Here is a 72,089-nt window from a genome sequence, read left to right as displayed (position 1 = left end):
ATGGACAATTGTGAAATTAGATTAATTTAATAACTAAATTCCTAAATTAATTTTGATTAAAAAGGTTGAGAGATTTTATGACTAAACATGAATTAAATAAAATTGAGAAATTAAATTGACAATTAAAATTAGTTTTTGAGATATTAATTTTTGAAAAAAATCCTAAGGCAAAGAATTCACCACTAACCACATAAATGAGATTTAATATCGGCCATCAATTGCAATCCGGTTTAAAATACCCAATATTTCACAATTATAAGTTTGAAATATTGATCAAGAGGGTTGTCACATTCAACGTATAGGCACGAATCATCCCGAGTGCACGAAACACATCATTTCTACCAAATAAACAAAATTGAAAGACTAAAAATATAACTAGCCTCCGTTTGGGAAGTGGGTTGGCTTTTTGGCTTTTTGGCTTTTTTGGCTATTTTAGCCTGAGCTTAAAAGCTTGGTTTGGGAAGGGCTTTTTGGCTTTTTGGCTTTTTTGAGTTTTTTTGTGAGAGAAGAATGTAATGATTATGGGTTGGATGTGATGTTTTGTTTGTTATGGCTAAAATAGCCTATTTTGTCTTTTGTGGCTAAAATAACCAAAAAAGCCCAAGAACCAACTTGCCAAACAGAGGTAAGTGACCTCAATGTGGTACCTTTCAGCATTCATTAATATATGTGTTTATTACATATTAGTGTTTGCATTGATTTTCAATTGGGGTTGGAGAGGAAAACCTGGGCTTTTATGACACTCTATTTGTGAGGCCCCAAACCAGTATTGCTCTTCCAAAATTGATTTTCAATAGTCCAATTATATCCAACGCAAAACCACCCCCCCTCTCCTTTTTGGTCATTCCTCTTTTCGGACATGTTTATTCCCAACTACCATTTTTCTTATAAATTCTCCTTAGTAAGAAGTGAATGACCATAAAAATTAAGAAAAGTAATATCTATCTATATATCACATAAGCAAAAAGGGTTTCTAACCAAGAGGGCTCCAAAAGCTTCAAAATTTTAACCCAATTATGTTGATTTTTCAATTTTAAAAATAAATAAATAATTTATAAGTCCACATATTTCTACTACAATTTTGCTTTTTTATAATAAAAAGGTAAATTTTCTCACATTCTCCTATTTCTCTATAATAAAAAAAAAAGTAATTTGTCTAGCATCTCTCACACTCATATGTACGGCTTCTTTTATCAATTTTAAAAATAAATAAATAACCTATTAACCCACATGTCTCTCCTAAAATTTTACCTTTCTTAAAATAAAAAGGTAATTTCTCTTACATTTTCACTTTTTCTATATAATTAAAAAGGTAATTTTTCACACATTCTCCTATTTCTCTATAATAGAAAAAAGTCATTCGTCTAGCACCTCTCACACTCATATGTACGATTTTTTTATTTATTTTAATTTTTTTATCAATTTAAAAAAAAAAAAATCTATTAACCCACATGTCTCTCCTAAAATTTTACCTTTCTTAAAATAAAAAATGTAATTTTTCTTACAATTTCACTTTTTCTATATAATTAAAAAAAATAATTTATCTTATATCTCTCACACTCTCATATACATATATGATTTCGATTAACATAATAGTGACAATAACATTACGCTACATTTCTTACCTTACCGCTTACACTTTCTCATGGTAATCGGCAAACAATAACCTCTACTATCAATAACGATAACAAGTTAGTCAATTCATTCATGTTAATGATTTTATTGGTGTTATGCACATATAAACATGAACTCATTACTCCCTCACATTTTCTAATGGAATGCACTGCCTAATTGTCGTTTAAACAACCTAATACTTCAATTTCAACAAAAATATATGTTTATTGTTTATGGAAAAATTAATACTATTAATGTGGAATTTATGATTGGTCCTATGTTGGGTATGAGTTGTTGTGCTCTTCCACCCGCTTATACTTAAGAAATTGTTAAGAGTTTTCAGAATAAATTTTTGTGATATTTTAATTTAATTGTTGTTGGTCTAGCTAGTGGAGTTTAATACTTTCGTGTTATATTTTTGATAAATGATATGAAACATTAATTTATTTTAAATTTTGAAATAAATATTTTGTTAAGTCATTTATAACAATTAATATGACATAAAGGTCAAACCTCCCTTGAGTCGATTGTACCAGTAAAATATTAAACACTTAAACCTAGAAACACAACAAGGACAAAGGAAAAGAAATGAAAAAAAAGAAAGAATATTTTTATATATATGAAAAAAGGAAAGAATATTCCATTTATTTGTTTTTTGTAAGGAACATTTTTCATTTTAATAGTTGTAAAATTCTTTCCTTTTTTTTTTAATGTCTTTTTTCCCCACCTTTCTTGGTTTTTTATTTAATCTTTTTAAAAAAAACTCAGGAAAAATTTGTACTGTGCGCAGATAAATTTATATAAATTCGATTAATATATCAATATAGTATATGATATTTTTCTTAATCAATATCATGAACAAATATAAATTATTCATTTTACTGTTATCTATTTTATATCCAAGGAACATTTTGTCTAAGAATCTTTAAGAATTTCACAGTATTAATATAAATTTCTTATGTTTTTAAAAAATTGTTAAAAGTTAGAAACATACATGGCATGAAAATATTGCTCCATCTTACCGTATAAATAATTTAAAATTTTAAAAATCTTTGCACAGAAAGTCAAAAAAAAAAAATTTTATTAAGATATTTGGCTATAAATATTTTTTTAAATTTTTAAAAGAAAATTCCAATTGTAATTTTAATTTTATATAATTTGAAATTTTAAAAATATTTATTTCAAAATACTAACATTTATCACCAGAACCAAAAAATACATAAAAAAAATGTAAGTATTTTCAATAAAATATGGGGGGAAAATGGAGAAATAGAGGATGGGAAGGAGAGAAAGGGAAAGCAAAAGGCAAAGACCCAAAAAAAAATTCATAGGATTACAATTATGGTTAGACAATGTAAATTTTATTATTTACTCAAATTTATTTGCTTTAATTTTACCAATTGAATTATAACACATGTATTTATCACATAATACTTAGAAAAAATTATTATTGGCAACACATACCGACACAAAACACATTTCATGTAATTTTTTCACACATTTAATTTCTATAAGTTAAATTTAAGTAAGAACCTGAAAATTAAGAGTGGCTTGAATTCTTAAATACTGGAAAAATTTATCATTAAGTCTAATTAGCAACAATGAAAATTATAATTATTGAAAATGTGGAGTAAACATATTTATATAGTAATAATGAAATTTATATGGTTATCGAATTGATCTAATTAATAGGAGAAATTATTTGGTGATCTTAGAGTAATACTTCACACCATTAATGTTGCGACACTTGTATGGTTATCTGTAATAAATTAGCATAAAAGTGATGGATTCTACTATAAAAGATGCCTTGTATTCTCATTTTTATTAGTAACCTACACGAGTGATTAGATTTTTAAATCAATTCTTTGGTGACGCATTACGTGATAAATAAAATATTGTAAGGGATTATAATTATTGAAGCATTTTTAAAAAGAAATAATAATATTACTATGATTATATTTATATACAAATTAACAATATTGTTGAAAGTATGTGAATTTGAACCCGCCGAAGTTTTTGATTGGAATCACCACTGGTCATAGAATAATCATATCCACAAAATAATAAAACTCACCATTATTTTTTTTAATATGATGAATCCTACATGTATACATAAGGGTATATAAATAAGTAGAAAATGATGAAATTCACCCAAATGATATATTATGAACTTTCTAACTAGTCAAAAAAATTTCTATTTCAACAAAAAATCAAGCATTCTTAACATTTGGAGAAATTGTTAGATGCTTTTGGAGTATTACATAAATTTATTTATGTGATTTTTTTAAATCAATGAGAAACTGTAAAACACTAATGATATGTTTAGATCATAAATTTAGACAGAGATTTAAAAAGAGAAAAAAAAGTGTGTAAAATGTAATTATATTTTATTTACATTTCATGCATATTTTCTTTTTCTCTTTTCGAATATCTAAATCTATAAACTAAACACAATATAAATAGATTATTATTTATCATTTAACTATCTAATGAGAGTGAGTTAACACGTTCTATTTATAAATTTTTTTGCTGCATGATTAATTTTATTAAGACACCATATAAAATTTGCCAAACATTGCTACGGAAATAGTGAATAATACCACCCAAAAAAGAAATAGTGAGTAATCGTCGACTGATATGGGCTTGAACTTTGGGTATCATGGTCTGGTCCATGGGCTTGAACTCTGGGCATCAGAGATGCTAAAAAGTGATGAAGGTGGAATAAGTGCACCAATAGTGTAGTTAAAGTGTACAGTGGGTTATGTGTTTGTTAATTCAGAGAATGAGGTGTTTTAAATAATGTAACTAAAGTGTGCTTTAGAGTATCTAATGTAAAGAGTAAGGTGCACGTAAATATATATTTATATTATGGATAAATTATATTAATAGTTCTTACATTTTTATTTTTATGTCATTTAAGGAGAAACTATATGCAGATAGGAGTTGGAAGATTTTTTTATCAACACATGGAGAGGTATAAGTGACACTTGTACTCTCACAACCTTTCATTTGCACTCTACTGCGGACACACTTGAACTCCCATATATTTGTAACTTTTTTTTTCCCCCAAATCCCACCAGCATGTAGTTTCTCCTAATTTTAATGGCTTGATTTTGACTCTAAATTTATGATTTTGTCTTAATTTATTTCAACTAATTATAATTGTTAGTGTTTTTGATAATAATAAAAAAAAAAATGCATACATAAGTAGTATTTGTTGTACTTTTATAGAAAAAATTATAAATTTGTTCAACTTAATGGGGGTAACCTAAACTAAACTAAGGCCAAGTTTGGGAAGACTAAATAAGTGCACTTTTTGTCTTTTTAGACTAAAAAGTTGAGGTTGAAAATATGAATGTTTGGGTTAACTTTTTGACTTTTTATGGAAAAATGTGTAATAAAAAATTGTAAAAATTAGTTTGTAGGGGAAAATTAGAATTGGGAATTGTGCAGCCGTAATTGTTGACTTTTGGTGAATAGTAATGACTTGTTAACTTTTTGAGTAACTTTTTGGCTTTTTGACTTTTTTTAAACTACCCAAACTTGGCCTAAATGATAATTTTCATTCAAAAATCTTAATCAATATTATCAATTGGACTAAATTGGGGTTTGGGATGATTGTTGTGCATAGCGCACAACAGCTACTTTTGTGTAGCTAATTGAGCCCCTTTTGAGAGTCATTTCAATGATCTGAGCTGTTCATTTTTTAAAAAATATCGAGTATCGAATATCGGTAGTTTTTTTCATTAAATCACCTTTGTATTTAAAAAAATAAATAGTAAGTGTAAAACTAAATAGAAATGTAATTTCATGAAAGTGCTACCGATCTCCAATTAATTTGATTTTTTAGAGTATATTCTACTCACTATTTGAAACTTCACAAAATATTTATAAATTTATAAAAAAAGTTTATACCTTTAATAATTAAAATTGATAAAATTTACTACTAATTTAAAATTAATTTTGAAAGCATTAGCAATTTTTTCTAAGACTTTTCTTAAGTGTGCCTTGCATATGGTATGCAAGACATTTACGACCTTGCATTTACACCTTCTATGATGTAAACAATAATGCTCAACCTTACATTTACACCTTACATACGGTGTGTAACCGTAAAAAGGTTGCACACTTAAACATTACCCTTCTATATTATTTAGGGAAGATACCCCACCATACCTATACATCTAGAAAAAATAGGGTAATTGGTGCTCCCGGAGTCCCACTGCACCTGCACACACAAACAACCACAAACAACCTGCACACACAATAAAAACGACACACTCTCAACCTTTAATTATCTACTGCACTCTCAACCGTTAATAAGGGAAGGGTATGCAAATTTACCTGCCAGTCTACCAATTGACCCAACCTAACCCAACCTGTTACCCGTGGTTTGAGAAAGCTGACTGGTGAAGTTGAATATCAAAAAAAAAAAAAAAAAAGAAAGTAGAAAAATAATTTCAAAATAATGAAAGTATAGGTAATTCATGTATTGGATTGTACGACTAAATCTTATATCTCTATTATTTATTTTTACTTTTCACTTTTTGAAATTCTCCCAAATGAAAATGGGTGGATTGATTTGATTGTGGTTTATAAATTTTCAACCTATTTTAACCCAAGCCAACTTACTTGATTATGGTTTAGTAGCATACAAGTATGATGAATTTTACCCGATTGTCATCATTTCCATTTTAAAGTTGTTCACTTTTTATTTATTTATTTATTTTTAAAATAGTGCTTTGAATTATTTTGATCTTTTTCTTATTGTTAACTTTTTATATATTTACGTAAATTTTAATAGTTATATATAGAAATAACCCTTTCGAAAGCATGATCAAATATAAAATAATAATAATTTACAAATATAATCCTTCGATCATAGTTTTTTTTTTTAATGTATGAAAGGTCTCATATAGGGGTTTTTCTTAAAAAAAAGCTAAAATAGTAACTTATTTTCCAAACTAGGTCTAGTTTGGGTAGAATTTCCAAAATAAGCTGAAACGTTATTTGAAAACACGCTTTCACAACATTTCTACCCCAGGCGTAGTAAATTTGTAAAATCATAAAAATGTTGTTGCAAAACATGCTTTTAATTAAGAAAGCGCGGTTACAAACCACGCTTTTAAGGAAATCTGTGTTATGAAGACAGCGTGGTTAGGAACCACACTTTTAAGGAAAACTATTTTTTAAATAAAGCGTGGTTATCATCCACGCTTTTAAAAAAATTTTGGTGTTTACAGAAAATGTGGTTCGTAACTACGCTTTTAACTGTTGATTATTATTATTATTATTATTATTATTATTATTATTATTATTATTATTCAATCCACATTCTATAATTCACTCAGTCATCTAGTAGATCTATATATATAAATTATTCATATAAAATATCGTATTGATAAACAATCTTAGCTACCAAATTTTATTATTTTAATATTTAAAAATAAATTATGTAATTTTGAAATTATGTTTCACATCCATTATTTTTTTAAAAAAATGATAAAATTATATGTACGATTATCAGATCAATTTGATATTTACATAAATAATTTATACATAAAATTTTTAAAAAATAAATAGCATGCATTGTCTAAAGAGTAGTGAATTGTCTAAAAAATGTAAATTAAATATTTGCTTAATTTACCTGAAATTTTTTAAATTGTTATTTAAATATAAAATTTTATTTTGTTATATAATTCAAATATAATTTAAAAAAGATCGATGATGGACAAAAATAAAAAATTTAAAATTAAAAATTAAAAAAGAAGAAGAAAGTAATGGCCTCCAGACACGCACTCTCCCCAGAGAACATTTTGCGCAGTTTCAAAGAGATTTTGTCGAGACTTTTCCCAAACTAAGCCCCTATACTAATTTATTTTCCAAACTAAGCCCCTATACTAATTTATTTTCCAAACTAAGCCTACTTTTACAGAATTTTCGAAACTAAATATTGGTTGTTCCCTTAAATCTTTGTTGCCAAGAAATATTTAAATAAAACTTCACACAACACATACAAAGTATCTAATTTGCTAATTACTACAATGAACAAGAAAACAAAATAAAGGTATGACTATAACACTTATAACACTTTAGAACAATGTAACTAGTTCAAACATAAGTATCCCACAAAAATAATTTGTGGAAACATTCAACATAATACAGTACATAAAATAAAGCGACGAGTACAATACTTAACAGTTACATAGACAAATATTAGACAAACCTTTCACAAACTCATTGTCGAAAGAGTTATTTTAACACACACAACACATAATTATGGATAACCTAATATAATTTAGTAGACCGATAGACGCCTAATCCTCGCTCAAATCGGCAATTTCAGAGTCCGAACAATTAGAGAGCTCAGGGTTAGAGAGAAGTGCAGGGTCATCCTTGATAGCCTTGATAGCCGCAACATTTGGTGCTATTCCGTTCTTTTGGCATCCGACTTAAGTATAGATAGTTTCATATCGTGGGTTGACCTATGGCGCATTTGAGAAATCTCACGTCGAAGTCTTTCACATAGTCGATCAACATTATCTAGATCTTCCTTTTGGATTTGAACTGAACGTGCTTTCGGTACCTTCAGTCAATTTTCCTGACATAATCTTTCCATTTGCACTCGCTCTATAAATAGTGCGGGCCATTTCAGAAGTCTAGTGCCTGCTAAACAATATCCTGCTTGATTATCAGATGGATACTCCATGAAACCAGATGGATCTCGATAGTACTTGGGCATGACAAAATGTCGCTTTCCAAACCTATCATGATAAGCACAAGAGGCATCTAACAAAGTAAATGGTGTTTCATCTTCAACATCGCCACTTCCTCTTCCCGTTCCTCTTCTCGGCATGAACTCTCACCTCTTTCGAAGTTCCTACCTCTACGAGTCCTCTTCCCGTTCCTTTTCCTCGTCGTGAACTCTCAGCTTTGCGATTCCTACCCCCTACCGTGAATCTATACACCATTTGATTTTTTCTCAATAGATGAACGATAGTTTCCTAGGGCAAACTGAGTGGAAATGTTGTGTGTTTGCCATCACTCCTTCAATCCTTTATATAGTTGTTTGTCAACACTATTGCCATGTGGTCGTATTAATGCGACTTAGATGAATTCTGAAATGTGAGGAAAAACAAAGCATCTAAGTCGAGCTGCACAAAGTCACATGCATCACTGCATGTGAGGAAAAAAGTCACAAAGTATATAATTTACAAAGTCAGAAAGTCACATGCATTACTGCATCACTGCATAAAGTCACATGCATCACTACATCACTGCACAAACTCACATGCATCACTGCATCATTGCACAAAATCACATGCATCACATGCATCTGAGAAAAAAAGTCACATGCATCACTGCATCGCTGCACAAAATCACATAGCATCTGAAGAAAAAACAAAGCATACAATTTATTACGTTTGTTAAAGTCACTGCAGCACTGAGAAATGTTAGACGTATCACTGCACCGACTTTGACGAGATTACTCACTATATGAAAAAAAGCAAGAGGTCGTACCATAACTACTGTGCCTATGTGAATTTTTACAATTCATAATGGGATGAGGGGGTGTCAGAACAAAATAATAAAACAATTGGACCCTTTGTGTTTAAAAAGCCACCCTATGCAGCTCCAAATAGATTCATAAACCTTGAAGAGAAAATATTATAGAGTTAGAATGTATTGAAGATTATTTTGTAGTAGACTTAGAATGAATGGGTTTTTCGATGTATAGAACTTGAAAGTGTTATAGATAAAAGCTAGCCTAGTATGTAGACAAGAACAACACTGACTTAAATCAACACGTAGTTAACTTGAAATTAAATTGGTCAAATTTCTCCAATTAAATTAAATTAAATATGTAAGGTTAAAAGTGAAATTAAATATATTGTCAAGGCAAAATAAATTGAATTATATTTGTAAGCGGAAAAGTGAAATTAAATTTATAAGTGGATTTGAACTTTGCTTAAAACCTTCAGATATGCACTGAGTAGTAAATAAAAGTCGAAGTGACAACTTCTATAAAGTTGATGCATAGTTGTTCAGGTCATAAAATTTGACGTGACAACTTTGATGCATAGTTGTTTGCAATAATTCAAACATACAGCTACCATGTGAACTTCCTAAAGTATCAGTACTTCATTGTCGGCATGTGAGTTTAGAGTTTATAAGACATGAATAGTTACGTCCATCTCTATTTTGAATTTGTGCATGTTACAATAACTGTGTATATGTTGTATAAATATTGCATCATACCACAACAAAAGTTTTATAGCTATTTCGAGCAATATCATCATGAGATATACGGTGGTTGATCTATATTCAGCAATGGGTCGCGATTGGGTTACAGATAGAGATGAATTTCAATATCTATTAAATCCAAATTTGCGTTACTCACATGCCGCCATCAATACCATGAGAGTCGAGTGGGAATTTCGCATAACTCGAGTAAACGTTCTCGTTGAGCTATGTCGCGAAGTTAATATTAAATTTCCTCGCCGGTTAGCCATGCGTATGCCAACTGACACTCCACAGTTGTTGCAAAGGGCATTGCATCGTATCCACGACGAAGTTAATCGTATGACCCAACGTTTGCAAAGGTCCGAACTAATGAAGACTGTAAATGAGCTTGCCGAAGATGGGTTAATGGATGATGCGCACCAGTATTTCACCTGGAGCATGGATGCTATGTATGAATCTGATACTGAGATGTTAGATGATGATGATAGTGAATGAAATTGTTTGGATGAATAACCAAACCATTTATCTTGTAATGGATTTGTAATGCTTATCCACAACTTATCAATGAAGGGAGAAATTTCAATAGTTTTTGAATAGTTCTTGTAATTTTACAAATAACAAATACCTTTGCTTTCTCTCCGTTATTGTTATTTTGAAGAACGCTAATTGAACTAGGCTTTTATGATTTCATGCATTATTGATGTGGAATATAATGATGATACAGAATGAACTTGGTTGCATGTATGACCGAACGTTTTCATTCATTGTAATGGCTTTGCAATGCTTATACATGAGTTATCAATAGGAAGAGAAATTCGTAATGAATCTTGACACGTGTACTTATAAATGTAATGATTTCATAAACTTCAGGTTCATATAACAAATAGTTGAAACACATCCGTAAGCTAGATGAACAACAACATTGTCTTACACTCCAATAACGAAGATACGGCACAACATACAAACATATATGAAAGATAAAGGTGTTTGATTTCTCATTCCTCATCTGACATGTAGTAGTCAGAGAGATATTTTTCATTGTTTAAGACATTATTTCGCTCAATCACTGTCAATTCTCTATTGCTTGCTTCTGCCATTTTGGTGGCTAGCTGAAGCATAAAATGTTGACATCACCGCATCAACATTCTGTTGTTCTCCTTCTTAATTCTGCTAACTGCTTTTTCATAGTCATTCACATTTCGTCTAGCCATGGTCAATGAACGACAATGAGGTACCGGTGCCCCAAAGTTACGTAGATCATTAAACAATCCTTCTTGCTCTGTTACCCTGAATGCCTATTCTGCTCGGATACCAGCATAATAATCCTTCGGACTCGAGTACTTTTCGCTCTTATAGTCATAAGTAAATGGAGGTAGTAGCCACACTTTTAGATTTCTTTGACGGCGTGAACTTCCTGCACCTCTTGAAGACATTGTTCATAAAATAAAAAAATTAATAACAATAGTAATTGTAGATATATTATTATTGTTATGACCTGAACAAACATCATACTGGGGTAGTGCTATTTATAGATATGCAAAAGAGATGACCTGGTGACGATAATTGAGATGTTGGGGCACTGTGGAAGAAGTGATACCCGTGATATTATTTTATCTTATTCATTTCATGCAATCCTGAGTACCCGTGACTTTGTGTACCTGTGATGTAGTCACGAACGTGGTTGTCAGATAAAATAATAATTGTGGGTTGTCTTTTTCACAATGCAATCCTTTCATATTCGAGCAGTGAGTTGTCAAATTAATCAGTAATGCAGTGAGTTGTCACATCGCCACAGTAAACTATTTTCTGATGCTTGCTTTTTTAATACAGTAAGTAGTCACTTCGAATTGACGATTTCAGTACAAATTGGTGTTTGCAAAAAATTATAAATTAAATCATAAAATGAAACAGAGGCTTTAATTTTCTTTGTTTTAAAGCAATACTGTTCATAAACAACAATGAAACAGAGTGCAACTAAATGCACAACCTTCCACCTCACTTCGACCTACAAAACTATCGTTGATTTTTTCACCAAAACAATGTTCAAAACAAAACAAAACAATAAAATGGCCACTTGATATGTAAAGAAGATTGGCACTACAACCTATATTTTATCTTATTTTCACTTTACGAAACTTCACAGTCATCCCTTTTTCTTCTCTTTGCATTTTCTGCTTCTTTTTATATTCGGTAAATTACACTTACCTCCCTAGAGATTTTTGACAAATACAGAAATCTCTCTTGTAACTTTAATAATTACAGAAGTCTACCCTACTTTAACTGACAATATCAAGATTCTCTCATTTTTGTACTGTTGTCCACCCAACTAACCGAAGCTGCTGATGTCATCAAAAATGAATACTGAAATGCCCATAATACCCTCAAGTGTCTTGAAATGCCCATGAGCTAAGTTACATGAGATAAAATCGAAATTATTTGCTCAGTCGCAGACAGTACTGTAAAACACACCCATAGTGAAGTACCTAGATGTAGAACATGTACCTCAGTCAAAAACTTATGTTGCTTAGGGTTCTTCGAATACTGAGGGGAGTAAAGTTGAAATACAATCTCAAACCGGGCATGAGAATGAGTCACCGACAGTTAAGTAAGAAGATGTGAAGCATGTACCTCAGTCAAAAACTTCTGCTACTTGGGGTTCTTCGAATACTGAGGGGAGTAAAGTTGAAATACAATTTCAAACCAGGCATAAGAATGAGTCACCCACTAATATCTAGAGTTGTAATAAAAATAGCAAGTCCAATGTTGACAACGAGTGGGCTGTTGACAAAAATCAGATTTTGGGAAACGACACAACGTCAAAGGCAAATGGTTGAGGGTCCAGTAGAGGGAGTTGGGGTTCTTCGAGTGAAGAGGGCCATAGTAAAATTGAATTACAGTCGCAGAGAGGATGGCAGAAAGATTCACCAGGCGATTCCTGGAAGAAGTCGAATAAGAACGATGACCACAGTGATGATAGGAAGGAAGGAATGTGGGGTTGGCAAATTACAGAATTTGGGTGCTGGAGAAACTATTTATTATTAAAGATGGAATATAGAATTTGGGTGCTGGAGAAATTGTTTATTATTAAAGACGGAATATTGGCTTCATTCAAAATTACAGAGAAGCTCAATTCTGTTTCACAAATAAAAAATTTATTCTTCATGATTGAACTTCCATTAATTAAGAACCTGTTCATAGTACCATATGAACCTGTTCTGCAAGCTTGTAACCCAGCTGACATGTGGGTAGAAGAGATAATTGGGGGTCAGGGTTTATGGTGTCCAAAGTAAGTGGTTGGTCTAATTGGGGAGCTCACACAGTCAAGTAAGAAGATGTAGAGCATCTACCTCAGTAAAAAACTTCTACTGTTTGGGGTTCTTCGAATACTGAGGGGAGTAAAGTTGAAATACAATCTCAAACCAAGCATGAGAATGAGTCACCTACTAATATCTGGAGTTGTAATAAAAATAGCGAGTCCAATGGTGGCAATGAGTGGGCTGTTGACAAAAATCAGATTTTGGGGAACGACACAACGTCAAAAGCAAATGGCTGAGGGTCCAGTAGAGGGAGTTGGGGTTCTTCGAGTGAAGAGGGCCACAGTGATGATGAGAATGAAGGAATGTGGGGTTGGCAAATTACAGAATTTGGGTGTTGGAGAAACTATTTATTATTACAGAATTTGGGTCCAGTTGGAGGGTTAATCTATTTTATTATTAAAGGGGAACACCAATTTTGGTGTCATGAATCTGAAGCCTGGCTTACAATTTTTTTTTTCTATTTTTCCTAAAATGACCATAACTTGTTAAATAATCTATTATTTTAGAACTTATATCAATTTGTAATTATGGGTAAAATTGTAAATTACCAACTCAATAAATAACTTCCACTTTTCCACTTCCCACATTTTAAAAACTGTTGTGCAGTACCACGTTTCACCATCTTCTCTCTCTCTTTTTTTTTTAAAATTTTTTTAAATTTTATATTTTAAATTTATAAAAAACTGCTATGTAAGTTCCATAGTTCATCATCTTCACTCTATTGAAAAACTAAAATTTGTTTCTTTTTTTTTTTTTTTTGGAGAAAGACTATTCAAGTATTCAAATTTTTTTTTCTTTCTTTCCGTCTTTCTGTTTTTTGGGCGAAAAAACCAGAGTATAAAAAATTTGTGTGTTTGTTTTCTTAATGTTGTATGGGTGTGTGTGCATGTTGTTTAAAAAAAATCAATGTTCTTAAAATTTCTATTATATTATCAGATTCTGTACCTTTTTTTGGGGTAGTTTTATTTAATCTGAAATTTTTGTGTGTGTGTGTGTGTGTGTTTAAAAAAAAAAAGTGTTCTTAAATTTTTCATTTTGTTATCAAATTCTTTGGGAAAAAAAAGTACAGAATAAGAAATAAAATTTATGTATTTATTTATTTTGTGTTTTTTGTGAAGAAATAATTATATACTTAAAAAAAAAACTATATAAAAAATTATATAGTTTATTATTGTAAAACGAAAATCTATATGGTCCCAAATGCAACACAACTTCAATCTCTTATGTCTATAATCACCCTGTTTAAACCCATTGTGACATCATGATTTGAATATTTGAAGTATTTAAGAAATCCTCAGAATAAGTAAGAATAAAAAATTGTAAAATTCTATTTTCGAATAAATAAATATAGCACATTTACATCCTCTGTACAAATTTGATTTACAAAAACTATAAATAAAAAATACTATACACTCCATATCACACCCTCTAATGCCCTAACCTGCCCCCAGCCCCACAACCCCAACCGTGGACCTCCTTCCTTGGTCTCCTGCTGTAGATTCTCTGAATATGTGGCTCCCTCAATCGCAAATGCAGATCCTGTGGCACTCCCTCCCCTGCATGTGGCCCTCCATGGACTTCTTGTGGGGCCTGTGACTGCGACCCTCTCTCTCCTGCCTGTGCTGCCCCTGATCCTCTCTCTGGCCCAACATCGGATACTGCTGTGAGTTGTAAAACTCCCTCATTTGGTGCAACTGTATCACGATCTACAGCTGGACCTCGACCTCTGCCTCTGCCTGCACCCTGACCTCGGCCGCGGCGTCCGCCACGACCATAACCTTGGTCTCTCCCTCACGCTCTGGGGAGGGCCTCAATATGGGCCTCATCCTGAACGTGGGAGATGTCAGTGAGAATTGCATCATGTGCACTCATGGTCGCGGTCGAACTAGTCCCCACAAAAGTAGGTATATGTAGTGTGGGAGTATGTGATGTACATGTATCAACTCCAACACTACACACACCTGAACTGTGTGGTGGTGGTAACTGGGTAGGTGGGGTAACAACGTCATGCATGTATAGGGGAGGTGTTCAATCAGGGTCAGCTACATGAGGTATGCCAGTATGCCAGGTATGATGTACGTGGAGGGAATTTAGAGATATGTATGGGGTAGCATGCGGTGGGGTGACTGATGTGGAAGGACCTGATGTGGTTGGCGCTGAAGTGGAAGGCATTGACGTGGACAACACTGATGTGTCTGGAACAACTGCTGCACTGTGTATATTGTAGTGGCCAAAATGCAGACAATCTCCGCGATGGGCGTGCTGGATCACCTCGTACGATAAGTCTCGGATCTTTGCAACGGCCTGCAAGGCATGCTGTCCATCACGTCTGAAAAGGGCGTCCTCAGCCAAGTGATATGACCTCCCAGCTCCAGCCACCTGAACAAAAATTCAGACGTATTAGGGTATAGTTGACTGAAAGTAAATCAATTATGATCTTAATAATTATCTGACACATACTATGATACTCACCAATGCCTCAAGAGAAGGCCCAACTCCCTGATATTCGGACTCAGACAGGTGGCTCGGATTACTGACTAGTAGACGTGTATGTTGCCGATACCACAACATGTAAGGGTCGGACGAGGGGAGCACCTCATCGCTCCAGTCAACTTATACAATACTGTCCCGACGGGTATCCCACTGCTGTATATATCGCATATAAAACAGACTCCAGTTAGTGCCAGATCGGCCACGCCTATCAGTCATATGCAACCGCCACTCGGTGTCGAACCGATCCGGTACGGACTAGACCCAGCCAAACTGTCGGAGGACACGATCGGGGAGATGCCACTCAACCACGTCAAAACAAATAAGTGGCACTCTTGCCATTCATATCTCCTGACCTAGTCGGCAGTAGTCTGGGAGCGTACTGAGGACCCTAGCGTAAGGCTGCCATATAAACTACAACAACGACAAGTATATTAAAATTCGCTCGTGAACTCAAAACATATACAATGAACAAGACAACTAAAACTGAGAGCAAAATTTCATACCTCATCCTTGATCATCCGGTCGAACTGGTCTTTATAAACGACGACTACGTGGGTCGATATGACCTCGTGGCCGAAGTCAACCCTCCACCGGCTACCTCGAGGTCCGGGTGGCAACTGCATGTCTCCTTGGCCCATGAGAAGCTCACTAGGAGCAACCACTTGCCGCCTAGAGGGGTAATGCGAATGAATCTCTCCCACGCCCAAATTTGCAATAGTTTGAATGCAATTACAATACTGATATATGTCATACAATATGAATGGACATGTAATAAAATTCTTACTAACCTGTAGCAAGACAAGTGGTCCTTCGGTCTCTTTTGCACCCACCTAAGCTGTTCGACACAACATCCTATACAAGTATGCCAAAGCCGCGCCACCCCAGCTGTACTCGCCGATCTCGTCAATGTCTCTCAGCAGTGGCAAGTACATAAGCTTGAGCAGGTTCTGTGACTTATCAGGGAGAAGTACCCCCCCAACAAGCCACAGAATATATGCTCGGGCATGCTGTTGTACCAACTCATCTGGAGCCTGCTCTGGAAGAGAACCAAAATGCTCGGCCAGCCACCTCACCCTTTGTCTACCTGTCTGTAAGTCTGCAGGTGTAGGTGTAGGGTCCCAATAGCTCACCACATAGAGCTATCCACTGCTCCCTCGTCAATGATGGGTCAACACCAGTAACTGCTTGCCCGTCAATTCGTAGACCATATAGGACAGATACGTCCTGCAATGTGACCGTGGCCTCTCCGATCGGGAAATGGAATGCATGAGTCTTTGTGCGCCACCTCTCGGTCAGAGCAGTGATGAGTGGGTGGTCCAGTCTAATATGACCGATACAGTAGACACCATAGAATCCTGCGCGTAGTATATACTGCAAGACTCTATGGTCCAACGGATGCTCCCACAGGCCAGAATCTGCCCGGCGGCATGTCAACATTGTGCGTGCCTCCTCCTGCATAACAGAATGACTAGTTTAAATAATAGCATTATCACGTAAGATAAAACAAAATGAAAGGTATTTTAATTGTAAACGTAAAGTCCAACAAACGTTATTGCATATTGGATGCTCCCATATACTGTCGGCCCGATACGGATGAATGAAAAGTGGGACCTCCTCAGGTAGATGTGCCATGAAGCCTGTACAAGTAAAATACTAGATCATAACAATAAAACTCTCATTTAATCATAACAGAAAAATTGTAATTATTCCATAAATTACAATTTGTAAAAGAAAAGTATGCTCAACTATTTCAAAATTTGAATTTGTGTGATACTATATATGGAGCAATTAACTAAAATGTAATTAATTTTTATTTCAAAAAACTCTATTGGTTAACTGTAATTTAATTATAACAATTAAACTCTAATTATTCAATACATGACGACTTAAAAAAAAAAATGTGCTCGGTTATTTTAAAATTATAAATTTGCGTGCTACTAACATGGAAGCAATTCACTAAAATCTAATTATAATCATAAAAAAAAACTGTAATTATTCCATAATTTATGATTTTTAAATATATATATATATATATTTGTACTTTAAGATTTAAAATTATGTGTTATTAAATATGATAAACAATTCAACAGAACCTACCGTTATCTATGCTATAACTAATATAGAAATCTTTTCAAAAATAATTTTAGGGCCTTAGTTACATAAGCTTAATAATGACCATGAATATAGTGCAGTAACATGTAGATAGTTTCCTACATAAATATTTGCCAAAAAATTGAATGAGAAATATTTTTTTCAAAAATAGGTTGATGATTACATTTATGGCATATTTGACAAAACTTAATTATTGATTTTGTAATGCTAAAAGTTTCAATAAAGTATAAAATTTTTAAATTACATAAATTTATTCATAAATTGTAAATGTCAAAAATGCTTGGTGCATTTGAAAATATTAAATTTATTTACAAATATTAAATTTTCAAACGGTAGAAAAACTGTTTGATTAAGTATAGAATTTTGTAATACACATTTTCAATCAAGTACACAATAAAAAACTTTGGCCTATGTGCTACAGTTAAATATTTTTGCATACATATTTAGTTAAATTTATTTGCTTAGTATGTTAGTTGTAATTTTTTTTTAATATAAAACAATTACAATATATAAAGAATTAAAAATTACAAATAAAAAATGATCCATTTAAAGAATTAAAAATTAACAATTACAATATAGTTCAACATGGGGTCATTTGCATTACAAGCTAAAAATTCACATGGGCTGTCCAATTACAATCTCACAATTAAAAAGCGCAACCATTTTACAATTTCACAATTCACGAAACTCATGTAAGCATTACATAGTCTTCATCGACCAAGTCGCGTCGGACATGTTTGCCTATCATGACCTGTCTGCTGGCACTCACTGCAACAAGTGGTCAAACGCCTATCTGATATATCCATCTCATTTGGAATACGGGACATAGATTTACGACCCCGTTTTACTTCTCGCAGACGAAGTACATTAGGCATTAAGGTCCACTGTGGATCATCCCAATAATTTTGATGCGGTATTGGATTGAATTTAGCTTCATAAACCCTCATATATACAGGAAGCCTATATATTGGATCAACATACTCGAATGGATTGTCACCGCATTCAGACATAACAGCGAGCATATGCGAACATGGATAGTGTCTTATCTTGTGTTTGCCACAACTGCACGTGGGTTGATTCATGCTCACAATCTATGTATTGCGACCTCGTCTATGGCGAAAAGATGTTTGCACCTCAATACGCGGCGGGGCCTATCAGACAATATTGATACAAACTAATCAAATTCATGTTTTTAGGTGTAATTAACTTCACAACATAATAAGAACAATTTAGTTTACATTACAAACTAACCTATCGTACGATATCAACTGGAAAGTATTTCCTCTTGTGATGCCCTCCTCGATAGTTTTTTGCATCTCTTTAGGGTATTGGAACTCATTCCATACATCTATTTCTGCTTGGGCTCCCATCTCGTCAAAATATTTTACGAGCCGTCGAAATGTAAACTCAACCATAGTTGAGATAGGTAAGTTCCTTGCACCTTTCAAGACACCGTTGAAGCACTCTGCGTCATTGCTGGTCAATACCCCCCACCGATATCCACCGCCATACGTAAGGGCCCACTCCATAGGATTCATCTTGTGGACCCAATCGATGGCATCTTGGTTAATAGCCTGTATCTGTTCTAAGTAAGCATTACACTTTCGTCATTGATGAGCACTCCCAGCTTTCCATAGAAGTTGTTTCAACTCTTTATTTTTAAACTTTGTGTTAAAGTTACTACAAACATGTCGAAGGCAGTGCCGATAATATCCAACAAATTGGAGCGAGGGATTCAGCCAATGCTGCCTCACAGCAGCTAAAATACTCTTAGCTCGATCAGATATCAAAATCACTCTCTGTCGATCCATGACAATATGTTCCTTGATATTTGAAATGAACAACGACCAAGACTCCAAATTGTAACGTCTCAAATTTTTAGCCCAAATGATGATGCAACAATTATGGCTCTCTTAAAGGAAAACCAAATATAATTTCCCATACTTGCATTACATAATAATAATAGTTCCTCATGCGATATTACATTGATTCAACAACAAGTAAATAACCAAATAAGCACCCCCAAGGGTTTACAACTTTCCAAGGCTTAAGCCCGGTACACAAAATGGTTATTCAAACCCACACATACATAGCCCTTGGCTTACAAATAGGATCACAGCAAATGAGAACTTTATTGCTTTCAACACACACATTTCCACGCCCTCAATTAGGCGGATTCACCACGTCTTTTCCTGCACAAAAATCCGATAGGGAAAGCATAAAGCCCATTAGGAAATCCTTAACTATAGCAACCCCGATTTTCCTCTAGTGTATATTGTGTTCCGAACTTAGGTTTCGTAGTGTTGGTTGTTGTTTATATCTTGTTTCCATCCTTTAATTCCTCGTATTAGAGTTTTGGGATGTATTGGGCAGGTTTGTATTAGGGTGGTTGTGATTTGAAACAAATGGTTGTTGTCCAGATTTTGGTTTCTTCACTCAAGCGAGGCTTTTGTCACTCGAGCGAGCATTGGGTTTTAGTTCCTTCGCTCGAGCTAGGGTTCCCTCGCTCGAGCAAGATTTGAATGGTGTGTCTCTTAGCTCGAGCGAGCACTCTTGTGTTCGAGCGTACGTCTGCGTCTAGTTTGGACCTGAAAGTTGTATTTCTTTGCTCGAGCGAGCTTTCCTTCACTCGAGCGAGCGAGGTCTATGTTTTGAGTTTCTTCGCTCGAGTGAGCACTCTTGCGTTCGAGCGTGCTTCTGGGTTGTAGACCTGAAGCTTCGCATTGTTCGCTCGAGCGACGCTTCTTGTGCTCGAGCAAGGCTCTTTTGTGTCTGGTCGCTCGAGCGACCACTCCTTCGCTCGAGCGAGGCTTGAGTATATCAGTTCGTAGCAGCGTGTTTTTACACACTTTTTCACTCTCTTCTTCCTTCAAACCCTAGATCCGGCACACTCTCTCTCTCTACATACACCTTCTCTTTACAAATACTCCATGTTCTAGGAGTATTCTACCCTAATCTCTTTGTAAGAAAGCTAGGGCTTGGTGTGGGCTTCACTTTGATCCAAAAATTTGTGGATTTAGAGCATCTTGGGTTTCACTCTTCTTCTCTTTTGAGTCTCTCCACTTGAGGTAGGGATAAACTACTCGTCTTTATGAGCTTTAACATAAATTTTAGTCATTTTGATTAAATGGTGAGGTTATGCAAATTTTGGGAAGTTAGGGTTTGATTTTGAAATATACGAAGAGGGGTTTTCCATTGTTGAGTACCATGTGTGTGTGAGACCTTGGAAAATGGGGTTATTGTTGTTAGATTGATGAAATTGAACCTTAGGGTTGATATTTGAGAAAGAGGGAAAAAAAGCCCTAACTGAAATTAAATAATTAATTTGTGGAATTATGGAAATATGAAATTGAGTCGAAAATCATGAAATTGGAAAATTATGAGATTGAATGGTGTAGTTGGATTGATTAATCACTCACCTATGAAGATGTATTAATTTATCTGTTTGATAAATTTAATTGCCTGTTTAGAAACAACTGTTTTGAGCTATTGGTAGAGGATAACCATGATTGTTGTAGAATTGCATGATGATTAGGTAAATTGAAACTAATCGATTGGGATATGTCAATGAATATGACGGTTGGATTAACACATTGTATATGTGCTTTAAATTGATCATTGTATATGATAAACGTTTAAATACATTACATATGTATCTTGTTTGGGAGGAGATAGGGGATGTACTCCATGGTTTGGGAGGAGATAGGGGATGTACTTCCAAACTTGTGTGAGAGGAGATAGGGTATGGACTCCATTGATAATTAAGTTTGTCGGAGTGTTCAGTGTGAAAGTCTCGAAATCTTAATTACGTTTGTATAACGTAGATGATTGGAGTATTGAAATGTTAATAATATGAGTTGCAGTCTCATTTTGAATTTATGATGAATGAAATGTTAATAACATGAGTTGTAGTCTCATTTCGAATTGATTATGCTTGAAGTGTTGATAGTATGAGTTGTAGTCTCATTTTGAACTGTTCGGATTAACAATGAGCTATTCTATGAATTGATTTGAATAATGAAACGGAAAAGGATTGAAACATGGTTGTGACTATGGATTGGTTATGGAAGAGACGTAAGTTGATTTATGAGTTAAACATTTATCAAATGCTAATGTTTTAGTTAATTCTCATATTATGTTTAGCGTATCTCTACTGGGTTTTGGCTCACCCTATGTAGGACATCATTTTCAGGTATAGGTGATATGTCGCCTCCAAGGATGTAGCTTGGGAGGTTTATAAGTTGAAGGCTTATGTTTTTCTAGTTTTCTTTTGTATTACATGTAATTCAAGCCAAGGGCTTAATATGTTAAGAGTTAGAACTTTCTTTTGTTGAAACCAAGTGTTGACTTGGAAAGTTGTAAGCCCGTAGGGTATTTAATTTTGTTGTCAACATGAATACTTTTGTAATGAACACCCTGATAAACGAATTTATGTTTATTTCTTCTATGTCTATGGATATCATGAATGACTGGTTTATGTACTTAAATTTGAAGGCATTACATTAACAAAGTATATACATTTTATACAAGTTTCAAGAGATGAATGCACATGTCATGCCATGCCTTTTTGAAAATAAAACACATCTTCATATTTTGAAAACCATCATGCTCAATGATGTTATGCAACTTCAACTGTTCAAAATTTATCAATTTAATTAAAGGGGGTGGTAAATACAACTCTGGTAATCCCTAGGTCGGTGTCTGTAAGTAGACTATACGAGTACTACCAATTGTCATTTTTACCGGTATTAATTGGAAGGCTCGACACCTATCCGTGCGACTTTTTGGTGTTTCACCAAGGACACTCAGGCCAACTTAAACAATTTCATCCACACCACCTATCAAGACTTACCACCGTATTTACCCCAAAATCATTTCATGAAAACCCATTTCCCAACATTCTTTTCTCAATACAAATTTTCAAAGCTTAACGTAGTCCAATGAATTAAAATGCCAATGTATGCTTAATAATGCAATGCAACATTACTTCTATATTCAATTGTTCCACACAATATACCATTGTGATCAAAATTCCCAATCCTTTTTTCAACACAATTCCACAAGATGAATATATATATATACTTTTATATCCAATTCATTCAAGAAAATAACGTAATTCCCACATTTTGAGCAATTTTAACAATTTAGTCAATTCAAGACTAAATCAACATTTTGACAACAATTTTCAAAATAAACATTTCTCATTTTTTTCACAAAATTCGTCATTTATATATAAATACACAATTTTCAAAACATCCATTTATTTTGGTACACAAAATAAATATGATAACATCTTCCAAGGATTTTCAACATCTTTCAAAGAAAAGACCGAATTTCTAGGTTTTCTCACCAAAACCATTCATCTCAAAAATATTTAGAAGAATCGCCCCAAAATCATCTTTCTTCAATTAATATGGTTAAAAACTTTCAATTTCTATTTTAAAAGGAAAAGAAATTAAACCCTCTTTCAAAATCACTCATCTTCTTGAAATCAACAATCAATTTCTCAAAACTAATCAACTCAAAACTAATCAAAGGATGATTTTGAAAATCATCTAGATCTTGTAAAAACATATATATAACTCTAAGAAAATCCCTACCTCAAATTTTGAAGAAGAAATGAGATGAAACCCCCAAAATCAATGGTGTCAAAACTCGATCTTCATCGCACACAACAAAGCCCTCGAGATGATAACCAACTTTGGTGAAGAACATAGGTCTAAATCCCAATGGATTTGGAGAAATCAAAGAGAGAAGATGACTTCTAGAGAGAGAAGCTCCTGATCTGGAATTCTGGAGTGTTTTAGAGAGAGAGAGGACTGAAAAAGTGATATGAAATATCAGATTCACGAACTGATATAACATGGTGTGCTCGAGCATGGAATGCCTCGCTCGAGCGTCAAATACACTAACCCAGTACTTTTGTAGATAGGTCAAACTTTTGAAACCAAACATTCTCCGCTCGAGCACATAAACGACCGCTTGAGCGGACAAGCAACTTCGAATGCATTTTGCATTTTTGTTTTCGGGGCGTTGCCCCTCAACCTCGTCAGGGCGCTACCTTAGGACCCGCCAAGGGGCGCTGTCCCCTAGACCCCCGCGAGCTGACCGGGCAGCTCGACCCCCGCTAGGGCGCTGCCGTTGGACCCGCCAAGGGGTGCTGCCTCTAGGACCCTCGCGAGCTGACTGGGCAGCTCAACCCCCAACCGGCCCAGTCGAAGTGGCAAAACATAAAAGAAGGATCGAAACCAAGATCGCTACACAAACTCTCATCGTCAACAACAACGAATGCAAGCGGTAATACTTTATCATTGGCAGTGACGATCGTTGCTACAAGCAACACATATTAAAAAAAATTCATATTAAAAAATTCAAAAAACTACTTAGAAATTATAATTAAAGGTTGAGATTTATTAATAATTTGGTCCTACAATAATAAAGTTACACACCATTGATTTAAAAGTCTTAAGTAAATTTATGATCATTTTTTTGAGTTTATAGAGCTTATATCTTTCAATGCTGGCTTTTTTTTTTTTTTTTTTTCGCATGACACTATAGTTTGATACAAATTATTTATGCTATCAGGTGATTGTAATACTATTATCCCCAATAATCTTCATAATTAAATCTTGGATTTTTTACTTTACGCGGATATTTAGATTTTTTTTTACTCTACGTGGATTTTTTTTTTTTACTCCCTATGTGGAGACTCGTATCTTTTTTGCGTGAAGATTTTTTTTCTCCATTCTGGATTTATTTTATATTTTGTACTCAGACTTATTTTATTAGATGACTTATTGTTAGATGTATAATATATTAAATCTTGTGTTTTCTCAAAAAAATAAAAATAAAAATAAATAATAAATCTAAAAACAAAAAATTAAGACTTGTACTAATATTTAAATTTGATATTGTAATTTTGACATAAATAGACATGCAATGTATTCTATTATATAAATGAAAAATGTCACATTTAAAAAAAAAAAAAAAAAAGAAGGAACGCTCCCTGCATACAATCACTATCACATTTAATATTTGCTAAATGATTTCTTTTTTCTTATTAATCAAACCGACTAACATTGTTAAATAATTCTTTTTATTAATGAAAAACTATCTAAAAATTTAAATATCAAATTATAAATTCATAACATTTGCACCTACTTTTGAGTTACATGAATTAGGTATATTTTACATTTGTTAGAAAACTGGTATACTACAAAAAAAAAAAAAAAAAAAAAACTTGTGACTTGTCCTCTTCAAGAACTTTTATGGTAAGAGTTCATCATAGGTCTACCTACAAGAAAAATCTTAATCCAATCCATAGGAACACACCACACTATTCTATTTCGTGCAGTGTACCTAAAAAATTAAATAAATTACATACAAAATTCAAATATGATAACTTAATTGAGTTTTGAATAGAGATGGTAGTTTTTCCCAATATCACTTCAATGACAAAATAGGGTGGGGCCAGGAAAATTCTATTTTCACACACTTAATTAATTCAGTATACATCTTTTTTTAAATTTTTTTTATTACATTTCTATCCTTCAATCAAATTACCAACACACCCCATCCTTTTCTCCCTCCCTCCCTTCCAACTCAACCCTAAACTTTGCCATTTCTGACCACTGGCAGTCACCTCTCTCCCTTCCGATCATCACCACCTTCATAGCATTTCTCTCCTCTTGCTCGGCATCTATTACATAGACCATCTCCAGTATACTAATCAAAGTTTTAATTTGTGTATGGTGTAAAATGATGTGTATCGAGACAAAATTAAAAGTTTTAATTTGTGTATGGTGTAAAATGAATAAGAAAAATGTTCGAGCACTTGAAACGCAAAACGACGTCGTTTTGCGTTTCGAATTTTTTTTTCCTTTTTCTTCATTTTCTTCTTCTTCTTCTTCTTCTTCGTTTGAACACAGGCGAGAGAGAAACAGAGGCGAGAGGCGAGAGAGAGTCGTCGTCGTCGTCGCAGCTCGTCGGCCGATCGTCGCAGATCGTCGCTCGTCGCATCGCAGCCCCGCCTCCGCCTCTGCCTCCACCTCCGCCTCCAGCCTCATTTTTATGGCCCCCTCCAGTTTTGCTTCACCTCCTTCTTCTTCTTCTTCTTCCTCCTTCTCTTCTTCTTCTTCTTTCTCCTTCTTCCTTCTCAAATTCGAGCCTCGGTTTTCGGGCTCTGTACCGGGGCTGAATGAATAAATGGTATATACTAACATAAGTAAGGATGTTTAAATAGAATTACTTATGGGGACGCATTTTCCTATTCTTACCCCCATCTCCATTATACTAATCAAATATAGTTTTATATAATATATATAATTTAATTTTTTAAAAATATAATAAGACTAAAACACTTAAATATTATACTTAAAACACTCATTTTCATTTCTTCATTTTTCATTTTACATTTTTTAAGTCTCATTTTTTATAATTTATGAAAAATGCTAATAAAAGCCCTAAGGCTTATTATTATTATTATTATTATTATTATTATTATAGACAAGCCCTAACACTTATTGATAGTGTTGAAAAAGTGTGTAACATGTATATTAAAAGTGTATTGAAATCTGTAAAAATATTCTGGAATATATGGGAAAATGTATTGGAATTATAATTTTTTGATCTTGTTATGGGTACTTATTAACAACCCTTAGCATAACTTATAAATTATTATCTATAATATACTATATTGTCTCTCATTTTTATTAATACAACTATCTTTAAGATTATAAAATTACCTCGTCCGTATTTATCTCTGTCAATCTGATATGAGTGGATCCCTACATTATCATTCTTAATAATAATAAGTTCAAAATTAAAATGAGTGGATCCCTACATTATCCTTCTTAATAATAATAATACATTATCATTCTTAATAATAATAATAAGTGTATCATTTTTAAACAAAAAGTTTAAATTCAAAATTATGCAAAAATTGGGATCCAAAAAATTTATATATTTTATGCTAAGTTCAAAATTAAAATATTCTTAATAAGCCTCACCCAAATGGAGTCCAAATTCAAAAGGTCCAAAATTATTATTATCTGTTGAGTCCTAATGTCCCCAACCTTTATTTTTGTGCCTATATAGATATAAAAAGTAAAATAAAATAATTCACTCTCACCTAAAGCAAAAGTTCCATGGAAGAGTCCATATGTGTTTTAAACTTATTTCTTTAAGTTATTTTGAAAACCTTGTTTTAAAAATATTATTTTAAATTTGAAGTCATATTTTAAACACACAATTTTTTTTTAAAAAACAAAAAAAATTTGTGAAACTGTTCACCTAACCTTTATTATATTTTACTCCCCTTGCATGTTTCCCTCAACTCACTGTGAAGGTACCATGACTTTGTGCTGTTTGATAGGAGTGTAACACACTTGGGACTCATGGTTGGTTTTCAGTCAGAACCTCCTTAAAAATAAGAAAATAAAATTTGTGTTATACAAGTTTAACAGACATTGACATGATCCATTTAATATTTATGATATCAAATCATATCATATTTGTATTTCATGTTAATCACACTTACACAAAATGCAATCAAAATGGCTTTGTCAATAATACATTCCTTCCGTTCAAAAAATAAAATAATCTACTACTTTAAATAGACACAGTTAGGCAGGTAGTCTGTGTTTTCCTTTTATGTCTGCATTTACTTTTGGAAAACACTATTAAATATTTATTTTCTGTTATATATATATATATATATATATATATTATAAATTTGATTTAGGGTGAAGAAATGTCTCTATTGCAAATAAAGGAACGTTTTCACCTTCGTACAAAAATTAAAATGATGAATTTTTTTCTTTAGAACTTTTCATTTTGTATTTTCAAAAGCACGAGAAACAAAAGCGGTTAAAAACAAGCATATCATCACTAAATTAATATATATATATATATATTTAAAATTTACACAAAAATTTCATATGTATACAGTATATGTGGCACCTTTTTATATTTTTTATTATGTTCTTTTATTACTTCAAAATACAAGTGAATAAATTTCATGTACATTTATTAATGGGTGTCTCATTGCTTTTTTTTTTTTTTAATTGTGAAATAAATACGTAAAAAATAAATTATATATACCATTACTCATCCATAAAAACATGATGTGTCCTATATATTTATGAGGTTTATGGTGTGAATCCAATTAAAAGAACTGATAAAATTGAACAAGTAACATATATATATATACACATATCATCATCATCGTCACACCTTGTAGTCTTTCATAGAAGGGAATAAAAGTGAAGAAAACAACATTAAATCATAAGGAGGTTTCTGACAATCAAAAAATAAAAACCCTACAATTTAATTGTGAATTAAAAAATAAAAAATAAAATAAAAAACCCTAACCCTAATTTGTGAATTCAAATTCAATTGAAAACCCTAGAATTGGGTTAGGGTTAGGGTTCAAGTTCAATTTGCATTACAGACTTTGGGTTAGGGCTAGGGTTCAATTTGAAACCCTAGAATTGGGTTTGGGCTAGGGCTAGGGTTACGGTTCAATCTGTGAATTCAATACCATAATTTCAATTCACAAATTCTATTCTACCTACACTGATATCAATTTCAATTCACAACATTTTCACATTCATAAACCCTATTCTACCAACATTTTCATCAATTCACAACATGTTTACATTCACAAACCCTATTCTACCCACATTGTACCCACATTCACATTTTCACAAACAAAATCAACACATATAAAATTCAAATTCAAACAGAGAGAGAGAGACAGACAGTCTACACACCAAAAGAGAGAGCAGAGAGCGACCCACAGAACGAGAGTGCAAGCACAGAACCCACGGAGAGAGAGAGTGCGAGCAGAGAACCACGAAGAGAGAGAGAGTGAGAGCAGAGGGAGAACTGATTGGGGAAGAAAAAATGAAGTTAAAAAGCGTGGTTGCAAATGAGGGGGGGCCGTTTTATATAAGTTTTAAAAGCGTGGTTACAAACCACGTTTTCTAAAAAAACCAAATTTTATTTGAAAGCGTGGATGATAACCACGCTTTCTTTACAAAATAGTTTTCTTCAAAAGTGTGGATGATAACCATGCTTTCTTTATAAAATAGCTTTCTTTAAAAGCGTGATTTCTAACAACGCTTTCTTTACAACACAAATTTCCTTAAAAGCGTGGTTTAAAATTACGCTTTCTTAATTAAAAGCGTTCTTTGCAACAACATTTTTATCATTTTGTTAATACACCACGCTTGGGGCGGAAATATTGTGAAAGCGTGGTTTCAAATAACGTTTCAGCTTATTTTGGAAATTCCGCCCAAACTAGGCCTAGTTTGGGAAATAGGTTACTATTTTAGCTTATTTTGGGAAAAGCCCCTCTCATATAAGGAGTTCATTTTGAGCTCCAAAAATGTCAGATCCGCCCTTGACCAAACAATTTTATCAATTATGATCTTACAACAAAGGATGGATCTAAGGAGGTGTAGGCGGGTGTGGTCGCATCCTAAAATTTTTAAAAACTATATATATTATTGTAGACACCTCATTTTTGACCGACCTTAAGACTCAGACGTCATTGATTGAGCACTCGGTGATGGTGCATGTTGTGCTCGTTTAGAGGTTTTAGAGTTTTGGTTGAGAGCCTTGCCTCCGGGCCTCTGAACTCCTTGTGATTTGGCTCGGTTTGTGAACCGAATCTTGTTTTCTCTTCCCGAAGGGAGGGAGTGGTCTTGTAGACCATCTCTTTGTGGTCGTAGACCACTTTTTGTGGTCATATGCCACTTTTCCCGTTTGGAGACTAGTTTCTGATTTTTGGAGCATTTGGCTGCGCGCCTTGTCTCGGGATCGCTTAACGTTTTCCGTTTGGCGTGATTTTTGAACCATACCTTGTTGCCTCTGCCTAGAGGGACACTGTGGTCTGGGAGACCACTTTTGTGGTTGCATACCACTTTTGATGCTCGTAGGCTAGTTTTCGGGATTTTCGGCCGCGTGTTTTGCCTCCCGATTTCTCGTCTTGCATCCGTTTTGGTTTGTTTTTGGTACAAACCTTGTTTTCCTTGTTTGGAAGGTGGTCCAAGGGTGGGAGACCAGTATTTCTTCTGGCCGACCACTTTTCCTTCTGCTAGCCAGTTTTCTGGTCGGACAATTGGCTTTCTTGGTCTTTGGGGCATCTTTTCTGGTCAGCCACCACACCACTACATTGTTTTCATGCCCTGGACTTCTCCCACCTATGGTCGACTAGTTTTTGTCTCTGTGGACCACTTGAAGTGGTTGACCGACCACTGTTGGCTGCTTTTTGGCACATTTTTGGAGATATTTTCCTCCAGCTCAGCTGGAGGACATTAGAACCATCCTCCATACACGTGTATGGAGGGATTGGCTTGTTGCTTAGCTTCTCCTAGAAGCTTTGGCTTTCCTCTTCTATAAGAGGGAAGCTCCCTCTCCCTCCTCTAGATTCATAAAATTGCCATTAGAAGGATAGATATAGCTTTGTCTCTATATTGCCTTGTTTCTCCATTTTTGTGTATCAAAAGTATAGATTTGTCTTAGTTTAACACACAAACACACACTCAAACACCTTGCTTGGGTTGCTGAGGGGCTAAGAGGTTGTTTTTGGTGTTCTTGGACTGGTTTAACCTTAAAGAGGTTGCTGGAGTTGTAGTTATAAAGGTGGTCTTCAAGGATGAGCATTTGACCTTTAAATCTCCTTTTCTTGCTTAAGCTTTTAAGCCTATTTGCATACTATTTTGAGCTTAACTTATAACTGAAAAAAGTTCCATTTTTAAGTGCTTAAAATAGTTGTTTTAGGTCACTTTTTTGTTTGGGGTGTTTTACCCCCTCTTAGGCCTTGTTAGGCCTTATTTTGAGCCATCCCTTTAGGCTCTTGTTGACCCCTTTGCATGACCTTTCTACCACTGAAATCCAAAGGATTTTCAGTGGTGGAAAGGTGGTTTTGGTGTTCTGAATAGGAGAGGGTCATCCCCTCTCCTTTGTGTCTTGTTTGCTAGCTTTGAATGCCTCATGTTTGAGCACTTTTGTTAAGTTTATGTTGGCTATATCTTAGCTTGTATTTGTGGTTATTTTGCTGAGGCATACCACTATTTTTGCTTGCTTTGGTCACTCCATGCATGGTTGATACACTTGTAGTGTAAATCACACAATCTAGTCTTGTATGTCTCATGTTTGAGCATGTCTTTCTAGCATGTTTTCTTTCCATTTCAGCATGTTTTTGGTGATGTTTTGCCATGTCATGGCTCTGTTTTGGTTTGGTTTGATTGGCCCTTGCATGCTCCATACACTTGTAGTGTAATGCCATGAAATAGCCTAACATGCATCATGTCTTGACATGTCATTTTAGCATGCTTTTGGCTTAGCCTAAAGAAGGTTTTGTTCATGTTTTATCATGTCTAAGGTCTGATTTGTGTTGTATTGGTCATCCATGACTTGCTTTGTATAGCCTTGGTTCAACCTAGCTTGCTAGCTTTGTGTATTAAGTCCACTAGCATGCATTGCTTGGCATATTTCAATGATTTAGCATCACTTCTTATGTGATTTCAGTCCATGTTTCATGACCATTGCGTATGCCTTCATGCCATAGCTTGCGAGACATCATTTCAATGTGTTTTGGGGGTTATTTTGCCATGATATAACTATGATTTTTATTGCTTAAGTCATCCCATGCTTGGTCCTAATAGGTGTAATGTAATCCACCTTATTTGCCTTGTACGCATCATGCCTCATGCTCACCATGCTAGCATATTTTGACCTACTTCCATGCATGTTTTAGACTCATTTTAACATGTACTAGGACTGTTTTGGGTTGCCTTAATCACATGCTTCATGTTTTGTATACTTGTAGTACAAATGCGCTTACTTGCCTCAAGCTTTGAGCACCATTGCATGCTTCATTTGTGTTGTGTACATGATTTGCATCACCGAACATGACATTTCAAAGCGTATAGACTTGCCATGTTCTCACTTCATTCATGCTTCAACTGTCATTGGGTGTTGTGCATTATTGTCTAGTTTATGCCTTAGCTTGTATGCTTGCATGCCTAGGCATTTGAGCCCTCATCTTAGCATGTTTAGATCCTTATTTTGACCTACTTGAGCTCTGTCCATGCTTGGTTCATGCATTTGTGCCATGTATTACATGCCTCATTTGTAGTCCTCTTTACTAGCTTCATGCTTTAAAGACCCTAGCATGCCATACTTGTGTTGATTGAATGATTTGGAATCATTTCTTACCTCATTTCAGTGCACTTAGTGTTGTTACAATTCCACATCTTTCGCTCTTTTAGTGCTCTTGAGAGTTGCACCTTAGTGCCTCAATTGGTGAGCCAATTGGCATGTATGCTTGTATGTGTTTTCAGTGCCTTCATTTTAGCATTATGGCCACTGTTTTGGCATGACTGAGGTCTGTCCATTTCGGTTTAAGTCCATTGAATATGTGGTTTGCAGGTTGTGGCATGCTTGTTGCATTACATATTGTTGCCCTTATTACATTGCATTGTGCATGCATGCATTACATTGCGTTAAGAACCCTATGATTGCCTCGCATTGAGTATGCCATCTAGTTCTTAGCATTTAGCATTATGTATGCCATCTTATTTCTTGCATTGTATATGCTAGGTTGCTAATTGCATTGCGCATGCCATGTAGTTGCATGTTTGCATACTAAGGTTGCATTACATTGCATTGAGCATGCCATATTATGTGTTGCATTTGTGTTTGGAATAGGTGTTAGTCCAAACACGGGAAACGAGGGACGTTTCATACTTCAAGTGATGAAACGTGCCTCAATTCCCGATCGCCGACGCTCTTGATCATCCATGATAGAGTTTTAGGCTTTATGTGTTTACTTGTGCATTCATTTCCATATTGAATTGTGCAACTTCGCCTCTTGGCCATCATGTATTGAAATACGCGATTAGTGGCCCGAAGGTTGAGAACCTACACTCCCTTGAGTTCATGACATGATAGGGAGGGTGGTTGTGCACACATATCTTGCAAATACATTGCCATGCCCTTTCTTGCTCTCTGTTGCAGAAAACTGGGATTCAGCAGCAACAACTGGCCGGCTAGCCAGAAAAAGTAGCTGGCCGACCACTTTTCTGGTTTTTCAACAACCAAAAGTCGTCGGCAGGTGTCTGGAGAGGCCAAAAGTGGTCAACCACCCTCCCACAGGATTCCCAAGGTGGATTTTCAGCTTTCTGGAGCTTGGTGCAAGTTTCTGAGAACAAATGAAAACAGAGGCAAATCAGGGCATCGCATTGGATTTCTGAATGAGGCAACCGGGCTTGCATGCGTCTAGTCTTCTCCCTCCGAGAACCTCCTGTTTTACTGCTTTCCTTAGCTGCCATGCTTAGATAGCTAGCTTACGCTTTGGTTTGTACTTTAATTAGTTAATGCGTTAGCTATTCAATTAGTTTTGTAATAATTAGTTAACTAGGATTAGTTAATTAATTTATTGTGTAATAATTAGTTTAATTAGCTTATATTAGCTAGTTAGCTTCTTATTCGGTCTCTCCCTCAAGAGAGCCAAGTGTTGTAATAAGTGTGCGTGTGTGTGATGCATGTCTTCCAACCCCCATTTCTTTCTCCCTTTTACTTAACCGCTTACGATGGTTAGTTTTAGGGCATGTTTCATTAGCATACCATATGCTCACATGTTTGCATCATTCATCTGTATTGCATGCACCGGGCTCGGCGCATCATACTAACCGCATTGTATTTTAATACCTATTTGAATACGTGTATCAAATTGCATTTCATACGCCATTCTAGAATAGCTGAGCCTATTTTAGGTACATTTTCGCATGTGTTGCATTAGCCATATAAACATGACCTAGGATCATGCATGATTTCTAAACTAGTTCTTTATTTTGGCTCAGAGTACACTGTGAGTGTTTATGCTTTAGCATACTGCATGTATGTTAACGTTGCCATGAAAGCATGGATGCCATGAGGCTAATTGCTTATGTGATTAACTGCCTGAGTGCCTGTGGGTGAAGGTTGGATTACCTGAATTGGAACAATTCATTGAAATCCGCATTTTAGCCTACTTGCGAGTAGCAAACTTCAAACCATTTTCCAAACAAACGGACATGCGATGCTTTGTTCCAAATTAGGCGATCTAGTCTGTACTTGTTTGCTGTGCTTATCACATAGTAAGACTAGCTAATCAATCAGAATAAGAACACATGTGTTTTCAAAAACAAGATATCATATTTAGTACAGGCTGATCTTTGATCGGGTGAGAGGGGGTGCTCATTAAATTACCTTCCCCAATCGTACCCAAGTTCTCGAGCCGAGGCAACTTTGGTGATGACGGACACGTGGCCTTAGGCACGAGTCAGGGTTTCCTAAATGCCCCCAAAATAAAATATTTAGGTGGGGACTCTGTATCTGGCAAAGCAGTCCATGTTTGGCACTTCTTTATTAAAAATCAATTTTCCAAAACGATTTGCCGGATTTGGACTCTTTGGTGATTTATCGGTCTCTCATCGCACATTGTGAGATTAGATTCAGAACCGTGACATTTGAGTCCGAATTGTGGTAAGCCCAAATGAATAGAACGGAATCCCGCGCCATTCTTCGCGCGCGGAGCCTGGGACGTACGGGGCGCGTCCACAATTATACTAGTAATTAATAGGATAATTTCAAATTGGAGTTCTTTACACCCCAAAAATTTCAGTAATTCGTATCCTCTAAATTATTTACATTATAAAATTTTTAAAAATAATTTCTAAACATTTTATCAAATATTGATCTATTCTATTTGTTATCTATATTATTTGTTATATTTCTATATTGTATAAAGTTAATTATATTCTTTTATTTATTACTATTATTATTTCTGCTCATATGTCATTTATATTTTTTTCCTTCTTTTATAAATCACACTTTAATTTGCTTATGCATCTTATTTTACATTCATTCTTAGTTGTTCATTATCTAGAAATAGAAATATTGTCTGAAAATAAAAATATTGTCTACTTCAACATGGCATTTTAAAAATAAGTTCATAAAATTTAATACCGCTTATTTAAATGGATTATCATTATACTCGTTAAAATATTCATTTTCAATTACAAATTTTTTTCAAAACTAAATTGCATAATAAGATGGAAGATGATTTTATAACAAGTTATTTGATAATATTTATTTAGAAAGATATTAATTAAGATTTCGATATCGAGCTTATCACAAATATTTTTATATATATTATAAAAGTGGATATTACAACATTTTCAAATAGTTAACTTTAGTGGACGGAGACATAATAATAATTAATACTTTATTAAGTTAATACAGACAAAAAAAAATGTCAAATTATATTTTTGCTGTCAATTATGTTGACAAAAAATCTCCGTTTAATAGTAATATTATTCATTTTTTTTTTTGTGTTGGTATAAATGAAAATTTAAAATTTTATTATAATTTTTTTTGATGAAAAGTTACATGTGTTTTTGTCCCAAAACTCAAATCCTAGATTCGTCTCTCCTTAAGTTTAGATTATTTTGATCTTTTTCTTATTGTAAAATTTTTATATATTTAAGTAAATTTTAATAATTATATATGTAAGCAATACTTTCGTGTTATAGCGATTTCGGTTTTCCCTCCATTGTTTATTGTATTCCGGACTTGGGTTCCGTCATGGTTGTTGTTGTCCTTATCTTGTTTCTGTCTTTTAAATTCTTTGTATTTGAGTTTTGGGATGTGTTGGCCAGGTTTGAAACAGGTTGGATGTGATTTGAAATAAATAGTTGCTGCCTAGATTTTGGTTTCTTCGCTTGAGCGAGCTTTGAGTTTTAATTCCTTCGCTCGAGCCAGGGTTCCTTCACTCGAGCGAGCTTTGAGTGGTGTGTCTCTTGGCTCGAGCGAGCATTCTTGCGCTTGAGCGTGTATCTGCGTCTCTTTTTGACCTGAAGGTTGTGTTTCTTCGCTCGAGCGAGCTTTCATTCGCTCGAGCGAGCGAGGACTACGTTTTGAGTTTCTTCGCTTGAGCGAGCACTCTTGCGCTCGAGCATGCTTCTGGGTTGTAGACCTGAAGCTTCGTATTGTTCGCTCGAGCGATGCTTTTTGCGCTCGAGCGAGGTTCTTTTGTGTCTGGTCGCTCGAGCGACCACTCCTTCGCTCGAGTGAGCCTCGAGTATATCATTGTAGCAACGTGTTTCTACTTCACTTTTTCATCCCCTTTTTCCTCAAAACCCTAGATCCGGCACACTCTCTCTCTACATACACCTTCTCTCTAGAAATACACTTAGTTCTTGGGTATCTCTACGCTAGTCTCTTTGAAGAAAAGGTGGAGCTTTGCTTGGGCTAAACTTTGATCCGAAAAAGGTTGGATTTGGAGTACTTTGTGTTTCTTCCTTCTTCTCCTTTGAGCTCCGAAACTTGAAGTAGGGATAACTTACTCCTTTCTATGAGTTTTGACATAAACGTTGGGTATTTTGTACAGATGGTATTGTTTGGGAGTTTTGGGAAAGTTAGGGTTTGTTTTGAAATTATAAATGAGGGGTTTTTAATTGTTAAGCTCCATGTATATGTGAGACCTTGGAAAATGGGATTATTGGTGTAAGAATGAGGAAATTGAGCCTTAGGGCTAAAGTTGAAAAAAAAAGGGGAAAATGCCGTAATTAAATATGATTAATTAATTTGTATAATTAATTTGGGAAAATATGGAAATATGAAATTGAGTTGAAAATCATGAAATTGGGAAGTTATGAGAATGAATGGTGTAGTTGGATCGATTAATCACTCACCTATGAAAATGTTGATGATTTATCTGTTTGATATATTTATTTATCTGTTTAGAAATAACTGCTTTGGACTATTGGTGGAGGATAGTCTTGATTGTTGTAGACACTACATGATCATTAGGCGAATTAAAACTAATCAACTGAGTTATGTCATTGAATATGACTGTTGAATTGACACATTGAATATGTGTTTAGATTGATCATTGTATATGATAAAACGTTTAAATATATTGCATATGTATCTTGTTTGGGAGGAGATAATGGATGTACTCTATGGTTTGGGAGGAGATAGGGGATGTACTCATAAACCTGTTCGGGAGGAGATAGGGGATGCACTCATTTTTCCCCATGGAATCCCTCATTAAATGCAATTATAGAAATCCCTTCGTCAATTATTCACCATAATAATTTATCAAGTATGAATTTCATAATAACTCTACATTTTCCCCAAAATCCCCAAATTTCTAAGGTTTCCATCAAAACTAGATTTTTTTCATTTTTGAAAGGATTCTTCCTAAACAACACTCACACTTAACATAGCTTATACTCTCAAATATAGAGAAAATCTACTTTTAAAATCACTTAGAGATCATGAACCCAAAATCATAGTTCAAAATATGAGAGAAAGGTTCCAAACAAGCATAGACTTGCAAAATCTAAGAAAGTCCCTACCTCAAGCTTGGAAGAGGAAGGAGAGAAGAACCCTAAAATCCAATGTTGAAGAAATCTTGATTCGATCGGTCAAAATGTAGCCCTCGTCGCCTTCTTCGATTTGGCATAAAAAGCCTTATCAAAATCTTGATAGTTTTTGCTAAATCTTAAAGAGAAGTTTGAGTTTAGGTGGGTTTGTAGAGAGATGGAGGAGAAAAAATGAATATATAGAGAGATATATGAAAAAGTGTGTAAAACGCGTTTTTTGCATCATATTTGAGGAAAAGAACTCAAAATTCCAGACAGATGTGTCGAAAACCGCACGAGCGGTTCAAATTTTGCACAAGCAGAAATCTAAATCTGCACGAGCAAATTCACATGCCTCTCACAAGCGGTTTGAGCCAGAGAAAAACCCATAATTTCAACCAAATCTGTATGAGCGATTTTTAGATCTGCACGAGCGACTTTCTGTCCATAATTTTCCAAAATCCCTGAGTAATTCCACTCGAGCTGTTACCAAATCTGCATGATTAGTTTTTCCAGCCAAAGCCAAAGCCAAAGCCAAAAATTTGATTCCACACCCCAATACAAGTTCCAACGCCCAAAACTCAAAATTGACTCGAAAACGTTAAGAGAGGTTAAGAGCGGAATTGAAATCTCAAAGACCCAATACAAAAAATTAAAATGCCGAAAGTAAAATAAACCACCTGACTACGCAATACCGATCAAGTCTAGAACCCTGGACATTACACAAGGATTATTGGCATAAAAGTTGACTCAAATTCGATTTTTAGATTATTTTTAGTGTTTAATCCAATGTTTACACTTTCTCTCTAGCTTATGTCCATTATAACTTGAGAAATTATGATATAATTTAAGTTTAAATTTTAAATTTATTATTACCAAATATTTCAACTAAATAACCGTTCAATTTTTTAGATCAGACGTAAGGCTTGGATTAGAACATGACCCATAGTTTAGGCCGACTCGATCTTATTAAGTAATTGTTTTATACATAAATATATCAAACTATTCTTGTAATAGTTTTAACTATAAATATATAAATATATAAATTTTAGTCAATATGTATGAACACGTACATATTTCTTATTTTATTATACAAAATAGGAGCTATGTATCTACTAATTTAACATATAGGTCAATTGGTCCATGGGTTGAGTATAGACTAATGACAATTTTTTAATGATTAGGTTAGGACCAAGTGGGTGTAAAGATCTATCCCACTTTTAATGTCAAGCCCAAATTTAATTTCAGAAGCCAATTCTTATATGTTTTTATTTGAGAATTATAACCTAAGGTAAAGCTTATTTTTTATGCTTTAGTAAACAAATTTTAATTTTTACAAAATAAACAAGGGGTAATTAATCTATTGAAAAATATGATTTATTATATCAACTCTAACATAGGATAAACTAAAATTATAAAACTCATAAGATAAAATATATTTAGATTTAATCGTAAAGATAATTTTTTAATTCAACTTATTTTTGTTTAATGCCAATTAAACTATGACATGTATTTCTCATTAAGAACTTAAAACACATTTAATGACATAACAATAAAAAAAAAAAATTATGTAAGTTGTGAATATAATTAAAATTTAATTCATTCTAAAATAAATAAGATCAATAATTAATTTCATTATTATGATTCTATAGATAAAAAAAGAACAATAATTATAAAAAGTACTACAAAAATTCCTAAAATTAAGAGGAATTTTTTGTTAATTTTTTATTTATTAGTATTTATATATACAACGCATACAAAATTATTCATTATTTTATACAAGTCGAGTTCGAATTTATGCCAACTCAACCAATCTATTATCAATTAATAGTTAATTAAAATTTTAATGGCTAAACAATGGGATGAAGGGTGGAGACAATGTTAAATTAGAGAAGAGAGGTTGCGGGTGGGAGTAGAAGTCGACTTGGAGAAAAGGTAAGGAAAGGAAGTAAAAAGTAGTGGTGATCGCATAGCAGAGGTACTTTAAATAAGAATTGATGTGGTCAAAAGAGCATAGATGAAAATTAGAGAGATGATGGTTGGTGAAGGGTAAAGACTTGATAGGGGTTATTGAGAAAATTAGTATCATACTTATCTTAGAAAAGAATAGTTGACAAATCCATAAATCAAAGTAGAAAATAATCGTATGTAAAATCATTTAATAATGACCACTTATAAATTTTTCAACAATAACTTATTTATTACAGTTAAAATATAAAACGCAATGTATTAAAAAATGAAAAATAGATACAAATAGAATTTATTAATTGAGATATATTGTCAGAGTGTTTTTTGGATTTATTTTTGAGAAATATTAGAATTTCTAATTTTTTTTATACTAATGTCTTTTCAATACAATGACAGCACATAATTTTATTTATTTATTTTTTAATGGGATATGACAGCACATAATTTGATAATGATATGGAACTTTTTTTAAGACATTCGGAGCATAAACTCAATTTTGAATTTTTGTTGGTCAAAAGTTTATGACTTAAAATATTTTGTTCATAGAGACATGCCTAGGTGAAAAGACTAAAAAAACGATTATAATACTTAAAATGCACATGTCATTCTAATCTATTTACCAATTTATTTCTGTAAATTAATAGATTTAGTGATTCATAAATTAGTCATGTATCAAGACAATATTTTAAGTTGATTAGCTTCAAGTTGGCAAGTTAGGTTCAAGTTAGCAAAAAAAATTAAGTCGGTTAGGTCATGTTTATTTGGCGGATTTAGTAGGATAAGATTGTTAGTGAAAAGATTATTAATGTGAGAATTATTAATGAGGGGATTAAGTAAAAGTGTGTTTATTTTGATAATAGTATGGAAGATGATTAATGATAGGATTGTTAAATTATTTTTATATAAAATAAATAAATAAATTATTTCTATATTAAAAAAATTAAAATAAATATTAAAACAAACAGGTGCACTTGGTAAAAAAAAAAAAAATTAATTTTTTTTTTTTTTTATATAAAATAGACTCAATGCTTTCACTATTTTTCTAATCCCACCTAAAATTCATCCAAGCTACTAAGCCCTTACACTAGTAATCCCCCCTCTCAAATCAATATCAAACAAACATGGCCTTAGTTTCTAGGTTACTTTGTAACGCCTAGCCTAATTTCACAAGACGACCCTAATCCATCGTTACCTAAGAGTTATGACATGAGATAAATTATAATTTTTATGCCCAAGTAGATAAACTTTTAGGCTACAAAATAGACAATGAGTAATTAGTATATTGATAAATATAATTTACTAAATAATCAGGTGAACTTTGCCATATGATAAACTAAAATTATAAAAAAGAGAAATTTATTTATATTTTTTCATAAATGTAAGTTTTGTAATTTTTTTAATTTCTACCAATTAAACCATAACATGTATTTTTTTTATTAAGAACTTAGAACACACATTAACAACATAAGAATAAAAAAATTCTCTCAAGTGTAATTATAATGAAAATGATAAAAGTTTAATTAATTGTAAATTATTTTTCATATATATTTTAGACAAATTTATGTCATTATTTAATTAGAAAATTAAATTTTAATTATTTATTTGTGCCCATGCATAGCACGGGTATTACACTAGTATATATATATACATATTCTAAACCAACCCCGTTTATTTCCAACCCTTCATTTTCACATGACCCCCTCTCTCTCTCTCTCTCTTTCCCCTCCATATCTCTCAGATCGCTCTTTTTTTTTTTTTTTCTCTCTCTCTCTCTCTCTCTCAAACTTCGCAGCACCGTCTTCCGTCGCAACACCTCATTCTCTCTTTCGTCTTCTCTAGTCTCCATTTCACTCTCCTTCAGTGCCAATAGAGACACGGCCTCGTTAGGTCCTAACGTCGTCGTCAAAATCAGAGTTGCCATTGGTGGAGGTGAGGTCCTTCCTCTGCCGATCTCCCTCATCCGTGTAGAACTTCATACTTCTTGGTATAATAGAATTATATTTGACTCTTTGATTATCCTAATTGAGAGCCTTCTTAGTCGATATTTGAGTCTTGGTTGAGGCGTTACCATAATGGTTGTTGAGATTGGATTAAAACTCCAAATTTGAATAGTTGTTCTTGAGTAGTCTTCACTCTTTTATCATTTACTCCATCTACACTTTGAATCTTGATGTGACACTGGAACCATTGGAAAGCCTTCTTGGTATAATGGAATTATATTTGACTCTTTGATTATCCTATTTGAGAGTCTTCTTAGTCGATATTTGAGCCTTAGTTGAGGCGTTACCATAATGGTTGGAGAGATTGGATCAAAACTCCAAATTTGAATAGTTGTTCTTGAGTAGTCTTCACTCTTTTATCATTTACTCCCTCTACACTTTGAATCTTGATGTGACACTAGAACCATTGGAAAGCTTATTTTTGGAGCTTCGATTTAGACATAAGAACAACCTAAAATGGAGTCTAGACGAGAAATTTATGTCCGTTCGAAATTTGTGTACCTGAGTTGTGTGCATAGTCCACTCAAGCGAACTTTTGACCGCTCGAGAGGTTTGTTCAAGATTTAGAGATTTTGAGAGCTTAATTTCACCGCTCAAGTTAACTTTTGACCACTCAAGTGGTATGTTCAAAGTCAGCCACTTTAAAAGTCACTTTTGGCTTACTTTTTTTTTAGATCTTTCTCTTCTCTCTCTCTCTCTCTCTCTCTCTCTCTCTCTCTCTTTCTACCATTTTTGAGCTTTCAAGCTCTTTAACCCTTGATTTCATCTATTTCTAAACATTTTTTTACCACTTGTTCCATATACCAAAACGAGGAGCTCGACTATAGCTTCCTTTTGATCTGAGTAGATCATCATTTCGTTACCTATGGATTTTGGGCTTTTTTTTCTCTTCTCTTTAAGATGTAGAGAATTCTTTTTCTTCTCTTCAATACCTTGTTATATATAGACTTGTGGTATTTTTTATTGCATATAAACATGGTTTGAAAAGAGATTTGTGAAAAGCATGTAGATTTGGGTTAGGATTTTAAATTTAAGAAATGAATCTTATGTTTTTATGTTGATTTTGATAGAATGATGATGATAGAGCATGTTTATGATAATTAAAATGAAAACCCATAATTTTCTTTATTTAAATCATGATTGAGAAATAAGATGATTAGCTAAAATTCATGGATTTGAACTACATTAATTATTGGGGAATTTAATGATAGACTCATCACTGTCTAACTTGTCCTTCAAAAGGACAAGAATTATATAGATCCTTTCAAAACCCCATAATATTTTAAAATTTATTTCTTTTACTATAATACCCTGATATATATATATATATATATATATGTATATCAGATTTGCAATCAAACACTCTCTCTCATCTCGATCTATCTTCTCTCTGTTTCGCTCTCTTATTACTATTGCTCCCCACTGGCCACAGCCGCTCTCTACCAACGTCATCGTTGCTCACCATGGAACTCTTTCTCTACCGTCTTCATTGCCACCGTCGCTCATTACATCTATAACCTCAGATCTGAGATCATTTATAGTCATCGTCGTCGAAAAATGACCATTCGCGATGGTTCGTGAACCTCAAATCTGAGATCTCTCTCACACGACCCAAATCCGTCCCTATAGGTTTAGTGTCATAACCGGCTAGTAATCCGTGATTACCAAAGGCCAGCTTAACAGTAAAATCAATAATACAACAATAAAGGCCGGCAGAAGCCTGTAAATAACAAAATATTTTATCCAATGAGCTGTGAGGACTTAAATGAACAACCAACTTTAATATACACATAAACACTTAAGTCCATAACACACTTATGTACAACATGAAACGTATGTTAGGGAATCAAATCCCATTACCAAAACAGTAGTAACAAAAATCATACAACATTCACATCAGTAAAAGACAGTGCCAAAAGGGTGAACTTAGAACCACCCGGAAAAAAAAAAACTTAACACTTGACGGTTCGGAACCTCGCGGTGAGGCACAGTAGTTGGCTTAACAAAAAGGGGTTCGGGTCGATGCCGCTAAGTTCGATCCGGTGCTTGTTCACCTACATACATATAATAAACAGTGAGCTAGAGCCCAGTGAATAATAATTGTGTAAAGGGGTTATGAATGATATCCTCATAGTCAATTAAAAGCAATCAGTTTCAGTAGTGACTAAATTCACAAAGCAATATCTTATAAATTCAATGAAATCATATCAGTGATATGTGGTACATCCAATAGCAGAATAGTACAGTAGGTCTTAAAGACCGAACAGTCATTTGATGGCCATTAATACAGTAAACAGTAGTTCCAAGAATTAGAACTGACAGAGATCTCTGTAACAGTAGCAGTAAATAGTAGCAGTATGCTATGGATGCCACAAATATAGTTCATAAATTAGGACAATCATTCATTCAATAAACAGTATCATTTTAGAAATAGAACTTGGCAATATCTTTCATAAAATAATTAACACTTGAACATAGCTTTACAATATTGTTACTTGCGGTGGGCTCCTAGAATTTCGTACTTAAGATGTGGCGTCCGACCTAAACAAACAAATCCAAGCACAACTCAATTACACTTATGTCATTCAGTCATTCATATTTAGTTCGGCACTTATAGGTATTTAGTTTTTATTCGTTGCTTAGCTATTGGGTTGCAACTTTTTGTTCTATAATTCATTCGTGTTCATGAGATGCGAACGCACATGAAAAACACTTTAAAACCATGCAAACGGAGGCTCGGAAAGTAGAAACATGGAGCGAAAACAAAATTGGGACCGCCCTTAAAACCGCACGTGCGGAACCACCACTGCACGTGCACCCTGCATGTGCAATTATAACAGTGGTTGAGCTGAAACAGAAGAGGCTCTTCCGCACATGCAGAGCCCCTGGTCGCATGTCCGGAACTGTGCAAAACCAATCCGAAAATTCTGTCTCAATTTGAAGGTCCAATTTTGCAATTCCAACTTCATTTTCATGCAATTCAAGTTCCAAAACTTATCAACAACACCTTGAATTTAACATATCTACCTTTAAACAAAATTCATAACTTCAAATTGAAGCTCAAATCCATGCAAAGAGTTCAAACTCTTGAAATTAAATACAAAATCATAAACCATACAAATTGAGCTCTAATCTTAGACATTCATGAAGTTTCTCTCTTTAAATTACAAGAATCAGGCAAGGAGGTAAGCATATGAAAAAGATTTTCATGAACATATGCATGCATGTCAATAATTGAACTTAATTCCTACAATTCATCTCTTTTAAACTTTTGTGAGTTCACAACATCAATCTACATCCTTAAACTTCTAAGTATGCAACATTCAACTTGTATCTTAGAAGATGATGAGTGTAGCAGTTTCAATTTCAAGAAATTGGAGAGAAATGCCTACCGTGATTTGATGATTTGAGAGGATTCAAGCTAATCTTCTATCTTCCTCCTAAGTCCCTTTTTTGTTTTTCTTCTCTTGAGCTCCATCTCTTTCTCTCTAGAGTTTGTCTCACCAAAGCCCACTAAATCTCTCTCTCTCTCTCTCTCTCTCTCTCTCTCTCTCTTTAACTCCTCTCTTTCTTTTTTGTTTTAAGTTGATGAGTAGAATGTAGGATTATTATAAATTTTCTAATTATACGTGAATTACTAATTAAGTTAAATTAAACTATATTAATTTTACTCAAAGTAAATTAAGTCTCATCATAATCTACCCAAATTAGACTAAACTTAATTATACCAATGTGGATTAGGCTCTAATTTCCTATCCAAATATTTAATTCTAGCTTGTTAAATTACTGAATCAGACAACTTCATTTCATATCTATACATATCTGTTCACAATAACAATATAATACATATAACACATGACACCTTAATTAACACAATTAACACATAATCACATGATCAACATTAACTATATAATTAGCTTAATTAATTAAGGATATGGTTGTTACACCCTGTAGACACCCCCATTTTTGACCGTCCTCAAGACTTGGACGTCATCGTTTGAACACTCGATGATCATCCATGCTCGTGTTCGTTTTGAGTTCTTGGAGGTCCCGGCTACACGCTTTGCCTCAAGGTCTCCTGACTTATCTGTTTTGTGCTTGGTCATGGACCAAACACTTGTGTTTTTGCTTCTAAAGGAAGAGGGTGGCTTGTTGACCACTTTCTCAACTCACCGGCCAGGGCCTGAGGCCATCGGCCCCTTTTTCTTTCCATCGGCTAAGTGTGTTGGTCAATCGGCACTTTAGTTGGTCAGTCGGCCATTTATTTGGTCGGTCGATCACATTTTCTGGCCGACACCTTTTCTTTGCCTTTTTCAGGCATTGTGCATGTCAACTGTGTCAGTTGGTGAGCAAAGACTCTGCCCTCTATATACGTGTATGGAGGGATTTGAGCCTTATTTAGCTTCCCTTGGAAGCTTTGTAAAGTGGTTTTTCTATAAAAGGAGGGCCTTCCCTCCCTTTCCAGGGGTTGAATCATCTGATATAGAAGTTAGATATACCTCTCTCTCTATATCTCCCACTCTCTCTAGTTGTGTGTGTAATAGTGTTCAAAAGTGTGTTTTTGTTCTTATTTTTGCACTAAGGCACCTTGCACCCCTTCTCTCTCTATATCTCCCACTCTCTCTACCATGCTTCAGTTGAATGTGTACCTTGCACCCCTTCTCCCTTCTCGCATTGTTACACACTTTGCATACGTTTTTGCGTATGCTTTACTTACGTGTGTTTATGCACCCTTCTCGTATTGTTACACACATTGCATGCGTTTTCGTGTATGCTTTACTTACATGTGTTTATGCACCCCTTCTCCCCTCTCGCATTGTTACACACATTGCATGCATTTTCGCGTATGCTTTACTTACATGTGTTTATGCACCCTGCACCCTTCTCGCATTGCTACACACATTGCATACATTTTTGCATATGCTTTACTTACATGTGTTTATGCACCCCTTCTCCCCTCTCGTATTGTTACACACATTGCATGCCTTTTTGCGTATGCTTTACTTACATGTGTTTATGTACCCTTCTCGCATTGTTACACACATTGTATACGTTTTCGCGTATGCTTTACTTACATGTGTTTATGCCTCTCTTGTTACACACATTGCACACGTTTTTCGCGTATGCTTTACTTACATGTGTTTATACACTACTCGGTTTGCATTGTTATGCACCACTCGGCTTGCGTTGTCGCGCGTGCCCTCCTTACATTGTTATGCTTGTTTCGAATCGCATTTTTATGCATCGCACTTAGGTTGCATTCTCATGCACCCACTCACTCGCGTTGTCACGCACTTTTCACTTGCGTTGCTATGTATGTTTCTAACAATGTTATACCTGTTAAGTTTGTTTATTTTGCAGGCACGATATTGTATGTACGGTTCATTTGAAGCTGGGCCGACCAGACGAACCGGACAGGTATTGTATTCTCTGCGTGAAACGTAGTGAGAATTACATAATTCTCATATATCCTTTCTGCATTGTAATGTAGTTTGGTTTTTAGCCTGCTTAAAACTGTTGCATGTTATGCTTCGTTACAGCTTTCTTTGCATGATCATAAGTTATGCTCGGTTTTGTGCATTATTCTTGCATTTTGCCTCGGCCTGTGGGCACAAATCTTGCTATCTTGCATGCTTGTCTAAGTCTTCGGCTTTGTCAAAAAAGGGTCGTCTCTGTGCTTTGACATTCACTCCCGTCATTGTTATGACTTTCGAGTTTTGTCAAAGAGGGACAACTGTAGACACCTTATTTTTGACCGTTCTCAAGACTTGGACGTCATCGTTTGAACACTCGATGATCATCCATGCTCGTGTTCGTTTTGAGTTCTTGGAGGTCCCGGCTACGGGCCTTGCCTCAAGGTCTCCCGACTTATCTGTTTTGTGCTTGGTCATGGACCAAACACTTGTGTTTTTGCTTCTAAAGGAAGAGGGTGGCTTGTTGACCACTTTCTCAACCCACTGGCCAGGGCCTGAGGCCTGAGGCCCCTTTTTCTTTCCATCGGCTAAGTGTGTTGGCCGATCGGCACTTTAGTTGGTCGGTCGACCACATTTTCTGGCCGAGACGTTTTCTTTGCCTTTTTCAGGCATTGGGCATGCCAGCTGTGTCAGCTGGTGAGCACAGACTTTGCCCTCCATACACGTGTATGGAGGGATTTGAGCCTTATTTAGATTCCCTTGGAAGCTTTGTAAAGTGGTTTTTCTATAAAAGGAGGGCCTCCCCTCCCTTTCCAGGGGTTGAATCATCTGATATAGAAGTTAGATATACCTCTCTCTATATCTCCCACTCTCTCTAGTTGTGTGTGTAATAGTGTTCAAAAGTGTGTTTTTGTTCTTATTTTTTCACTAAGGCACCTAGTGTTACACTATACTTTGGTTATTGAGGTGTTGAGGGGTTAATTTCAGAGTTTTTGAGTTGGTTTTGATCAGAAGGAGGTGCTGGAGTTGGTGTTCTTGAAGTGTTCTTCAAGGGTGAGAACTACCTCTTTTATTTCTCATTTTGCCTTAAGCTTTTAGCCTATCTTGCATGCTGTTTTAAGGTTCGTGTATAACTGATAAAAGTTCTGTATTTTCATACTTGAGATATTTCATTAAGGTCACTTTTGGGTTGGGAGTTGTTTACCCTCTCTTAGGCCTTGTTTGGCCTCTTTTTGTGCCTTCCTCTTTAGGCTTTGTAACCCTTTTGTTTTGGCCTTCTCACCACTGAAATCCAGAGGATTTTCAGTGGTAGAGAATTGGTTTTGAGGTCTTGTATAGGGGAGGGACACCCCTCTCCCCTTATGTCCCGTTTGCTTGCATTGTTGACTTGTAAAGGTAGAATGTTGGCTTAATGTGTTTTAGCTTCATTTCACCAGGTATTTGGTGTTAGTTTATCATGTTATACCTCTATTTCATGTTGGTTCTTTGGCTTATTGCATGCATCATACACTTGCCTTGCAATCCTCTTATTTGCCTAAACATGTATCATGCATTTAGATCATCACGCTTGCATGTTTTGGCTTGACTTCATGAAGCTTTTATCCATGTTGTGACATGTTTAAGCTCTGTTTGGTGTCGATTTGGTCATGTTTGCCATGTTTGGTATAGCCACCATGCATTTTAGCTTGTTGGCTTTGGGTGTGTGAGTCATGAGCATGCTTTACTTGGGCTATTTTAGTGGTTTGAAATCACTTATCATGCTATTTCAGTCCGTGTCTCATGCTTGTATGCTTGCATTTGCCATCCTTTCATTGCTTTGAGGAGTTGGTGTCTTATGCTCCATGTTTGGGCCATTGTGCATACCTCTAGACTTAGGTCATTTAGATGCCATCTAAGTGGGTATTCGGGCTTATCTTGACATGCTATAGCTCTGTTTTTCATTGCATAACCCATGCCATGTTTGGTTGAGGTAGTTGTAGTAGAATGCTCTCTTTGTGGCCTTGAATGCCCTCCCTATTTTGCGCCAATTCCTCAGCATGTTTTGGCCTTGTTCCATGCATGTTCTAGCCTTATTTTAGTCTGCCCTAAGACTGTTTTAAGTCATCTTGGCTCTTTGGGGCTTGGTTGGTATGGCCATGGTTTGAACCCTTTGTTAGTCTCAAGTTTTGGGCTTTATTGCGTGCCCTACTTGCATGGCATGGTTGATTTGGCATCATCCTTTGCACATTTTCAGAGCTTATCATACTTGTCATATGTTCATATTTGTCTCTTCTTAATGTGTCTAAGAGTCGACTTTTTTTATGCCTAAGTGTTAGACCTTTACATGTGCACGTTTGAGTGTGTTTTGTCCATAATTTCTTGGCACTTTGGCCACTGTTTTGGTATGGTTGAGGCCTATCCATCCGTAGTGTAAGTCCATAGATCATGCACTCGTGTATTATTGTAGGCTTACCGCATTGCATGTTGTCGCATCCTTGTGGTTAGTGTCATTGTTGCATGCCTATCACTCGATATACTTACATACCTAGGTTGCATTGTAGTATTACATACTTATTGCATTACCATGTTGCTTGTATTTTAAGTTGCATTGTTCATGTTGCATTGCATTAATTGCATGTTTCGCGTTGCATTTGGCAAACACACATTGCATTGTTGTTTGGTTTGGAGTGTCAAACCAAACATGAGGATCAAGGGACGTTTCGTACTTAAAGTGACGAAACGTTCCTCAATTCTCGGTCGCCGACACTCTTGACCCAACATGATAGAGTGTGTAGCATTCATTTGTTTGTTGCATTCACTCCATATTGATATGCACCTTTGACACCTTTGGCCATCATGCATCGAAATGCGTGATTGGTGGCCCGAGGGTCAAGAGCCATACTCCCTTGAGTTCATAGCATGATAGGGAGGGTGGTCGTGCATACATTTGGCTTGCAAATTCCATGTCATGCACTGTCTATCCTCTGTTGCAGCAAAACTAGTGTTCTGCAGGAAGAAATGGCTGGTTGGCCACTTTCAGTGCCGGCTGACTATCAATATCCAGCCGATGGCCCCATCTTTGGTCGATGACCATCCTTCCATGGCCGGTAGTCCTGTCTCTTGGCCGGTGACCTCCCACAGTGCTCAGGGAGTGGTTCAGAAGCTGCCTTGGGACTTGTGCAGCTTTCATAGGCATGAAACAGTGCAAACAGAGGCAACAGTTGGCATGGCAACGGGTTTCCGAACGAGGCGAAACGAGCATACATCATCCAATCATTTCGAGGCGGAGCTGCGGTGGCCTCTTTTATTTCATACTTAGATTGTTTTGTAATTAATTTGTTAATTAATTAAGGGTTTTGTAATATTTAATTAGCTAGGGTAGTTGATTAATTATTCAGTCTGTATTATTTATTCGGACCCTTCGTGAGAGGGCGAACCTTGTAATAAGTGTGCGTGTGTGTGATGTATGTCTTCCAACCCCACGTCTTTCTCCCTTTTATTTACCAGCTTATGATGGTTAGTTTTAGGGCATGTTTCAATTAGCATCCTTATGCTCGCATGATTGCATCCATTCATTTGTCTTGCATGCACCGGGCTCGACGCATCATACTAACTGCATTGTATTTCAATTCCTGTTTGAATACATGTATCAAGTTACATCTCATATGCCATCTCAGAATAGCCGAGCCTATCTTAGTTGCATCTTGCATGTGTTGCATTAGCCATCTTAACATAAACTAGGATCATGCATTGATTACTTACTAGTTTCTGTTTTGGCCTGGAGTACTCGGTGAGTGTTTATGCTTTAGCATCCTTGCATGTGTGTGAGTGACTGCCATGATAGCATGCTTGCCATGAGGCTAACTGCTTATGTGATATAACTGCCTAAATGCCTGTGGGTGAAGGTTGGATTATTTGAATTGGAACAATTCATTGATTGCGAGTTTTAAGCCTACTTGAGAGTGGCAAATCACCATATTTTCTAAGCCCACTCGAGGGTGGCAAAATCCACATTTTAGCCTGCTTGCAAGTAGCAAACCGCTTTCAAAAATAAACATGAGATGTTTTGTTCCAACTTAGACGATCTAGTCTATACTTGTATGCTGTGCGCATCACATAGTAATTCTAGGCTAACAAATCGGAATAAGAGCACATGTGTTTTTCAAAAACAAGATATCATGCTTAGTAGTGGCTGATCTTTGATCGGGCGAGCGGGGGTGCTCATGAAATGACCTTTCCCAATCGTACCCAAGTTCCCGAGCGGAGGCAACTTTGGTGATGACGGACACGTGGCCTTAGGCACGAGTCAGGGTTTCCTAAATTCTCCCAAAACAAAATATTTAGGTGGCGACTCTGTATCTGGCAAAGCAGTCCATGTTTGGCACTTCTTTCTAAAAACCTATTTTTCAAAACGATTTGTCGGATTTGGACTCTTTGGTGATTTATCGGTCTCGCATTTCACTTTGCGGGATTAGATTCAGAACCGTGACATTTGAGTCCGAACTGTAGTGAGCCTAATGAACAAAACGGGATTTGTCCCGGGACGTTTGGGGATGTCTATAGTTTTTGGCGACTCTACTGGGGAGTTTTAGAGAACTTGACTCGAACTCATGATATCTTGTTTTGATTACACTTATGTGTTTCTTTACATTGCATTTACATTGGTGCGCCTAGGACACCGTGTTTGCCTATGCTATTCCTGAATGGCTTATCGGCGGCTCGCTTTGAGAAGCGTGCCATAAGGCTGATCGGTTACGGGCTCTGCTACGATGGGAACACAAACCCCGGTTTTTTTCGGGGCACCCTTTTTGACCATTCGACCTAGTGCATATCGAAATCCGTAGTGACTATTCCAAACTAGGACAGGTTGCTTACCCGATCGTAGGTTGTTTGAAACCGTTGTGTGCATATTGAAACCCTAGCTCCTGACAATAGGACAGGGAAACTCGACCCCAACATAGGGGTGTTTTGGCTCTTACTTGCTTGTTATGTGCTTTTTGAGTTGACCTCTACAGGAATGCACATGTCAGCTTGCAAGTCTGGGTATTAGGCCTGCGGGCATCAGTGTTTTGAGAATCCGTTATATCTACGGGTATCAGATTCAGATTTGGGGGCAGTAATTTGAGAACAGTGATCAGTGTTTGAGAACAGTGTATTCAGCTTATCAATTGCGTGTTGTTATACCCGACTGTGTGTTGTGTTTATTTAAGTCGTTATGTTGTTCGTTTCTGGTTGTTTATTTCCTTATTGTGCTTTATTTATCTTTTTGCTAGGTAGTTTAGCACAATTGCTTCCGACTAAGCAGATATTCCCCAAGCACTCTGGACTAGAGGTCGTTGACTCCATCGATCTGAGGATCTGGTAGACGGACAACCAGTGTTCTATTCCTTACCCCCGGTTGTCAGGCGGAGGTCGAGAAGACGCAATGTATCGGTACCGAGACTGCCAGATTAGTGGTCTTTGAACAGTCAGGTTGAGATTTTCGAGTCTACTACAGAGATAGACATACCGGTAGTTCAGATAGATCAGGGCAGTATGGCAGGAATGGAAGAAATGGTGCGTTAGCTCCAGGAGAGCATGAAAGCCATGTAGGAGGACGCTGTTCGTCAAGCAGAATTTTCCAAACAGCAGGCCGTTGTCATGGCCCAACAGGCAGAGCTAATTACCTGACTACAGCAGCAAGCCGGAGCATCATCTTCATACCAAGCTCCTCCCCCACCAGGAGTCCCAATAATTGGGGAGACGACGAATGTCCAGAATGCCCAGGAGGATACGGACATCCCAACGGGGACGGCTCCGCCCTCGATTCTACCTTAACTATCCAAGGCACCCACTCCTATCAATCAACCGAATTCTCCCTTCGAATTTGAGGTGGACCCCACGACATTAGAAGTAAGCAAACTTGAAAAGCTGTTCAAGAAATCTCAGGGTGTCAAGACCATTCCAGATATCGAAGATGGGTACACTGACGCAGCCGTGACGCTGCCGGACAGATTTAAGATGCCACATATTGATCGGTGCACTTACGACTGTTTTCAAATATATTAAGGCCGATGGGCCTCACCAGACTACATAAGCTTTCTTTATTCGGCCGGACCCTGTCGGGTGTGGCGGCTATCTGGTACACAAAACTGGAAGACGATGTTAAGAGGAATTGGGATGAGATGGCCGAGGCTTTTGTCGCTCAGTACTCCTATAATACACAGATCGAGATCACAACCCGTGATCTCGAGATGACTAGGCAAGATCCTAAGGAGAGTTTTTCTGACTTCACAACTCGGTGGAGGGCCAAGGCCTCAATGATGACCACTAGGCCCACTGACAAAGATCAGATTCGAATGATTGTGCGCAATCTCCAGCCCAAGCTTATGCAGAAAATGATTGTTCTCCTCTTCCCCACCTTTTCAGATTTACATGAGATGGGGGTACAAATTGAGGATGCTATGAAACAGGGTCTAATTGACCAAGATAGAGAGCAACCTAGAAGAACCTTCAACCGCAACACCAATACAGGCACAAGCAACACCGCAACTGCCAGAGCTTCAGAAGTAAGCATGGTCACCACCACTCCCCCAAGAACACTTGCGGCTACACCATTCTCCGGCGCGTCCGGTAGTAGCTCGCAAGCAGCCAGATACGCACCCAAGGGCCAAAGAGCCTTCACTCCACTATATATGCCCCTGTTCAAAGCTTTGGGGGTTTTAATCAGAAAAGGGCACTTGAAGCCCCTGGAGCCACGGCCATTGCCAGAAAAACTTCCCCCCTCCCATAACCCGACGAAGTACTGTGTGTTTCACCAACAGCATGGTCATGACACCGACCAATGCTATAGATTGCGTCACGAGATTCAAGATCTCATTGATAATAGGGTGATTGTGCCTCTAGAGAAACCCAATGTCACAACCAACCCTCTCCCACCACACAACCAAGCTCCACCTCCCAAACGCATCAACTTTATTCAGACTGGGGTCATGTCATACGACCCCAGCATATATATCACCCCATCTTACCTACCCAAGCCGGAGGTGTTCCTTCATGACAGCACTGACTTGTGCATGTTGGACATCTCCCGAACCCAACCCGAACTAATGGTGGTGGCTGTCAAAGATAGAATAGGGATGATTTTGGAGGAAGGTGGTACAGTGGATTCAGGGACTGAGGAATTGGAGAGCTTTGCTAAGGAGGTGTACAACCCGAGTGGCTACATTACATCAGCGAGTCAGATTAGGCCAAATGTGGAATTGCCAATGGGGGCAGAAATTTGTGTAGTACGGGGGGGTGGACTTGATCAAAGGATAAATGACTTAGCAGTTCTGGAAGGGGACATTGCTGACCTCCAGATTTTTAACAAAAAAGATCCGGGGGACATGACGGTCAACTGGTTCGATTTTGGGGAGTCAGCAGAGGTCACAGGGTGGCTTGACAACCAACCAGATATTGTTGAAGAATCTCAGCTAGAAAAGGGCCCGTCGGGGGCGAGGACATCAATTGTGGCCGGAAAGGCCGCAGATCAGAATACATCGCCGGAGAGCGTCGGTGCCAAGAATTTCGCTCAGGATTTGGGCATTTTGAATACAAGGAATGTTGAACAGCAAACTGTGCTGACGCAGTTGAAACAAGAAGGAATCGAAGACTCTGAGAGAGCCAGAAAAGCCAAGGCCCCTGTGGGGACTAAACCTGCTATGTGCACAAAGATAGAGCATGTCGCGAGCACCTGGACGGAAAGTACTGCGAGTACAGGGATAGTTACAATGGAGCCGGACCGGTGTCTGTCGGCTGCTGATGGAATGTGGTGGGAGGACAACGATCTATGTCTTGCCCATACAGATGAGGATTGGGAGAGTAACTAGCCGGATGATACCTGGTATATTGGTGAAATTGACCATATGACTAGGAGTGGGTGGTATTTCAAGCCCCCGCACCTAGATCAACCAGAGGCGTCCGGAAAGGACAAGGAGTTGGAGAAGCAGAAAGAGAAGCTACTAGAAGATGAGGCCATGCTGAAACAATTGAAAAAGATACAAGCAGACATCTCTATCTGCGGGCTGCTTATGGCTTCACGTGTTTATAGACAAGCTGTCTTATCGGCAATAGACAAGGCCAAACTCTCAATAAACACCACGCCTGAACAGCTAGTAGGATTGGTTTTTCCGGGAGGGGGTTCCCCGATGTTGACCTTTTCCGACAAGGAACTGCCGCCTGAGGGTGCAAGCCATAACAAACCGCTTTACATCTCTGTGGAATGTAGAAGCAAATGGATACCAGTGGTCCTTGTCGACACAAGATCCGCTATTAACGTGTGCCCGTCAAGGACGGCATATGCGATTGGGTTGAAGCCCGCAGACTTTGTGCCAACAGCCCAGGTGATAAGGGCATATGATAACACAAGCAGAGAGGTGATAGGGACTGTGAAAATTCAGACCCAGGCTGGTCCAGGACATCACGAGATTGACTTTCATGTCTTGGACGTTCCCGCAATCTTTAACCTACTTTTGGGGCGACCGTGGCTGCACCAGGTAAAGGCAGTCTCTTCCACCTTGCACCAGATGTTAAAATACCCCCACGAGAAGGGGGTGACTATTATTCTCGGGAATTCGTCAATCCATCCGCTACCGGAAGTGTCTACACCAGTTTTGGAAATCGAGCATGGCACGGAGGATGTGTTCCTATCAGGGTTTACTTTGGCTGAGGCCCGGGTTGTACAGAACATCTTAGCTATTGATGAGGGGTTATATGTCAGCGCACAATCAGTGTACCTCATGAACAAGCTCCAACACATCTCCGGGATGAGATTGGGGAAGAGTGGCCGAAAGGGCATTACAGTATCGGCCGAAGTGCCGCACAAGCCACATACCTTTGGCTTGGGTTATCTGCCCACCAAAGAGGATTGGGTGAGGAAAGGTAAGGAGATGGCTGGGAGAGCCAGAGCGAAGCAGGCGGGGAAGCCTTTCGAAGGGTACCCTAAACGGACGCTTCGTCCGGGAGGGGAAGGACTTTCCATTTTGTGGCTTTCCAGAGCCATGGCTGAATGCCGAGAGGAGACGCCTGCTGGGGTTTGAGATCTTCTTTGACCTGCAGTTATCCGGGGATGATGTTGCCGAAGAGCAGACAGACCCATCAGCTGAGGTTGAGCAGTGCAATGAAGTGGATTATGAGAATGCCGAAATTGAAATGGGGGTAGCGCTGGCTTGTCTACTCTCAGATCCTCCGATCGTACAGAAGTGCTTAGGGGATAGCTTCTCGGTGTCCATGATTGGGGACGAAACGGCGGTGAGCCCACCGTCAAACATTTTGGATGCATCCATCGCACCCTCTCTCATGTGGCAGTACGAGGAGGGATTTTTGTCAAGCAGCATCGGGTCAGGTAGTGAGCCAGAATCTGATTCCACTGAGTTTGTAGAGTCAGAATCAGGTTCCAGCTTGTCTGAGTCTGAGTCCGGTAATCCTGGGGGTGATAACCCGGATACCACAGTCCTGTCTAGGTCGTCTTTTTCTTTCTCTTTTGAGTCTGTTGTAACAGAGGAATCAGACGATTTGGATGTGCTTAATGAGGATAAAGTGGCTGTGGTTTCTGAGTACTTTTCTGTGCTTTTGATTTATTGTATTAATCAGGACTTTCAAAATTTTGATGAAAATGACGAGGAAGAAATTCCTCCGATTTTACAATGTCTAATTGATCAAGAGCAGGAGAGATTTGTTAAACCCTTGGTTGATGAAATCACTACAGTTAATGTGGGTACTGAGAAGGACCCACGGCTGGTCCAGATTGGGTCCACGTTGTCTTCAGAGAAGCGTGAATGCTTAGTCGCTTTATTAAAAGATTTGAAAGTTGTTTTCGCGTGGTCCTACGAAGACATGTCTGGAGTCGATCCTGAGATTGTACAGCACCGGATCCCTCTTGACCTAGAGGCCTGACCCGTTAAACAGAAACTCAGAAGGATCCGCCCGGACTGGGCTCTTAAGATTAAAGAAGAGGTCACCAAGCAAATTGACGCAGGGTTCCTGCTGGTATCTGAGTACCCAACTTGGTTGGCCAACATAGTTCCGGTGTCGAAGAAGGATGGCAAGATTCAGGTATGCGTGGATTTTAGGGATTTGAATAAAGCCAGTCCGAATGATGACTTTCCTTTGCCGCATATCGACGAGTTAGTAGACTTCACAGCGGGGCATGCTTTGCTTTCGTTCATGGATGGATTCTCAAGCTACAATCAGATAGTGATGGCACCTGAAGACCGGGAGAAGACTGCTTTCACCACGCCGTGGGGGACTTATTGCTATAGGGTGATGCCATTTGGGTTGAAAAACGCTAGAGCTATATATCAATGGGCTGCGACCACAATATTGCACGACATGATCCACAAAGAGGTTGAGGTGTACGTGGACGACATGATTGTCAAGTCCAAAGAAAGAGAGGGCCACTACACCATCTTGCAAATTTTTTTTCAAAGGATTAGAGAATTTTGGTTGTGGCTGAATCCTCAAAAGTGTACATTTGGTGTTACAGCAGGAAAAATGTTGGGGTTCTTGATTACACAGAGAGGTATCGAGGTCGACCCTTCTAAAATCAAGGCCATCTTAGAAATGCCACCACCAAGGACTGAAAAGGAGGTGAGAGCCTTTCTGGGTAAAGTGCAATTCATAAGATGGTTTATCTCAAAATTAACCTTGACTTGTGAATCACCTTTTGGTCTCCTGAAGAAAGGAAAGAAGTTCCAATGGGGTGGCCGATGCCAAGTTGCTTTTAAACAGATCAATGAATACTTACAGAACCCACCCGTGTTGTCACTACCTGAACCGGGAAAACTGTTGATTTTGTACCTTTCAGTGACTGAAACTACGATGGGCTGCATGCTTGCACAGGAATCAGAGGACAAGGTGGAGAGAGCTATCTATTACCTGAGCAAGAAGATGCTGGATTACAAAACCCGTTACACTCCGCTAGAAAAGGTTTGCTTAGCCTTGGTATGGGCTACCAGGAAGCTACGAAACTGCCTGTTAGCTCACTCTGTAATGTTGGTTTCTAGATTAGATCCCATCAAATATCTCTTCGAGAAACCAGCGCTTACGGGTAGGCTAGCTCGTTGGTTGCTTCTGCTTTTCGAATTCGATCTGAAATATGTGACGCGCAAGTCAGTAAAGGGGAGAGCAGTAGCAGAATTCTTAGCCGATCACCCGGTGGACGGGGATGAAGCAGTTGAGTACTTATTCCCAGATGAGGCCATTCTACATATCGAAGAAGAATTTTGGACGATGTACTTTGACGGAGCGTCAAACCAATACGGGTATGGGATAAGAGTGTTGCTGATAGCACCCGACAATTCCCGTATCCCTTTGGCATTCAAACTCTGATTCAAAGTCTCGAACAACGAAGCAGAGTATGAGGCATGCATTGCTGGTCTAGAAGCGGCCCTAGAACTAGGGGCAAAATGGTTGGATGTCATTGGGGACTTGAACCTTGTTGTATCCCAAGCTAAGGGAGATTGGAAAGTCAAAGAAGAAAAGATGAGAATGTACCACCAGACCTTGGACCTGCTGATTCCTCGATTTGAGAAGCTGAACTTCGCTCATCTACTAAGAGAAAACAACAGGTTCGTAGATTCACTAGCAACTCTATCTTCCATGATAGACATCCCTTTTGGAGTCCGGATGTGTCCAATCATCATTGACCAGAAATTTGCACCGGCCTACGAGTCAATTGCTGCCATAGAAGAGGTTCAAGGTGAGAACCCCTGGTATTACGATGTCTGGAACTTCTTTGAGAAAGAAGCATATCCACCAGGGGCAAATGCCAAAGACAAGAGGGCAATCCGAAGAATGGCTGCTCAATTCATCATCTGCGAAGGAAAACTATATAAGAGAGGTCATCTGGGAATGCATAAGCTATGTGTTGATGCCGAAGAATCGAAACGCCTGATGGAGGCCATCCATGGAGGAGAGTGCGGAGCGCACATGAACGGGGTGATGCTAGCCCCAAAAATTCTCAGACAAGGTTACTATTGGTCCACCATGGATGAGGATTGTATCGGCTTTGTGCGGCGATGCCACAAATGTCAAGTCCATGCAAACCGCATGAATATCTCGCCGTCGAAGCTGTACAATATGACTTCACCATGGCCATTTTCAGTTTGGGGAATCGATGTGATCGGGGCTGTCCCTCTAAAGGGGTCTAATGGGCATGAATTCATTCTGGTTGCGATAGACTATTTCACAAAGTGGGTTGAGGCCCAATCTTATGCAGTGTTGAAGGCTTCACATGTTGTGAAGTTCATCAGGAACAACATCATCTGTCGTTACGGGGTCCCGAACGAAGTCATTTCAGATAATGGTTCCCACTTCAAAAAGGAAGTGATTGACTTGTTGGAAAAATACAACGTGACTTTTCATAAGTCGTCCACATATCGTCCGCAGACCAACGGAGCAGTTGAGGCCGCCAACAAGAACATCAAACACATTTTGCAGAAGATGGTGGAAACCTACCGGGACTGGCCAGATAAGTTGCCATTTGCTTTGTGGGCCTACCGGACTTCAATTAGAACGTCTACTGGGGCGACTCCGTATTCATTAGTTTATGGGATGGAGGCCGTTCTACCTATTGAAATTGAGGTTCCGTCATTGAGAGTGCTGGCTTAGTGTCAGATAGCTGAAGCAGATTGGCAGCAGAGTAGATTTGAAGAACTCATGCTTTTTGATGAAAGAAGACTAAAAGCACTATACCATGTTCAAGGTTATCAGCGAAGAATTGCCAGGGCTTTCAACAAGAAGGTTAAGTCCCGAAATTTGAAAGAAGGAGATTTGGTGTTCAAAGACAATCGAGCCCCCATCCATGACCCTAGGGGCAAGTTCAGACCCAATTGGACTAGTCCCTACATCATTAAGTCTATTTGTTCGGGTGGAGCTGTCGTTCTGATGGACCTAGATGGCCTAGATTTCTCACAGCCGATCAATATGGACAAGTTGAAGAAATATTACCCCTGAGAGGCTCGCTAGGCCGAAAACCTGAAAGGGCGACCTAGGCAAAAGTTAGAGCATGAAAAATTTGAAATTACAAAAACTGAGCTCACAAGGTTGAAAACCCGCAAAGGGCGGCCTTGGCAAAAATTAGAGCGTAAAAGGTGAGGGTTAATACACAAGTGAACCTAAGCCGAACTACGTAAGGCTTGATTCCTATCTTTGGGATACGTAGGTAACTTCATCCTGAAGTCCAGCCATAAACTTTTCCCTGATCAACTTTGTCCATTTGATCATCTCGGTCATCTTTGTCTATTCAGCATTCGAAAGCTTCGGTTGTGATCTCCGGTGCAGTGCTTTTCAGACTAGGGGCAACTTTCCAGTTGCTGGGATCCGGGGTTGTGCATCTCAGTGACAGATCTCAGGCGTGTCCAGTTTTGATCCATATCCAAAATGGTTTTGAAAAGTTTTAATGAAAGTTGATTTTGCTCAAATTAATCTTTTACAACTTAGACCATTTTTGGACCAAACGGAAAATTTTCAGTACCCACAACCTTCAATTTTATTAATTTCAATACAGAGTTCTCCTGCTCTTGCACACAAATTGAAGTTGCTTTTCATTACATTCATAAAGAAAACTTGAAAGTTCTAATTAAAGCAAATAAATCCGTGGCATAGTCAGGTGTTCCTACATCCCTTCCCAGAGTTGGTCGAAGCTTCTGATGCCAAGCTGGGCCCAATCTGTGCCTCTTCATTGAGCCAATCTACGCACTCATCAGATAAAGTGCAACTGAAAGTGGGAGCGGGGGCCAGGAGCTCTCTAGTCCTCCATGCTGTGGCATACCGAGCTACCTGCGCACCTCAGACCGAAAATACAGCTGGGTATTCTATCCCCTTTGTCGAGCAAATTTGATCATGGTCGAACTGGCACTAGAACCGGAAAGGAAAGTAGAACACACAGTGTGTCAGGCCAATCAACTGAATCCCGGTCTGCCGGGACATACTGTAGCTCATTGCCGGCAAATTGAACCAATGATAGCGCCAAGCAATGCAGTCTGCGGACAAATTGCACAACCAATCAAACCATTATCCCTCATCAAGGGCATCAACTAGGCGACATCGGAAGAAGTAGCCGCGAGCTGAGTATGCAGGGCAAGAGTCCACAACCTGCAATTTGTCTATCAACCGCACCTGGAGAGAGATGAAAAATGAGAGATTAAAGAATAGAGAGGTGTATGTTGAGAGAAAAGTGAGAAAGGGTTTTGAGAGAAAAGCCGAGCCTAAGGGTCGAGTGATGTGAGCAATATATATGTGAGGAAGGGTGGTAACATTACCTGCAGCAGTAGTGGACTCGCCGCAAATCTGGTCGTCTCCCGGCGATGGAAAGCATCCAAGCCCATCAATGTCTCGGCCAATGACAGGGCAATGCAACTTTTGCCTTCCCTTAAGCCTTGGGCAACCTCGATCAACCGGACATTAGATCCTCCGGAGCCTGAGGCAAGCAAGAAATGAGATAACATGCACAAACAAAGGGCATGTCGCCGAAAGCCTTGCCAATGATGGTCACTGCGGTCACTGGCATCGGAAAACCGACAAATCAAACTCAGAATATCCAGCATTCCGTCACAAATCAAAGATCGAGCATCGTGCATAGTGAGCCCACACATTCGCCCTAAGACTTGGGTGTGGCCGAAGCGAAGTTGCGGCAAGATTTCTTTATTACGCTCGGATTCCATTAAAACTTAGAAATCTTCAAAGGTAGGACACACCTCTTGCCCGCCAAAGCTAAAGACATGAGTTACCGGATTCCAAAACCTTGCCGCGACATGGAGAAACGAAAAGTGCAGCGGAGTGCAACTCAGCGTGAATAGTGCATTTACGCCAAAGCCCCGAAAATTTAGCTTTTCCGAGCCATCCAAGTTGATAATCCAAGTTGTGAGATTTTGGGTAAGAAACTTTTCCATTTGGTGCAAATCAGTGTTGAAATGAGGAAAACTACGAAGCTGAGGCTTTTGTAGAAGATAAGGTGTTGAGTGGAAGACATGTGCCAACATTCTAGAGGTCCTTACCATTTTTGGCCGATCAACCAAAAGTAGTGCCGACCGACCATCTGTTTTGGCCGATCGGCTAAAATGTTGGCCGATGCCCATTTGTTGTGGCCGGTGATGCCTCCCTTTGGTCGATGGCCTCTACTTTGGCTCTAGGTTGAATAAATGTTAAGCATGCTGAAAACTGGTAACAGACACCACTTCCAATGCCTTATGATGATGTTTTTGCGAACTAGCGCCTGTTACTTCGATTTGTTTATCGAGTTGTTGTACATTTGCTTATCGAGTTGTGTTTTACATTCTTTAAATCTTTGCTTTGCTTATCGAGTTGTATTTACAGTTGGTTAGTTTATCGAGCTCTTTGTTTTGATTATCGAGTTGTTTTTTTGTCCTTACTCGGTTCATTACCTTATTATTACGAGGCAAGTGCTTACTTTTCAAACAAACGTTCAAATCTCATTTACATTGTTATGTAATGTGGTGCGATGCGATGCATAAAACGCAACACTTTTTGAACAAAATAGCTGTTTCATTTCCATCATGTCTTTTGCAAAAAGTACGTAGTTTTGAGAAAGTAAAACCTGCCTGAGGCAGTACAATGTGCTTAAACTACTAGTAAAAAAAGAAAAAATAAAGCGAAAGGGGGATAAGGCAGCAGAATGTCTGGTTTAATACCGGTGGCCTCCCCTAGTGGTCAAGGCGCCTCCCACCCCCCTTGTTCGGGTCAATTATGTGGTTTGGCACTTTCATCACTCAAGACAGGGCAGGAAAGTGCACTTTTGAACCTTAATAGACCTTCGTGTTGACCTCGAGCTGTGTTTTCTATGAGCGATGCCCGATACGTGCGGGGAGTATCCTTTCTCGTATCCTTTTTGTATCTTGCGAATTCCATAAATCGCTTCAATTCTGACGTATCACGTTGCTTCGTTTTGACTTTAATAAAGCACGCTCGTTACGCGTCTTGTGTTGAACGATGCCTCGTCTTGTTTTGAAGTTGCATCTCAACATCATGAATAACATGCCTTTACCATGCTTCAGTTGAATGTGTACCTTGCACCCCTTCTCCCTTCTCGCATTGTTACACACTTTGCATACGTTTTTGCGTATGCTTTACTTACGTGTGTTTATGCACCCTTCTCGTATTGTTACACACATTGCATGCGTTTTCGTGTATGCTTTACTTACATGTGTTTATGCACCCCTTCTCCCCTCTCGCATTGTTACACACATTGCATGCATTTTCGCGTATGCTTTACTTACATGTGTTTATGCACCCTGCACCCTTCTCGCATTGCTACACACATTGCATACATTTTTGCATATGCTTTACTTACATGTGTTTATGCACCCCTTCTCCCCTCTCGTATTGTTACACACATTGCATGCCTTTTTGCGTATGCTTTACTTACATGTGTTTATGTACCCTTCTCGCATTGTTACACACATTGTATACGTTTTCGCGTATGCTTTACTTACATGTGTTTATGCCTCTCTTGTTACACACATTGCACACGTTTTTCGCGTATGCTTTACTTACATGTGTTTATACACTACTCGGTTTGCATTGTTATGCACCACTCGGCTTGCGTTGTCGCGCGTGCCCTCCTTACATTGTTATGCTTGTTTCGAATCGCATTTTTATGCATCGCACTTAGGTTGCATTCTCATGCACCCACTCACTCGCGTTGTCACGCACTTTTCACTTGCGTTGCTATGTATGTTTCTAACAATGTTATACCTGTTAAGTTTGTTTATTTTGCAGGCACGATATTGTATGTACGGTTCATTTGAAGCTGGGCCGACCAGACGAACCGGACAGGTATTGTATTCTCTGCGTGAAACGTAGTGAGAATTACATAATTCTCATATATCCTTTCTGCATTGTAATGTAGTTTGGTTTTTAGCCTGCTTAAAACTGTTGCATGTTATGCTTCGTTACAGCTTTCTTTGCATGATCATAAGTTATGCTCGGTTTTGTGCATTATTCTTGCATTTTGCCTCGGCTTGTGGGCACAAATCTTGCTATCTTGCATGCTTGTCTAAGTTTTCGGCTTTGTCAAAAAAGGGTCGTCTCTGTGCTTTGACATTCACTCCCGTCATTGTTATGACTTTCGAGTTTTGTCAAAGAGGGACAACTGTAGACACCTTATTTTTGACCGTTCTCAAGACTTGGACGTCATCGTTTGAACACTCGATGATCATCCATGCTCGTGTTCGTTTTGAGTTCTTGGAGGTCCCGGCTACGGGCCTTGCCTCAAGGTCTCCCGACTTATCTGTTTTGTGCTTGGTCATGGACCAAACACTTGTGTTTTTGCTTCTAAAGGAAGAGGGTGGCTTGTTGACCACTTTCTCAACCCACTGGCCAGGGCCTGAGGCCTGAGGCCCCTTTTTCTTTCCATCGGCTAAGTGTGTTGGCCGATCGGCACTTTAGTTGGTCGGTCGACCACATTTTCTGGCGAGACGTTTTCTTTGCCTTTTTCAGGCATTGGGCATGCCAGCTGTGTCAGCTGGTGAGCACAGACTTTGCCCTCCATACACGTGTATGGAGGGATTTGAGCCTTATTTAGATTCCCTTGGAAGCTTTGTAAAGTGGTTTTTCTATAAAAGGAGGGCCTCCCCTCCCTTTCCAGGGGTTGAATCATCTGATATAGAAGTTAGATATACCTCTCTCTATATCTCCCACTCTCTCTAGTTGTGTGTGTAATAGTGTTCAAAAGTGTGTTTTTGTTCTTATTTTTTCACTAAGGCACCTAGTGTTACACTATACTTTGGTTATTGAGGTGTTGAGGGGTTAATTTCAGAGTTTTTGAGTTGGTTTTGATCAGAAGGAGGTGCTGGAGTTGGTGTTCTTGAAGTGTTCTTCAAGGGTGAGAACTACCTCTTTTATTTCTCATTTTGCCTTAAGCTTTTAGCCTATCTTGCATGCTGTTTTAAGGTTCGTGTATAACTGATAAAAGTTCTGTATTTTCATACTTGAGATATTTCATTAAGGTCACTTTTGGGTTGGGGGTTGTTTACCCTCTCTTAGGCCTTGTTTGGCCTCTTTTTGTGCCTTCCTCTTTAGGCTTTGTAACCCTTTTGTTTTGGCCTTCTCACCACTGAAATCCAGAGGATTTTCAGTGGTAGAGAATTGGTTTTGAGGTCTTGTATAGGGGAGGGACACCCCTCTCCCCTTATGTCCCGTTTGCTTGCATTGTTGACTTGTAAAGGTAGAATGTTGGCTTAATGTGTTTTAGCTTCATTTCACCAGGTATTTGGTGTTAGTTTATCATGTTATACCTCTGTTTCATGTTGGTTCTTTGGCTTATTGCATGCATCATACACTTGCCTTGCAATCCTCTTATTTGCCTAAACATGTATCATGCATTTAGATCATCACGCTTGCATGTTTTGGCTTGACTTCATGAAGCTTTTATCCATGTTGTGACATGTTTAAGCTCTGTTTGGTGTCGATTTGGTCATGTTTGCCATGTTTGGTATAGCCACCATGCATTTTAGCTTGTTGGCTTTGGGTGTGTGAGTCATGAGCATGCTTTACTTGGGCTATTTTAGTGGTTTGAAATCACTTATCATGCTATTTCAGTCCGTGTCTCATGCTTGTATGCTTGCATTTGCCATCCTTTCATTGCTTTGAGGAGTTGGTGTCTTATGCTCCATGTTTGGGCCATTGTGCATACCTCTAGACTTAGGTCATTTAGATGCCATCTAAGTGGGTATTCGGGCTTATCTTGACATGCTATAGCTCTGTTTTTCATTGCATAACCCATGCCATGTTTGGTTGAGGTAGTTGTAGTAGAATGCTCTCTTTGTGGCCTTGAATGCCCTCCCTATTTTGCGCCAATTCCTCAGCATGTTTTGGCCTTGTTCCATGCATGTTCTAGCCTTATTTTAGTCTGCCCTAAGACTGTTTTAAGTCATCTTGGCTCTTTGGGGCTTGGTTGGTATGGCCATGGTTTGAACCCTTTGTTAGTCTCAAGTTTTGGGCTTTATTGCGTGCCCTACTTGCATGGCATGGTTGATTTGGCATCATCCTTTGCACATTTTCAGAGCTTATCATACTTGTCATATGTTCATATTTGTCTCTTCTTAATGTGTCTAAGAGTCGACTTTTTTTATGCCTAAGTGTTAGACCTTTACATGTGCACGTTTGAGTGTGTTTTGTCCATAATTTCTTGGCACTTTGGCCACTGTTTTGGTATGGTTGAGGCCTATCCATCCGTAGTGTAAGTCCATAGATCATGCACTCGTGTATTATTGTAGGCTTACCGCATTGCATGTTGTCGCATCCTTGTGGTTAGTGTCATTGTTGCATGCCTATCACTCGATATACTTACATACCTAGGTTGCATTGTAGTATTACATACTTATTGCATTACCATGTTGCTTGTATTTTAAGTTGCATTGGTCATGTTGCATTGCATTAATTGCATGTTTCGCGTTGCATTTGGCAAACACACATTGCATTGTTGTTTGGTTTGGAGTGTCAAACCAAACATGAGGATCAAGGGACGTTTCGTACTTAAAGTGACGAAACGTTCCTCAATTCTCGGTCGCCGACACTCTTGACCCAACATGATAGAGTGTGTAGCATTCATTTGTTTGTTGCATTCACTCCATATTGATATGCACCTTTGACACCTTTGGCCATCATGCATCGAAATGCGTGATTGGTGGCCCGAGGGTCAAGAGCCATACTCCCTTGAGTTCATAGCATGATAGGGAGGGTGGTCGTGCATACATTTGGCTTGCAAATTCCATGTCATGCACTGTCTATCCTCTGTTGCAGCAAAACTAGTGTTCTGCAGGAAGAAATGGCTGGTTGGCCACTTTCAGTGCCGGCTGACTATCAATATCCAGCCGATGGCCCCATCTTTGGTCGATGACCATCCTTCCATGGCCGGTAGTCCTGTCTCTTGGCCGGTGACCTCCCACAGTGCTCAGGGAGTGGTTCAGAAGCTGCCTTGGGACTTGTGCAGCTTTCATAGGCATGAAACAGTGCAAACAGAGGCAACAGTTGGCATGGCAACGGGTTTCCGAACGAGGTGAAACGAGCATACATCATCCAATCATTTCGAGGCGGAGCTGCGGTGGCCTCTTTTATTTCATACTTAGATTGTTTTGTAATTAATTTGTTAATTAATTAAGGGTTTTGTAATATTTAATTAGCTAGGGTAGTTGATTAATTATTCAGTCTGTATTATTTATTCGGACCCTTCGTGAGAGGGCGAACCTTGTAATAAGTGTGCGTGTGTGTGATGTATGTCTTCCAACCCCACGTCTTTCTCCCTTTTATTTACCAGCTTATGATGGTTAGTTTTAGGGCATGTTTCAATTAGCATCCTTATGCTCGCATGATTGCATCCATTCATTTGTCTTGCATGCACCGGGCTCGACGCATCATACTAACTGCATTGTATTTCAATTCCTGTTTGAATACATGTATCAAGTTACATCTCATATGCCATCTCAGAATAGCCGAGCCTATCTTAGTTGCATCTTGCATGTGTTGCATTAGCCATCTTAACATAAACTAGGATCATGCATTGATTACTTACTAGTTTCTGTTTTGGCCTGGAGTACTCGGTGAGTGTTTATGCTTTAGCATCCTTGCATGTGTGTGAGTGACTGCCATGATAGCATGCTTGCCATGAGGCTAACTGCTTATGTGATATAACTGCCTAAATGCCTGTGGGTGAAGGTTGGATTATTTGAATTGGAACAATTCATTGATTGCGAGTTTTAAGCCTACTTGAGAGTGGCAAATCACCATATTTTCTAAGCCCACTCGAGGGTGGCAAAATCCACATTTTAGCCTGCTTGCAAGTAGCAAACCGCTTTCAAAAATAAACATGAGATGTTTTGTTCCAACTTAGACGATCTAGTCTATACTTGTATGCTGTGCGCATCACATAGTAATTCTAGGCTAACAAATCGGAATAAGAGCACATATGTTTTTCAAAAACAAGATATCATGCTTAGTAGTGGCTGATCTTTGATCGGGCGAGCGGGGGTGCTCATGAAATGACCTTTCCCAATCGTACCCAAGTTCCCGAGCTGAGGCAACTTTGGTGATGACGGACACGTGGCCTTAGGCACGAGTCAGGGTTTCCTAAATTCTCCCAAAACAAAATATTTAGGTGGCGACTCTGTATCTGGCAAAGCAGTCCATGTTTGGCACTTCTTTCTAAAAACCTATTTTTCAAAACGATTTGTCGGATTTGGACTCTTTGGTGATTTATCGGTCTCGCATTTCACTTTGCGGGATTAGATTCAGAACCGTGACATTTGAGTCCGAACTGTAGTGAGCCCAATGAACAAAATGGGATTTGTCCCGTGACGTTCGGGGACGTTTACACACCCTCTCTCTTTCTCTCTTTGTGTGTGGTTCATACAGTTCATGCTCTCTGTGTGTGTCACTCACAATTTATGCTCTTTCTCTCTCTTTCTCTCTCTTTCTCTCTCTCTCTCTCTCTATTCCTTCTTCTTCTATGATGCTTTGTGTTTGAACCCTATCTCCTTATCTATCTCTATTCTTCTCATGATGTTATATTTTTCAAACAGTAAAATTTTACTCTGGTTCATGATGCAACCCTCTCTTGTAAAGCCATCATCGCATCATGTTTTAGAGTAAAATTTTCTTGTCTTTAAGTAGATCAGCATGTCATTAACCATACTAAAATTTTGCTATTACAAAAATCATAGTACATACTAAATGAATGAACTAGAGTTAAATTTTACTTTTAGATCTATAAACAAACAAACAAACAAACAAAAAACTACTGATTTTTATTGCAATATCTCGATTTCTCATTTTTCTAACAAATCTAAGTTCATTTATTGTTACCCAAAAAGCAATCTAAGAGGGAGGGTGAATTAGGTTTTTACAAATTAAAATTAATAATACCCCAATAAAATTAACTACTAGTACAACAAATTATTAACAAGCACAATGATGAACTTAGCAGTAAATGATCAAGCAAAATAACAATGAAGTATAGCTAACATACAGGGTAAATCAAATGATTAACACATTAATATTAGATAGCTATAGCAGTAGTAGGAAAGTAAAGAGTTTAGGGAAGAGGAGACAAACAGATTTATAGTGGTTCGGTTTCAACCAAGCCTACATCCACTCCTCAAGTGTCACTTGAGATTTGCTACTATCTTCTAACTTCACAGGGGTACTAGCAACCTTATAAACATGGAGTAATCCTCCATAGATTTTATACAGACTTCACAAGCTCAAACCCTTGCAAATCTTAGGTGATTCAAAATCACTCTCAAGATTTCAAGAACACAGTGTTTGCAACACTTTTACAAGATGAAATGGTATTTTTTCTTTCAAAGAAAGCTTACAATAATTATCTCTCAAAGATAGATATATAAAATGAAGCTTTGATTTTTCTGTAAATCTCATACAGGAAAGATGAGCTTAATGCTGTAAGGCTTAGTGTATAATTTCTGAGAGAGGATGTAAACAAAAATTGAAGAACACTTCTCAGAGAATTTTCAAAGATTAGATGTGAGTGATTATGGATCAAAGAATATTTTTCGGATTTTTTTGTAACTTGTTTACATTAGAGGCTTTGGTATATATAATGAAACTTATAGCTGTTTATAGCCGTTGTATTCATTTGAATTTATAGCGTTTATAGACGTTGTACTCCATCATTACTAATTTGAATATCTTCCACTCCATCATTACAAATTTGAATATCTTCCACTTGAACCTTTTGAACCTTTTGAAATGTTGTTGTGCTGGGCTGTTTAAACCTCTGTTTTTGGGCTGTTTGAACCTCTGTTTTGGGCTATTTGAACTCCTGATTTAATCAAATATTAAATACATTCTAACAACATTTAGGATAAAGGTTTAGGAGAGAAATAACAGGACAAAAATAAATTTTGGATTCTATTTTTCTTTTTCAAATAAATAAAAATATAATTAAATAAATCATCAAAATAAATTTTGGATTCTATTTTTCTCTTTCAAATAAATTAAAACATAATTAAATAAATCATCAAAATAAATAAGTCTCATTTATTTTAGATATAAAGTTGTTGATCTCAAATATTAGTTCGTAGGTATCAAATTTAAGATGGTGGTGATTTGACGGTAAAAATGGTGGTCGCTGGCTGACGATAAGGATTAGCGACGTCGACAGATGATGAAGATGGTAGAGGCAATGAACAACCATTGAGTTGGTGAAGAGAGAGAGAGAGAGAGAGAGAGAGAGAGCGAGAGAGATGAGAGGGTATAATAGTCAAACAAAATATTCAAATAACAAATTTTGTCCTTTAAACAGAACTTTATAAGCATGAAGGGGTTTTGAAAGTACTTTTTTTTTTAGTCCTTTTTTTAACTAGAAAAGAAAGATAGGAGGGGTTTATGGCGAAATTTTCCTTAATTATTATGGAAAGAAATGTGATATGAGAAGTGAAAATAGAAATGAATTATGTTATGGGTTAACATGTTGGTGGTTAATGTCTATATTTGTTGAGTAATTCAGCAATGGTTATGAGATTGGGTAAATTATAAATGTGATCAAGGGTGGGCAATTATACTATGTGATGATATGTTATCGAAAGTTTAAGTCATGTGATGAAGTTGTTTTTCTGGGAATTCTATGAGACTTCATTTGTTTCATTTCATGATAATTGTGCTAGATATTGATAGAGTCTTGTCCTTGGCCATCAGTGGAGGATGGTATTGACTGCTGTTGAATAGGTTATATGTATAGTTCCTCGTTATTGATTTAGTTGTGAAACTTACAATGTTTTGATGACATATGAACGATGCGAAGGGTCCGTTTCCTTTCGGCTTGTGATTGTTAAAATGTGGCGCATTGACAGAGGTTCCACATTCCTTTCGGTTTGCACTCGGTAAAGCATGGTTGGAGGTTCTACATTCTTTTTGGATGACAATCGGTAAAGTGTGGCCCCTGGAGATAGGGTTCGCTTATCTTCCATCTTGCGCCCAGTAAAGCATGTGAATTGTTGGGGCTATATAGAGGTTCTGCTTTCCTTCCAGCTAGCCATCTGTAAAGCGTGGCTAGTTGAGATAGGTTACAATACCTTCCGATTAGCGTATGGTAAATTGTGTTGTGGTTTTAATGATCCTATAGCCAGTGTTGGGGATATATAGAGGTTCTACTTTCCTTCCAGCTAGCCACGGGTAAAGCGTGGCTCGTTGAGATAGGTTATAATACCTTCCGATTAGCGTTTGGTAAATTGTGTTATGGTTTTAATGATCGTATAGCCAGTGTTGTGGTATTAGATTAATAGGTGCCTAATTGCCCCTTCCATGCCGAGAGTGGAAAATGTGGAAGTAATTGATGATGTTTATTATTGTATGACTCGTGTAATAATGATTGTTATATGATGAGTACTCGATGAATATAATTGTACGTGTTGAATTGTCAATGTTAATATAAATAGTTATTTAATTTTGTGGACTGGTAAATAGGTAGAAGTGAGTGTGAAATTAACTATATGTGAAATCGTTTTTGTGAAACTAAATGGAATTAAGGAAGTAGTCTCTTTTGAAATATGAGAAATAGATCGTAAGAATAAGAAAAAAGAAATGAGATTTCTAGGTTATTGTAAGTGGATTATTTTTTGAAATTATAGGTATGTACGTGTATTTTGAGTATTAAACGACACTCTATGGATATATACTTACAACATCGAGCATCATGATCATTTTTATCTATGAAGTGTTATTGTTTAGAATAATTGTGAATTCCTACTGGACTTTTGTGTTTATCCCTCATTGCTAAACCATTTTCAAGTGCGGAGTAGGTTGCTTCCTTCAAGGATCAAGAAGTGTTTTCAATTGAGGACTAATTCTTGTTGATTGTGGGTGAAGAGTTTAATTGTTATAGAAACAATGTTGTTCATGCCTTGTAATTATTTATTTTGTAGATGTAAGTGTAAGGTCATGGATTGTAACTTGTGATATTGTAAGTTCCATCATTTATATTATTTGAGAGAGAACACTTTCTATTTATTCATTTGTATCCTTATTTCCATACAGGTGTTATGACCTGAGCAATAAAATTGCGGGCGTTACACTCCGCCTCAAATTTGAATTTATTTTTTATTTTTATTATTATTAAGATTCGAGGCCAGATCTGTTCGAGGCTCATATTTGTTCAAGGCTCAGATCTATTCAAGGCTTAGATCTTTTCAAGGCCATATTTGTTCCACCTATGGTTCAAACCATCTGTTTTGCTAAAGGAGCCTTGGAAGAATTACTCGGAGGCTTCGCAGTGGTGGTGGAGGGCAGAGCTTGTTTTTCTCTCCAGCTATTTGCTGGTTGATTCAACTCAAATGATGATGATGACTCAGATCTAGAAATGAGAGTAAGAGTATTTTGTTTGGGACAGAAACACTAACCACCATCCATATATATATATATATATATATTTTTGTTGATTTTTGTTGTTTTTTTTGTTTTTGTTGTTATTGTTATTGTTATTGTTAGGGTTTGGTTTGGCTTGGTATTGCGACAGATAGGATTGGTTTGGCTTTA

The sequence above is a fragment of the Camellia sinensis genome, chromosome 15 (genome assembly GCF_055761805.1).
Source record: "Camellia sinensis isolate YWXY chromosome 15, ASM5576180v1, whole genome shotgun sequence".
Taxonomy (NCBI): domain Eukaryota; kingdom Viridiplantae; phylum Streptophyta; class Magnoliopsida; order Ericales; family Theaceae; genus Camellia; species Camellia sinensis.
This window is presented reverse-complemented; position numbering follows the sequence as displayed.